Source organism: Saimiri boliviensis, chromosome 11 (genome assembly GCF_048565385.1).
Source record: "Saimiri boliviensis isolate mSaiBol1 chromosome 11, mSaiBol1.pri, whole genome shotgun sequence".
In the NCBI taxonomy this organism is placed as follows: Eukaryota; Metazoa; Chordata; class Mammalia; order Primates; family Cebidae; genus Saimiri; species Saimiri boliviensis.
This window is the reverse complement of record NC_133459.1, coordinates 111,753,041-111,825,129: the sequence shown is the minus strand read 5'-3', so window position 1 is coordinate 111,825,129 and position 72,089 is coordinate 111,753,041. Positions and strand designations below refer to the sequence as shown.

The window sequence follows — 72,089 nt, the reverse complement described above, 5'->3', positions numbered from 1 at the left end:
CATTCTTCATTAAGAAATAAGTTGAATCCAGAAGGAAGGAGTAAGAGTCAAAAGGCAATGTTGAGTGAAGAACTGATAAGAATATAGATAAATCTAAACTTGTATTGACTATAAGATCAATGATATTAATAACTAATTTGAATGCTTAAAAACAAAGTACATCTAATTTATATAGAATCATAATGAAAAATGTGAATGAGAAGTTTTGGATTTTAAAGGTGCAAAAAGGATTAACTTTAGCTATATCAACTATATATGTTAAAGATTTAAGAGTAATAACTGAAAAAATAGAAGTATTCAGAACTTTCATACCAATAAAACTTGAAAAAGGGATTAGAAAAATGTCAATAAATTAATTGATTTAATAAATTAAAGGCAAAAAATGAAAAACAAGCACAGAAAGAGTATTGTGATTAATCACCACATTTTGCGATAGGCATAAATCCAAATACCAGCAATCACATTATTATAAATTTACAAAAACTTGCTAGCTAAAACTAGGCACTGTCAGACTACACATGTATATGCATATACCCGGGTCTACGTGATTAACAGAAGATGCAATTTAAAAAATAATGACTGGAAAGGCTGAAATGAAAGTAAAAGAATCAGAAAAAATGTACAAGGCAAGCACCAATTAACATGAAGCAGGTGTGGTTACATAAAACAAAAATGTAAGGCAGAACTCTTTTTTTTTTTAATTTTTTTTATTGCATTTTAGGTTTTGGGGTACATGTGAAGAACATGCAAGATTGTTGCATAGGTACACACATGGCAGTGTGGTTTGCTGCCTTCCGTCCCCTCACCTGTATCTGTCATTTCTCCCCATGCTATCTCTTCCCACCTCCCCACCCTCCCGCCCCTCCCCCGTTTCCTCCCAACGGACCCCAGTGTGTAGTGCTCCCCTCCCTGTGTCCATGCGTTCTCATTGTTCAACACCCGCCTATGAGTGAGAATATACGGTGTTTGATTTTCTGTTCTTGTGTCAGTTTGCTGAGAATGATGGTTTCCAGGTTCATCCATGTCCCTACAAAGGACGTGAACTCATCGTTTTTGATGGCTGCGTAATATTCCATGGTGTATATGTACCACATTTTCCCTATCCAGTCTATCATCGTTGGACATTTGGGTTGGTTCCAGGTCTTTGCTATTGTAAACAGTGCTGCAATGAACATTCGTGTGCACGTGTCCTTGTAGTAGAATGATTTATAATCCTTTGGATATATACCCAGTAATGGGATTGCTGGGTCAAATGGGGTTTCTATTTTTAGGTCCTTGAGGAATCGCCACACTGTCTTCCACAATGGTTGAATTAATTTACATTCCCACCAACAGTGTAAAAGTGTTCCTATTTCTCCACATCCTCTCCAGCATCTGTCGTTTCCCGATTTTTTAATGATCGCCATTCTAACTGGTGTGAGATGGTATCTCAATGTGGTTTTGATTTGCATTTCTCTGATGACCAGTGACGATGAGCATTTTTTCATATGTTTGTTGGCCTCCTGTATGTCTTCTTTTGTAAAGTATCTGTTAATATCCTCCGCCCATTTTTGAATGGGCTTGTTTGTTTTTTTCTTGTAGATCTGCTTTAGTTCTTTGTAAATTCTGGATATCAGCTCCTTGTCAGATGGGTAGGCTGCAAAAATTTTTTCCCATTCTGTTGGTTGCTGATTCACTCTACTGACTGTTTCTTTGCCATGCAGAAGCTGTGGAGTTTGATTAGGTCCCATTTGTCTATTTTGGCTTTTGTTGCCATTGCTTTTGGCGTTTTGGTCATGAAGTCCTTGCCTACACCTATGTCCTGAATGGTTTTGCCTAGATTTTCTTCTAAGGTTTTTATGGTGTTAGGTCTGATGTTTAAGTCTTTAATCCATCTGGAGTTAATTTTGGTGTAAGGTGTCAGGAAGGGGTCCTATTTCTGCTTTCTGCACATGGCTAGCCAGTTTTCCCAACACCATTTATTAAACAGGGAGTCCTTTCCCCATTGCTTGTTTTTGTCAGGTTTGTCGAAGATCAGATGGTTGTGGTTATGTTGTATTTCCTCTGAGGCCTCTGTTCTGTTCCATTGGTCTCTATCTCTGTTTTGGTACCAGTACCATGCTGTTTTGATTACTGTAGCCTTATAGTATAGTTTGAAGTCCGGTAGTGTGATGCCACCTGCTTTGTTCTTTTTGCTTAGAATTGACTTGGCTATGCGGGCTCTCTTTTGGTTCCATATGAAGTTTAAGGTGTTTTTTTCCAGTTCTGTGAAGAAGGTCATTGGTAGCTTGATGGGAATAGCGTTGAATCTGTAAATTACTTTGGGCAGTATGGCCATTTTCACGATGTTGATTCTTCCTAACCATGAACATGGAATGTTTCTCCATCTGTTTGTATCCTCTCTTATTTCGTTGAGCAATGGCTTGTAGTTCTCCTTGAAGAGGTCCTTTACGTTCCTTGTTAGTTGTATTCCTAGGTACTTTATTCTCTTTGTAGCAATTGTGAATGGCAGTTCGTTCTTGATTTGGCTCTCTTGAAGTTTATTACTGGTGTATAGGAATGCTTGTGATTTTTGCACGTTGATTTTGTATCCTGAGACTTTGCTGAAGTTGTTTATCAGTTTCAGGAGATTTTGGGCTGAGATGATGGGGTCTTCCAGATATACAATCATGTCATCTGCAAATAGAGACAATTTGATTTCCTCCTTTCCAATTTGGATACCCTTTATTTCTTTTTCTTGCCTGATTGCTCTGGCTAGAACTTCCAATACTATATTGAATAGGAGTGGTGAGAGAGGGCATCCTTGTCTAGTGCCAGATTTCAAAGGAAATGCTTCCAGTTTTTGCCCATTCAGTATGATATTGGCTGTTGGTTTGTCGTAAATGGCTTTTATTGTTTTGAGATACGTTCCGTCAATACCTAGTTTATTGAGGGTTTTTAGCATAAAGAGTTGTTGAATTTTGTCAAAAGCCTTCTCTGCATCAATTGAGATAATCATGTGGCTTTTGTCTTTGGTTCTGTTTATGTGGTGAATTACGTTTATAGACTTGCGTATGTTGAACCAGCCTTGCATCCCCGGGATGAATCCTACTTGATCATGGTGGATGAGCTTTTTGATATGCTGTTGCAATCGGTTTGCCAGTATTTTATTGAAGATTTTTGCATCTATGTTCATCATGGATATTGGCCTGAAATTTTCTTTTCTTGTTGAGTCTCAAGGCAGAACTCTTTAATAGGAATGAAGAAGTAGTCATTGAGAAATAGATTAATTCATCAGAAAGATGCAATAGTACTGAGCTTATTGACAGCTCACAATACAGCCTTAAATATAGAAAATCAAAACTGACAAAATCACAAGGAGGAATTGAAATTACCAAGTTAGGAACCAACCCAAATGCCTATCAATGATAGACTGGTTAAAGGAAAGATGGTACATACACACCATGGAATACTGTGCAGCCATAAAAAAGGATGAGTTCATATCCTTTGCAGGGACATGGACGAAGCTGAAAACCATCATTCTCAGCTAACTAACGCAAGAACAGAAAACTAAACACCACATGTTCTCACTCACAAGTGGGAGTTAAACAGTGAGAACACATGGACACAGGGAGGGGAACATCACACACCAGGGCCTGTCAGGACATTGGGAGTGGGGAGAGGGATAGTATTAAAAGAAATACCTAATGTAGATGACAGGTTGATGGGTGCAGCAAATCACCATGACACATGTATACCTATGTAACAAACCTTCACGTTCTACACATGGACCCCAGAACTAAAAGTATAACAAAAAATAAAAAAGAAAATACCAAGTAAGTTAGTTTAACCAACTCTCTTAAATACTGATAAATAAAGCACACACAAGGAAATATCTGTACAAAACTTGTATAACAATTAAACTGAATCTAAATGAACATATATGAACATCCTTGGAACAATTAGAGAATGTTTAGTCTATTTAAGCTTGTGCGAAATGAGTACACAAAAACTGACCACCTTATAGGCCCAAAGCAAGTGTTTGTAAATGAGAAGAAAAAAAGGATATCATATAGATCGTGTTTGAAGACACGAATGTTAGAACTTCCAGTACTATATTGAATAGGAGTGGTGAGAGAGGGCATCCTTGTCTAGTGCCAGATTTCAAAGGGAATGCTTCCAGGTTTTGCCCATTCAGTATGATATTGGCTGTGGGTTTGTCATAAATAGCTTATTTATTTCGAGATACATTCCATCAATACCTAGTTTATTGAGTGTTTTTAGCATAAAGGACTGTTGAATTTTGTCAAAAGCCTTCTCTGCATCAATTGAGATAATCATGTGGTTTTTGTTTTTGGTTCTGTTTACGTGGTGAATTACATTTACGGACTTGCATATGTTGAACCAGCCTTGCAGCCCTGGGATGAATCCTAGTTGATCATGGTGGATAAGCTTTTTGATGTGCTGCTGCAATCGGCTTGCCAGTATTTTATTGAAGATTTTTGCATCTATGTTCATCATGGATATTGGCCTGAAGTTTTCTTTTCTTGTTGAGTCTCTGCAGGGTTTTGGTATCAGGACAATGTTGGTCTCATAAAATGATTTGGGAAGGATTCCCTCTTTTTGGATTATTTGGAATAGTTTCAGAAGGAATGGTAACACCTCCTCTTTGTATATCTGGTAGAATTCAGCTGCGAAACCATCTGGACCTGGGCTTTTTTTGGGTGGTAGGCTCTTAATTGCTGCCTCAACTTCAGACTTTGTTATTGGTCTATTCAGGGTTTTGACTTCTTCCTGGTTTAGGAACCAACCGAAATGCCCATCGATAATAGACTGGACAGGGAAAATGTGGTACATATACACCATGGAATATTATGCAGCCATCAAAAATGATGAGTTCATGTCCTTTGTAGGGACATGGATGAACCTGGAAGCCATCATTCTCAGCAAACTGACACAGGAGCAGAAAATCAAACACCGCATGTTCTCACTCATAGGCGGGTGTTGAACAATGAGAACACATGGACACAGGGAGGGGAGCACTACACACTGGGGTCTGTTGGAGGGAAATGGGGAGGGACAGTGGGGGGTGGGGAGTTGTGGGGGGATGGTATGGGGAGAAATGCCAGATATAGGTGAGGGGGAGGAAGGCAGCAAATCACACTGCCACGTGTGTACCTATGCAACAATCTTGTATGTTCTTCACATGTACCCCAAAACCTAAAATGCAATTAAAAAAAGACACAAAGGCAATAAGGTCGAAATTAATTGCTAAGAATTGACATAAATGCACAGAAGTAGGAACTTGTGAATTGCTGATGAGGGTAGAAGTTTTTATAACTATTTTAGAAGACAATTTTAGGTGTCAGTACCCAGAAAATCTGACATTATAACACCACCTGTGCCACTAATTTTACTTCTGAACCGAGAAAGAATTGACTAGCATTATTCATGCCAGCTCTGTAGGTAATGGCAAAAAAGTGAACATAACCTAAGTGTTCCTTGGTAGGGAAATGGGCAAACATATTTTTTTGGTTCAATAGGTTACTGGGCAAAAATTCAAATGAATAAATTATATCTACATGTGTCAATATGAATAACTCCAAAACATACGCATTATTGGAAAGAAGAAAGTTACAATTACTGTACACATTGTCTTAGCATTTACATTATTGAAACAGTTTTAGACATGTGTACAAACGGAGAAAAGCATAAAAACATTTATTGGAATGATGGCATGCATACTAACCAGGGCAATCACTGCCTCTGAGGAAGAGGAAGGGGTAAGGGCTGTGTGAATTGGAGTTTTACCTGAATCTCTCAGGCTTCCGCCAGCTTTCTACACTATCAACAAAGAACTCTGGAACAAATATAAGAAAACCAGTACATTTAAAAAAATGTGTGATGAGTACTTGGATCTATATTTCCTGTAAATACAGAAAATATGTTATCTATATTTCCTGTGTATTAAAAAATATGAAATACATAAACATTTATAGCAATTAGCTTAAAATATTTATTTGTAAGCATGCTATTTTAAATTGGTATGTGTCAAATATCTTATAGTTTTCTCAACTTGCCTAATTTTGTTATTGGCACTTTTAAACAGTGACAAGTTTTAATTTTCTCATTGAGTTAAATCTGTCATTTACATTTTTATTATTTCTGCTTTACTTTTATATTTATGAAATTGTTTTCATCTCCAGGAGTCAATAAGCATTGCAGTTTATTTTATTCTAGTTCTTTTTTAAAAATCGTCAACTTAGTACATTATTTAGAATTAATTTTGTTTTAGCCTATATGCTAGGTATCTCTAAATTTGTTTTATATTGAATGTCAATAATTATTCAATATCTCTGATTCATATTTTCAATGAATCTTTCATTCTCACTGATTAGAAATGAAGTTTCCTCATACACAAATTTTATATTATCTCAGATGCTAGGTTATTTTTAAGATTTCATATTCTATGTTTCAATATCTGGTAATAGTTTTCTTCCTGTCCTCTCCTTCAGCGCCCAACTATGCATATGCTTAATATTTTTTGTCTTGGCTAGTCTCAAAAATTTTTCTTACTGATGAACTCTTAAATCATTTTTGTTAGGTTCCAAATAAAACATTGAAATTGTGACTAGAATTGCACTTACTCTGTAAGTTAATTTGAGAAAGAACTGGCATTTTTCCATAAGTAACTAGATTTTCCATTTAGGAACATATTACATTTCAGCATTTATCTAAGTTTTACTTTTGGGATTCATAATATTTTTCTCATTAGCTCTAAAAAATTTCTGAATTTCCTATGTCTTTACATTTTTGTTAACTATTTCTTTTTATTTTTCAGTTACTATTTGGTTATATTTTTACGGTTATTTGTAGTATAAAAGAAAGCTACTGTTTTGCATATTTACTTTGTATCTGAACACTGCGTAACATTCTCACACTCTTGTTTTTTCTAGTTAGGCTGTAATATCCTTTGGAAATATCTGTAGAATAGTTTCATTTTATTATTTTGTATTATTATTTTTTTCTTTTTTAACTTGTGTTTTAGATTCAGGGGACACATTTGCAGGACACAAAAAGGTATATTGCATGATGCTCAAGTTTGGGGTATGATCAAACCTGTCACCCAGGTAGTGAGCACAGTACCCAATAGGTAGGTTTTCAACCCTTTCCTCCTTCTCATCCTCCCCCATCTTATAGACCCCAGGGTCTATTGTTTCCATTTTTATTTCAGTGTGTACCCAATGTTTAGCTCCCACTTATAAGTGACAACATATGACATTTGGTTTCCTGTACCTGTTTTAGTTTGCTGAGGATAATGGCCTCCAGCTGCATCCATGTTGCTACAATGGACATGATTTCATAGCCATTGCTGGTAGTAGTCCATGGTATATACGTGTATTTTCTTTATCTAGTCCACCATTGATGGGCTCCTGAGTTGATTTCCTCCTTGTCTTAGCTATTTCAAATAGTGCTTCAATGAACATATAGGTGCATGTGTCTTTTTGGTAAAACAATTTATTTTCCTTGGGGTGTGTACCCAGTAGTGGGATTGCTGCGTTGAATGGTAGTTCTATTTTTAGTTCTCTGGGAAATCTCCAAACTGCTTTCCAGAGTGGTCAAACTTATTTCATCCCCCCAACAGTATATAAGCATTCTCTTTATGCCATGACCCTGCTAACATCTGTTGTCGTTGTTGTTATTGACTTTTTAATAATAGCTATTCTGACTGGTATGAGATGGCACTAAAGAGCTCTTGCATAGCAAAGGAAATTATCAACAGAGTAACCAGGCAACCTCCAGAATGAGAGAAAATATTCACAAATATGCATATGACGAAGGTCTAATATCCAGAATCTGCAGGTACTTAAATCAACAAGCAGTAAACAACAATCCCATTTAAAAGCAAGCAAAGTACATGAATATGAACTTCTCAAAATAAGACATACAGGCAGCCAACACATGAAAACATGCTCAACATCACTAATCATCAGAGAAAGACAAGTTATTTTCTATTGTTTCACTTCAGCTATACAGAGGTCTTCAAAAGTTTCATGGAAAATACATATTATGAAAAACTATGCATACATTTCAAACAAAATCAAGGCCCTAAGAAGGACAAGATATCAGTTTGAAAGGAACCCCTTTGAGAGCAACGTTAAGTTCTGCTAAAACTGAAGCAAGAAAAAACATCAAATTTATGGTGAAGTTTTGGTAAAAAGATGGTGAAATATTGATGCTTTAGAGAAAGTTTATGGGGAAAATGCTCCCCAAAATCAGCAGTTTATAAATGAATAACTTGTTTTAAGAAAGGATGAATGACATCGAAGACAAATCCCACAACAACAGATGATCCACATTAATTTGTAAGAAAAAAAGTGCACCCTTTTCATGCCCTAATGGAAGAGGACTGATGATTAACAGCAGAAATAAGAGCCAACACCAGAGACATCTTAGTTGGTTCAGTTTACACTATTCTATCTTAAAAATTAAAGTTGAGCAAACTTTCCCCTCCGTGGGTATAAAAATGGTTGTGTCCAGATCAGCTGCAGACAAGAGCAGAGCTTTCAAAGGAAATTTTAAACAAGTGGGAACAAGATCCTGAAGCACTTTGTTGAAGAATTATAAAAGGAGGTGAAACACGGTTTTACTACTATGATCCTAAAGGCAACACATAATCAAAGCAATGACTACCAAGAGGTGGAGGTGGTCCAGTCAAAGCAAAGTGGACCATCCCGTTGCAAAGGTCATGGCAACAGTTTTTTGGGCGGCTGCTAAAGGCATTTTGCATGGTTTTTTTTTTTTTTTTTTTTTTTGAGACGGAGTTTCGCTCTTGTTACCCAGGCTGGAGTGCAATGGCACGATCTCGGCTCACCACAACCTCCGCCTCCTGGGCTCAGGCAATTCTCCTGCCTCAGCCTCCCGAGTAGCTGGGATTACAGGCACGTGCCACCATGCCCAGCTAATTTTTTGTATTTTTAGTAGAGACGGGGTTTCACCATGTTGACCAGGATGGTCTCGATCTCTCGACCTCGTGATCCACCCACCTCGGCCTCCCAAAGTGCTGGGATTACAGGCTTGAGCCACTGCCCAGCCGGCATTTTGCGTGTTGACTTTCTGGAGAGTCAAAGAACAATAGCATCTGTTTAATATGAAAATGTTTTGAGAAAGTTAGCTAAAGCTTTAACAGAAAAACACCTAGGAAAGCTTCACTAGAAAGTCCTCCACCATGACAGTGCTCCTGCTTACTTAAGTACTCTCATCAAACAAGGGCAATTTTGTGAACGTTTTGATGGGAATTCATTAGGCATCTATCTTACAGTCCTGATTTGACTTCTTTTGACTTATTTATTTACTTTTTTGCTAATCTTAAAAATATCTGTAAAGGACAGCCATTTTTCTTCAGTTAATAATATAAAAACAAAAGGTGCCCCCAAAAGGAACCCTGACTCGACATGGCTAAATTCCGAGGACCCTCAGTTCTTTACGGAGGGATTAAATGGCTGGTATCATCACTAACAACAGTGTCCCGAACTTGATGGAACTTATGTTGAGAAATAAAATTTATTATTTTTATTTCTATCTTTCATTTCATTTTTTCATGAACTTTTTGAAGTCCCTTCATATTTTTATTTATGCAATGTTGAGAAATTTTAGAATAAGAGTATTTGTAGTAATAGTGAGTATCCTTCTTGTATTACTAACTTATATATGTGATGTCAGCTGTTGGCCAGAAATTATATATATATATATGCATATAACTATTTTTGAGAAATTAATGTTAAATTCAGTTTATTGAAAAATTTTGATCCAGCATAAGTTTAATTTTCTGATATTAAAACAGATTTTCTGGTTTTAATATTTCAGATCTAGCTATCAATCAATTTTACTCACGTCCCAAATTTCAACCTAAAATATAACTGTTTTCTCTTTTCTTTAAGAAACAAGATATTATTATAGGTGAGCTTTCTCAATGTTAAAACAGTTTAAGTGCAGCAGGTTGAGGAAAAAGATTTGACTTGGTGATGACCATAGTCACTAACTTCTTCAATTGTAAGGTACAAAAAACCATCATATATTTAAGAGAAAACATTAATGGTTTGGGAAAATCATTATTTTAGATACTTTCTATTAATATTCATAATACATTATACACTATACTAGGCATAGTGAGGGCACAGACATAAACATTAAATTACAAAACAATAGTGAATATTCTTAGGCTTACTTTGTTTGATGTACAGTTAAAAAAGAACACACAAAAAATATTCTAACAGATCTATAAAATGGAATTTGCTGGACTGAAAATCATTTAGCTTTTCTAAAAACAAGTATTTCTTGTATAGACCACACTTTGGTTATAAGGTCTTATTCCTTACACATAGAAAACCAGCAGAGATTATTACTTCAAATATAGCATTAAACATCTAATATTTTTAAAACAGAAAGAATACATGAAAATTTTATACAGAGAATTATCTACCTCCTGCTATTGCCAGTTTCCTGGTTTATTAATGTGTCATTGCTGCTTTTCTGTATAATAAAGCATGCTTGACTTTGTTTGATTGGTTGATTCATTGCTAAAATAGTCCCACAGAGACTGAACTGTGATAGACAGTCTGGAGATTCTGGTCACTCTGTATGTAACAGCATCCAGCACCATGACAAGGATGCCTTCTCTCTCATATACAAACGAATGTAAATTGTTTCTTATTAAAGAACATACTTCTACGTAGGATATTGAATTATAATCATAGAATTGTGGAATAAGTCAATTTCTTCATTTTGAAGATACAGAAACTGAGGTTCAAGGAGGTTAAGCAATATCCCTAGGATGATATAGCGACAAAGAAGATTCTCTACAGTGGAAATAACCCTCTGACTACTTGTCCAGTACTTTCTCAGCCACACCATGTCAGTGAATAATAGAGGCAGGCTGTCAGTTTTTAAAATTTAAATTATGATTCAAAAAAGAAGGAACCAAGATTATTTACTGGTTTTTGGAGCCTCCTTATGTAAATATTCCACTCTGGTGAAAGCTATACCAAGGGTGGTCAGGTAAATTACCAAAGAAAGTCGGTAGGCTACACAGAATTTGTGAAGTGAGACTCTATCTCAGACTTGAATCTGTTGAAAACTCTATATTTGACAGATGTTTTGAATTTATATTGAAAGTTAGGAGATAGAAAGAATGAGAAAGAAAGGAGAGAGAAGTGAAAAGGGGGAAATGGAGGAAGGAAAGAAGAAAGAAAGGGATAAAAGAAGAGAGAACAAATCTGGCATTGGAAGCATTTTTAAGAACCGAATATTAGATACAATACGTCACTTCAGAAATAACTGCTAGAAAGTTATCTAATGCATGGAGAAGCTATATTTACTGTTGAACTATATTTACTTTAAAACTCAAATTTAATAATTTCTGAATTATTTTAAATTTTTCTTCGTTATTTAGTGTGTTCTTTTTTGTTAGCAGGCTACCATCTACCTTTATTCTCTTAATGTTCAACTGTAATGAAGATACAGCTCAAAGGATACAAATAAGATGTGAGTCAAAGGATACAAAATTTCAGTTAGACAGAAGGAATAAGTTCAAGAGATCTATTGTATAACATGGTGACTATACTTAATATCAATGTATTGTGTACTTGAAAATTGCTGAGAATAGATTTTAAGTGTTTACACTACAAATAAATATGTGTTCGTGCATGTTAATTAGATTGATTTAACTATTGCACAATGTATATATATATGTTCCAAAACATCATATTGTACACACAAATATGTACAGTTTTTATGTGTCAATGAAAAAATAATAAGAAGAAAAAGTAATAAAAAACCAAGGCTTGAGGACTTGGGATTTCTATTCAGAATTTTCCATCTGAGCAGGCCAGGCATATTTGGTGTTTTGGTGGGGGTGGTTTTGAGATGTATGACACTGCTTTTTGTTTGATGTGACCATATGCAAAAGATACCATTTTAGACTGAAAAAAATTATGGAAAACAGCATTACATATTAAATAAGTACTTTGCCAATTTAAATTTCAAGTGTAATTGGGGTGATTTTTTTCTGTTCTGTTTTCTTTTTCTTTTCAATTAATTTTGTTTGTTCTGAAAAGTATATATGCATTGCTAAATATTCTGAACTTTAAAATAAACCTACCAGGATTTATTTGTGTAAATTAATCCTGAGTATTAATCTTGAGTGGATGGTTCCATTATGAATTCCAGCAATACTCATTTTTCAAGCACAGTTTTTAAAAATAGCTCCACAGATAAAAATATACATTTCTATATTTTATGATGAGTTTTGTAAGATTTTCCTCTATATTTATTTCCTCTAACTCTGTCTTTATTTTCTGTGGAAACTTATTTGGAGAAATCTCAGGTGGAAACTTCTGGAAATTTCTCTTATGTAGGGTAATTCTACAACAGAAGCTTCAGGAGAGCAGATATTTTTATCATCAGAGGCTAAAATAAGGTTTGGCATATAGTAGGTGTTTAATAAGTATTTGATGAAAGCAAATGCTTGCATGCATATTTGCCTCTTCTTGACCCTCCATCTAGTGCTTGGAACATGGACATGACATGGGAGTCCATTCTGAGCCACGAGTCCTGGGGCCATAGAACGGGAAGCTGAAAGAGGTGTGAATCTCAGAGCCATCAAATAGCTTGACATGAACTATTTCTAACTTTTGATGAAAAAGAAATACAATGATCTCTTCTTAAGATCATTGTTATCTGGAGATGTATGTTATTCATGAATGAAACTCATCCAAATCTTGAAACTTTGCTCCTTAGAAAACCATAGAAAAGTAATGAGTCAAATTTGATAGAAAAGTCTGTTGACGCTGAGATAATTATTTTATCAAAACTATTTGATAAACACTTGATGAACCTTGTCAATTTTATGCATGTCTTTAAATTTTTTTGAATTTTAATACTTAGGAGTACAAGTGGTTTTTGGTTACATGGATGAATTGTAGAGTGGAGAAGTCTGGAATTTTAGTGCACCCATCACTGGAGTACTGCACATTGTGTCCAACAGGTAGTTTTTCATCCCTTGCTGCCCACCCCTCTGCCCACTTGAGTCTTCAATGTCCATTACACCACTCTGCATGCTTTTTTGTACCCAGAACTTAGCTCCCATTTATAAGTGAGAACATGTGAGTGATAGATAAAAGTCCTAGTTGAAACTTAATCCTAGGCCAGCTGTGGTGGCTCATGCCTGCAATCCCAGCACATTGGAAGGCCAAAGCAGGAGGATTGTTTGAGTCTAGAAGTTCAAGACCACCCTATACGATGTAGTGAGACCCTGTTTTGACAAAACAAAAACAAAAACAAAAGCAAAATTAGCAGGGTATGGTAGTGCACACCTATAGTCCAAGCTACCCAGGAGCTGAGGCGGGAGAATTAGCTGAGCCTGGAGGTCGAAGATGCAGTGAGGTGTGAGGGTGCCACGGTGAGAAAGCCAGGATGACAGACTGAGACCCTATCTCAGAACAACCAACCAACCAAAAGCTTAATCCTTTGTAAACAACGAGGAACTATTTACTGAAAGTGGACTGAAAGAAACTTTGGAAAGAATGAAATAGAAGTAAACTGTCATTCATTACATTTTTGATATATAAGAGGTATGTGTTTGTGTGTGTAGATGTGTGTTTTGTTCAAACAGAGATATAGTGTGTATCTTGAAGGACTTCATAGGACATACGTATATATGTGTATATATATATATATAAAACCTTGATATATAGATATAGATATAGTTATTTCAAGTCCTTCAAGATACACACTATGTTTGTATTTGAACAAAAGTTAGAAAGGAATACTCATGATATTTATGTAACAGCTTAAAGTCATTCAGGTAGTAAGAGGCAAGTTCAACTGACCTGTGACTCTGAAGCTACTCTCTTCCCACTCACTCATGGTAACAGTGTATGACAATCAGTAAAAGGAAGACACCTAAGTGATCCAAACCCTGTTTCCACCTTAGAAACATAACATACTCAGATTATATCACAATTAATAATTTCCTGTGTGTACAAATTATATTAGTAAAATTCAATGAATTTCATTTACAACATATGGGAATGTATTATATTAAATACGTGAAATATTGCATTAAAAAGATGAAGCCCATTCACGTGGTCAGATCTAAGCCCATTTTATCAATGGTCAGCAGATTAGAATAAACAAACAAACAAACTTTCAGCGAGCAGTTAACTGAGAAACAGCATCATTTATTTAATGCACTGAAAACAATCCATATGGTACTCAACAAACTGCTGTTGGTTAGGGTGACTAAATTCATAGCTAGAAAAAATTCTATAGACATAGTGTGTTTGGATTTTAGCAAGTCACTGGTCAAAGTCTGTGAGAAAGAGTGAAGGATAACAGTGAAATAGTAGTAGAGAATGGATGGGTTCAAAAGTGGTAGGTGGACTATATCCATACTGTTGACTAGTGGATTGATACAAATGCGAACCACTAACATTGCTTTGTGGTCATAGCCCATGTATATTTCCACATTGTTCCAATTAGTTGAGTACTAATCTTAGGCCCGTAAGTTGGATTTGCATTATTCTTAATCTTATAAGATTACAAGATTGATAATGCATTCAAAAGATCACAAGATTCAGAATGCAAATACAACTTAGAGGTAGAGATTATTCTGTTCTTTAAAATATTTTATAATTTCAATGTTAGTGTGTTGAATGAATAATCTTTTACAGCAAGTGTCTTTTGAAACAGAAACTGATATTAGGAGAAAATAACATTTTGCTAAAAAATATTACATGGCAAAATTGTCAAAAAGTAGATTAGAATTTTTTCTTCATTGCAGATTTCATTATTCTCAAAGATGCAGATAGTGTGATCTCCGACATTAAACTCCAGTGATCTGATCCTGTGTACACAATTTGCCATTTGAAAATATAGCTAAGGAAACATGTGGAGCAGGTGCACAGGTTTGGAAATCACAGGATCTTTTCCTAATTGCTAAGGCTGTGAATGGCATGTGTCTGTAGGTGCTGAAAGAGGGTTGGGCCATTGGAGGCTGATCAATCTTGCTTAGTCTGCTATTGTTTTAGGAACAGTGAGAGCAACACTGGAAACTCTGAACATTGCCAGCATTGTATATAACACAGGGCTGACAACAATTGTCTTAATATTTACAGCTGTCACTGAGAGACTACATGAGATTTAGGGATAAACGATCATAATTATTGTAGTCTTGTATTTATTCCTGCCCCTTCATTATTAGTTCTGGATATGGCATATTTCTCTCTTAAATTAAGAATGATTTGTTCCCATGTAGTGCCTATCACTTGAGAATTTCAACGTGATTTATGAGCACCGGGCTGAGTTTATATCTAGCCCAGAACTTCTGCCAGAGCTCTTCCGAATCCCCCTGGAGCTCTTCTGAGTGTGCTACTATTTCCTTAATGGCACTTCTCACTCAGATCGTCTCTGTTGGGATGACAAAGAATTCTGCTGAGGTTTAGAGGAAAACGTGAATTTGAATTTGGAGCGCTAGCTCTTTAATCCTCCCAGCCCTCTTTGAAGTAGAGAAGTGAGGAGTATTATTGCATCCATTTTCTAGACTGAGTTTCAATGGGTTGCCATTGAAACCATCTCTGCAGAGGTGACTTGCAGGCCTTGAGCTGTCCTCCACCATAGGCTGCCTCCCTGCTGTAAACTGAAGTGGGAAGAGAACAGAGAGATTTGGATCCCAGAGCTTGTTTCCATGAAATTAAGTAACATTTGATTTTTAGGCACTTAAAAAGGATGACTGAATTTCTTCTTTGTGAGGTGTGGGCACACACAAAACATAGTTTGAAAATAGCTGTTTGAGCTCTATCCGTCTAACCTATCACTGTAAGATTTGTTTTTTTAAGACACCTTTTAATTTGACCCACTAATTTTTAAATTTTTGAGTGAATTTGTGTTACTTCTACTTCTTACTCACACATAAATTATTATTGCACAGCCTTCTCTTCTTGAACCAACATTATTGGAGCAATTGCTTGCAAGAGACTGCACTAGAAGCTGCACTGGGTAGGTAAGGGGAGGAAAAAGTGATTAGTTTATTTGTATCAGAAGCCAGAGTATACATTAAATCATGCCTCATATGCCCTCTCAAAGATGCATTATAAATAAGTTGATTTTTATATTTCACACACTTTTTCATCTTTGAAAAGTTTTCAGATATATCCTCCCAACATAAATACACACACACAAAGTTAAAAAAAAAAAAAAAGAAGTATTCTTGGAACTCTAGAGATAATCAGCACCAAAATCCTGACATTTTTTCCCACTGTTTCGTTGTGTTAAAAACACACCACTTCTGTCAGTTATTGCTAGATTTTTTTTTCAGATGCAGACGTATTCTGCTACCAAGATGGAAATGTCATTACAAAAACTTTAGTTTTTCAAAAATCAACAGGATGGATTTTTAAATGCCTATTCATCAATAATGTCCTATCACTAGGACAGCACTGAAAAAGTGTAAAATTCTCTGCATTTGGAACTGCTGGATCCTATAATGGCTCAATGGCTAATTGCTTTATAAAAATCAGGGGTAGCATTCTTTCCACACCTCATTCTCAGGATGCAGAATTTGATTAATTGATGCTGGATGATTGGCCATCATAAGGTATGACATTTAGCCCAGACAAATGAAAGCTGGTTGAAAAAAACTTGTGTGCAAAAACATTGAAAAATAAGATGTGGAAGGGTCAAAGGGCAACAGGAAAAAGCTATTTGATGGTTAGCTCATATTTACCTTATAAATTTTTTAATAATGGTCGATGCATTTTAATCTGACTGTCTTACAGTCTGAAGTGTAAGTCAATGTGTAAGCTAATTGCAGTAAGCAAAAGTGGTATTTAATGCACTGGACACTTTAACTATCAAAGTATTGTATCTCTAATTAGTGTTTGTAACTGATGTGACAGCAGTTTATAGAGCACCAAAATAGTTCCTAATTTGTCAAGTGGGTCTGAAGCTTATGGCAGCTTTCTGATCATCTCCCTTGCCGCAGGACCTGAAAGCACCTTCAAAAAGCTTTCTCTCATTGATCTTTAGTCAGATGCTGACTGAAAAGCAGACAGCCCTGCCAGAAAGAAGATAGATAGGTGCTGCACTAGCATGAAAAACACCGCACCCTTAATGAAAAAGGTTCCTGCATATAACTCATGTGTGTGTACAAACATAGCCACACAGGGGGTTTCGACAGGGATAGCAGTCCCTGGAAATTAACAGGGAATGCACTTGCCATTTATTTTTTCATTCTTCTCACATATAAATGCTCACCATGAATGTCTGGAATGCACGGAGCAGGCTATTTGCTGCTTTCTGCATAGTTTCCCTTTTTTCTCTCACTAAGGTTGGATGCTTTAATGTTTCGCTTATAATTTTCAGAGAGTCAGTAAGCTAACACAATCACATAAGATAAATACGAAGTTGTGGGGTTGTCCTCAGGATAAACAAAGGATTATTTGATACTAATTTTGAGCTTGTTTAAGGAAAACTACAGTTTCAAATCTTCCCAATGTTTTGTCATAATCCGTTGTCATTTGTCTGGTGCTAAGTGATGCTGCTGACCACAATAATCTATCCGTACTATGTCATCATTGCATTTTGAAATATTTTATATAATTTGCAAAACATCTAAGTAAAGTTACTAGCAGTGTGAATTTGTCAGCTATTCGTTTCATTTGTCAGGATAACAGAATGCATCACTAAAGACAGCACGGTGATTATCCCACCCACATCGTATCTCATGGTCAGAATGTGAAAGGGGCACACTCTCAGCAGTTGTGGGAAAAGTTCATTGAAAAAAATGCAAGCACCACATAATTAATGAGAAAATGTGTTATAGTTAACAAGTTCCATCAGCAGTTTTTGCCACTTACTAGCCTCGGTGCTCAAAAGTGTTTATCTTTTATAAAAGAATATTCAGAGTTACAAGTTGCATTGCTGTGTCTGTTAACTCAAGTTCCTTTCCAAGTAAATTTTAGTTTGGTGTCAATTATGGGCAAAATTGCAGACAATTTAGCTGGCTTCACACGGGAAATTCAAATGACATACACCAACAATTAAAGTCTCTCTCTCCATTCCTTATTCTTGTTCTCCTCCTGTTTTTTGTAGATTGAAAGATGGTTCATTCTCTTATGAAAATTGCAAACCTGAGAGTATTTCCTCAATATTGTGCCTTCCTCAATCATGTTCCTTTATCAATCCATATCCAGTCCTTCTCCAAGTATTAGACTTATCACTTAATATTTCTCATATCTGCCTCCACTCTCAATCTCCACCAACACCAACCTAGTTTACTTTGATCTCTTAATGGGATATTGCAAGGGCCTCTTAATGAGTATTCCGTAATCCCAAGCTATCTCACAAAACCTATTGTGATGTGATATTCCCTTATGTAAAAAGTTTAATGGACTGGTTTCTGAATGATTTGGTCTCAGGAGTCCTTCATACTTTTAAAATTATTGGAAGACTCCAAACCTTTTTTTGTGTGTGTGTGGACAGCAAAAAGTTATTTAGGCACCCATTTTAAAATAACAATAAGCACATCACAAATTAGAAATACTCTTTAAATGAAAAATTACTGTGTTTTCCAAAACTGGTAATGACAAGTGTAGCATTATATTACATATTTTGCAAATATTACTAAGGTCTAGATTGACAGAAGATAGTTGGATTCTCATATCTCTGAATCTGCATTCAATTTATTTCAATATGTTGTTTTAGGTGAAGCAGATGAAGAAAATCCAGTTTCCGATTGATAGGTAGTTTGGAAAGAGTGCAGTATTTTAATAGCCTTTTCAGATATTCTTTTTTGATACTACACCAAAACTTGGCAAATGTTTCTTGAAGGATAGTTGCATTGTGGAATCTGGAAACGTATCAATGAACTTTTTGTACTCTATTATATTAAAATTCATTGGTCTGTCTAGCATTTTGAATGGATCCTTTACTTCTGAGTGATTTCGTATCATGCATTCATTTGAACATTTCCTGAGTTATATGGATCTCCCAAATGTTGACACATTTCATAATACATCAAAATATCATATTTGTTAATATTACTACCACACATATGTAAAGTCTTTAAATATCAGGAAGTCATCGAGCTTATGGTAGTAGATATACATTTTCCAACATTCACTTGAAACTGCTAATTTTATCGTTTAAAACAATTAGGACTTTGCTTGAAATGACGGACTCAGTGCATTTTTATAAAATATCTATCACATACCAATTCTAAATAACCATAGTTTGATCATAAATCTTTCTTTCAAGTAAAAATCGAGTTTTGTGAAAAGATCAGCTAGTACAGCTTGAAATTCAAATAACTGCAGAAAGCTTGTCCTCAAGGCAACAATCACACTTTGCTTAAAAAAAAAAGATACACAGCTTAAAGGCTGATATTTAATGGAAGTGATCATTTTTACTTCTTCACCAGGGCATTCTTAAGTGACACTGGCTCCCCGCTCTCCGTGGAAGTGCCTGGGAGAATGCATTAACTACGAGTACAGTTCAGAGCAACCGCTTCAATTTGTTCATGCGAATGTGCTTCCTTCCATTGCTCCTGCACAACAGTGTAAGTAGTGACATGGCTTTTTCTAGAATAAACCACGAGAATAGAAAACATATTCAACTCTGAGTATTTCAGTACCACTTCACAAATGGTATGAATTAAAATGAAACAAATTGTCTTCAGTGATTAGTTGGTGCTGATACTAGACACCTGCAAGCAAAACAGTAAGCTAACAAATCTGAGGGTTGGTCCACTCATAAGGCAAAAGTACAATTCTCAGAGGAGAAATAAAGTCAGTCTTCATGTTTGCACTTAAGTCTTTACCTCAATAAACTACTGCACTATTGGAAAGTGACAGCGCCACGATTTCTTTCCCTGACTTTTCTCTTTTCTTTTTTGAGACAGATTCTCACTCTGTTGCCCAGGCTGGAGTCCAGTGGCTCCATCTCAGCTCACTGCAACCTCCGCCTCCTAGGTTCGAGTGATCCTCCTGCCTCAACCTCCCAAATAACTGGGAGTACAGGTGCCTACCAGCATGCCTAGATAATTTTTGTATTGGTACTGGAGACGAGATTTCACCATATTGGTCAGCCTGGTCTCAAACTCCTGACTTCAAGTGGTCTGCCCGCCTCGGCCTCCCAAAGTGCTGGGATAACAGGCATGAGCCACCATGCCTGGCCCTCTTTTACTGACATTTCATCCAGCAGATATTCAGCAATGTCAACTCTACAGGGCTCTATTAGTCTTTCAATGACTGTACGTGTGTCTTCATCCAATACAAAATATAACTTAATCTGTAAGGTGCTGTAATGGATTTTTCATTTCTGGTCTGAAAAGTGGTGAGCAATTCTTAGCTTTTGAAGAGTTCATCTTACCTACATATAAAATATTCAATTCCTTTTCCTTTAAACTCTGATAGATTGTACTCAAAATGAAGCCACAACTTTACTAGCACCAAATATTATTCCAAAGTTCTGTTGCATAAAACACAACAGTAATGCTGAGGGAAAGATCGCTTTTGTCGTAGTTTCATTTCTTATTTACAGTTTTGCCCAGTTTTTTTGCAGTACATTCCTCTCTTCTGAGATTCAGAGAACTCTCTAATATGTCAGTTTCATCTTTTCAGTATCTTTAAAACTTACTAGTACAGCTATGGGTTAAGAAAGCAAGTCTTTAAATCTCCCTTAAAAAGTCAATGGTCTATGGTAAAATATGACAAAAATATAGGTAAGTTTTAAAAATTTTAGTATAAAATATTATTTCACTATAAGATAATAACATTTTTGAAAAAAATAATTTTGAAAGGTTTTCAAAATTAAAAACTATTAATGCAAAACAAGACATGAAAGTATTCTTTTCCCTTCTGTATAGGTGTAAGGAAAACTTCAGGGTTTCCAGTAATAGTTTGTTGAAAGATAATGAGGTTACAAAAATTATAGCAGACATAACAAAAAATAATTAGTTATTTTTATAGAGCACAGTTAAAGTACTGGTAACAACCTAAGTTAATCTTTGAAAATGCACATGTCTGCAGATTAAGATTATGACCTTAGAAAGTACAAATATGCATACAGTCATCTGAGAAATGACATCATAGTTTACATAGCCTCTGGAACAGTCCATTGTGAACATACACTGTGAGAGAAAGTGGGTAAAAGATAAACAGCTTTTTAGTATTACTTATGAAAATGGTTTTGACCTTTGGGAACCCCCTGAAAGAGCTACATGGACCTTCAGGGGTCTACAGATCACATTCTGTGTACTGCTGATTTGAAGGATATTCACTAAATTCTCTTAGGATTAAAATAAAAATCTTTAATATACATGACACAACCCTCAAATATTTCACCTCTCTGTAAAGCTCTACCCTCACCTCAAACTTGCTCAGCTGCCTGGACTTCGTATAAAATTCTCTTCCTCCAGGGCATGACTACCAAGCTCATTCTGCCTGAGATTCTGTATGGGTTCACACAGAACCCAACCCCATCAAGTTGACTGCTTAATTTCCTTCAGTTATTTGCGCTTTTTAAAATTCATATCTTTAAAGTCCAAAAAGGGCTTTGTGCTCACCGTACCTAATTTATTATTTCCATATCTATCTAGGCTCTTCTTATTATGATGAATGACAATTTAGCTCTCCTACACATTCCCACATCACCCAATTTCCTCTAGGGTTTTGTACTCTAACAGTTTTTAGGTATCACAATAGTTTACATTATTTTGATTATATAAATATTACTGTAGAGAAAAGTAATGTATTAAAAAGCTATTTCATTTCTTTTACAATTTTTTCTGCAATTATGAAATATCTTACTTTTCACACTTGCATTATACTATATATATTTGAACATTTAAAATTACTTTATATATGCTATCATACATTTATCACTATTTTTCCAAATGCTCAAAAATATCAAAATATGTTAATCCCACTTTTCCCTTTAAAAATCTTTCATTTTACTCAAATATGTATTAATTACAGATTTTAAAATCTTTTAGAGATTATTTTTATCTGTATCTGTGTTAATTAGAGGTTAATTTTTAGGCACGCCACACAGTTGTCATTTTAGCTTCTTTTCATTTTTATCCAATAAAGGTGGATAAAGTACACTAACAGCTTTCTAAGAAAGGGCATATAAGAGGTAGATACAGAGGCCTTGATGTCAGGAGATATCCTTGTCGAGTTTGATTCTTGATTGATACACTGCTGTCTTTCTGAAAGTGGTGGAGGGAGTGATATTATGGTGTTTCCTGACGATACGCAGATTTTCATTTGATCCCTCTGTCAACCTGAATTTCACCCCTACTGCTTACCATATCTAGTGTCTCTAAATTCTGAACATCTTGATTCAATTTGTCCGGAAATTTTACCTCCTCCCTTTTGTGGGTGTGTTGGTAGGCAGGGAAGCATGCTTATCACTCATCAGATAGCCATCTGGTGTGAAGAAGGAAGCTTGCTATGACTCTCCAGTGCATAAGCTTTCAATACGTTCCCCATTCTAAATTCACACCTTAAGTCCACTTTGCTTTACCTGGTACCTCAAAATCCTGATGCTCTCAGGGTTTCAAAGCTCATGTTCCCTGAGCTCGCATTATCCTGTAGTCTGCTTTGCCCTGATAAAGCAGTAGTTGTTTCTCTACCTATTTGTATTTTCTAAAACTTTTTTTGAAATAGCTTGCCTGACTGCCGATTTTCTTTGTGAGATAATGTGTAAAATTAACAAAATTATTTTCTTTCATTTTGGGTCTTGGGAAAGAGAAAATATGAACTCATCTGGCGAATCTCGCATCTTTCCTAAAAGAGTGCTGTCCCTGAAAAGCATTTCTGAGGTACACCTAATATGTAGGCTAAACACAGAATAACCAATTGTCCTGGTTTGCTTAGGGCTAAGGGGTTTCCTGGGATGTGGGAAACCTCCGTTGTGTTGAATGGTAAAGACGGAGGCAAACCAAGACTCTTGTTCACTCTAGAAGTAGCTTCCTGTTATGGCATACTTAGAAACAGTGCATCCTTCTCAATGGGAAGCACTTCTGTCATTAACGTATTTCCAGTGGGTTCAAATATCATCCACAAATATTTATTGGGTATCTACTATACATAATGCACTATGCTAGGCACTTCAAAAGACATAAGTCAGGTATCAACCCTATGAACTGCTAGAATCTTTTTTCTTCATGTGTCTTTCTTTTTGACATAAGTAAAGGTACATCACTTAGGTAAAGACACAAATCCTAGAAAATAATCTGCCATCTGTCTCACTATGGCAGATTTTGTCTTTGAAAATTCTGTTGTTTGTGTGTATATGTATTTCCTACTTTATTTTCTTTTTAAAAATTAAATCCTACGAATTGTTACCTTTGATTGTCACAGATGCTGGATTTTGTAGTCATGTCATGAGAGGGTAGGACACTAAAAATTCAACGAGCAGATGTTGTCTAATTTAGAAGAGTGATATCGGTGTCATAGCTCTAGGGGTAGTTATAATCTACAGAGAAACAAAGAGTGCTATAGGCATAAGAACAAAAAAAGATAAATAAACATAAACAGTATAATGATCACACTAAAAAAATTCCTTAGTATTACCAAATATTCATTTCACTAAAATGAACACTTTTAAACTTATGTTTTACTTGCCATCTCTGTTGCCTTTTAATTATCTTGGAACCTTCGCTTTCCATGGCTTTATGTAAAAAGTTTCTGTATTCCACCCAATACTACCCTTAGGTCAGGCCATTTGGGGCACTTTTCCTTTGTCTTCACGCACTAGAGGCTCCTCTTTGGGTCTCCCTTTTGATGTGTCCTTTTCAACAGGTGAAGAGTCTCAGGACCAAAGAGACCCACCTATCTGAAACATTCCCCCTACCCTCAAAACATGCTCAGTGTATTTGTGCTGCCAAATGGCTCTAAGCTTACTTCTAAGACTAAACTATCCTCGTCTCTGAATCTGTCCTGCTTGGGCAAGTGTGCTACCAGAATGCATACTCCCTTGGCCCAAACAGTGGCAAAGAGGGGCATCTGCAAGGGAAGAAACTGTAATGGAACTTGGATTTACAGGCTGGGTTGGCCACTATCCACATACCATGCATAAATGACAGGCGGAGGAGAAAGGGGTTGAATCTTGTATAGAACCGTTTTGTGCTTTTGTCCTAGGCCCTGCAAATGTTAGATGTGCATGTGTTCTTTCCATTACTTTTATTTCTCTCTTAATAGCTCCCTTTTCTCCAAAAACAGACCATATTTTATTATTCCCAAGATTATATATTTGACTATTTTCTCACTAATAAATTATTGCCTAATCCTGTATTAGTCCATTTTCACAGTGCTGTAAAGAAATATCTGAGACTGGATAATTTATAAAGGAAAGAGGCTTAATTGACTCAGCTCTGGATAGCTGGGGGTTGGGGGGGCACAGGAAACTTACAATCATGGTGAAGGTGAAGGGAAAGCAAAGATCTTCTTCACATGGCAGAGAGCGAGCAAGCAAGAGCAGGGAAAACTGCCTTATAAAACCATCAGATCTTGTGAGAACTCACTCACTGTCACGAGAACAGCGTGGGGGAAACCGTCCTCATGATTCAATCACCTTCCATTTTGCCCCTCCCTCACACATGGGGATTACAACTCAAGATGAGATTTAGGTGGGGACATGGAGCCAACCAATTTCACCATCTACACCTATGTATCAATGATTCTCATAACTAATTTGCACCAGACTGTAACATTTAAATACTTTAAATAAATTTGTTTTCTATGCTTATGCTTCTATTTAGAATTCCATGATTACCTCAAAATTAACTTGCTCATAATAGAACATGCTACCACCACCTTCAGATCTGGTTCTCTACCTTGCTTGACTAGAAACATGAAAATGTCTTTCCTGTCTCCCCTCTTCTTTCATTAATATTCCTTCGTTATCCAAATTCTGTGCACTGTAATATTTTAATCTCCGTCAAATGTGTCCATTCTCCTAACCTTATGGTCTTGCCACTTAGTGAATTCAGGATCTAATGATTTAATTAACTGACTGACTTGTACACAGTCTTAACAGACCTGATTTTAATTTTCTTTATCCTGAAAACTACTCTCCATACTGTCAGACTAACAAAAATCCATCAGTATCTCATCATTGCTTTCAAAATAACATTGAAACTTACCACGATATCGACACTCTAGACCCTCTCCTCATTCTCCAAGTCATTTTCTCAGTGCCTACTCTTTGCTCTTCTTATACAGAATGCATTACGAGCACCACTCTCTGTAAGGTCTCCATGCTTCCACAGTCTTTTCTGTTGCTACTTCTGGCTAATATTTTCTCAACCTTTGAAACATAGTTAGGTGCATCCTTTATCATTCCTCCCATGGTACTTTCCTGGCTTGCTGTGCTGCTCTCTTTAATAAAACCCACCACCCAGTGGTAAAAGGTGTTTAGCAAAATGTCTCTCCATGCAGACTGTGTTCTCTTGGAGGGCAAGGATTCTGTACTGCTGATCTTCATTTCCTCATAATCGGGTATAGTTCCATTTCTGTAATTAAATAGTAATCTATAACTGAGTATGCAAAATGAAAAAAAATCACAGGCTGTTTGTCCAATGAGATTTTGCATTTAGGTAGACTCCCACTAGAATAAAAACTCTGGCACTTATATTCAGAAGACAAGCAATAACAAATGCTGATGAGGATGTGGAGAAAAAGGAACCCTTGTACACTGTTGATGGTAATGTAAATTAGCACAACCACTGTGGAGAACAGTTTGGAGGAGGTTCCTCAGAAACCTAAAAATAGACATACCATATGATCCAGCAGTACCACTGCTGGGTTTATGGCCAAAAGAAAGGAAATCAGTATATGGAAAAGATATCTACACTTCTTTGTTTGCTGCAGCACTATTCACAATAGTTAAGGTTTGGAAGCGACCTAAGTGTCCATCAACAGATGAATGAATAAAAAAATGTGGTGCTTATACACAATGGAGTACCATCTAGCCATAAAGTGGAATGAGATTCTGTCATTTGCAACCACATGGATGAAACTGGAAAGCCTTATGTTAAATGAAATAAGCCAGGCACAAAAAGACAAACATTGCGTATTCTTACTTATTTGAGAGATCTAAAAATCAAAACAATTGAGCTTAAGGGCATAGAGAGTAAAAGGATGGTTACCAGAGGCTGGAAAGGGCAGTGGAAGAATGGAGAGGGAGAGGTGGAGATGGCTAATTGGTACGAAAAACAGATAGAAAGAATGACCTAATATTTGATATCACAACAGGTTGAGTATAGTCAATAATAAGTTAATGGTACATTTTTAAATAACCGAAAGAGTGTAATTGGATTGTTTGCACTACAAAGAATAAATACTTGAGCAGATGGATACCCACTTTCCATGGCATGATTATTATGCATTGCATGCCTATAACAGAACATCTTCATGTACCCCATGAATATACAGACCTACTCTGTACCCATAGAAATTAAAAATTTTTTAAATTAAAAAGATTAACCCTTTGTCTGCAAATAATCTTGTAGTTTGCCAAATATCCAGAGTTTCATTTCATAATAACTTATAAAAAACAGGTTTTAGATTTTTAAGAAATTAAATCTATTTTTAAAAAAAAAAAAAAAAAAACAGTTCTGGTATTTTTAGCTGTGTGATTTGGAGCAAATCCCTTAACCTATCAGAGACTCAGTTACCTCATTTGTAAATGACAGTTGATATGAATATGAAATATGTTAATGAGATTGAACTGATGGATATATCTTCCTTTTTGAAATGAATAAAAGAGAAAATTAGAATTATTTCAGTGTTTTGGGGTCTGTAAAGATGGAAGAATTGTTGCTAATTCTATGACAGCTGTGAACTAAGCACCTCAAATTTGATAATGTTCTAAATTACTACAAAAACTTTATAGAGTGTTGGCTTCTGTGATATTAGTGAAGCTGATAGCTGACATATTTCAAGCAATTCTCTTATTTACTTAGGCTTAAACCCCTGGCTTAGTTAGTTAGACTTAAAATTATTGATGACTGTAAGAAAGACAGTTGAATACTAATAGTGATAATGCCACTAATAATAAGATTAATGTAGCACTTCCAATAAAAATATTTTTTAAATTCACTTTGAGGCACATTGAGAAACTATTTCCAATCATGTAGAAGCTTCAGGCAGTTATACATACTAGCTTCAGACAGATTTACTTGATGGTCAGTAATGGAAGGGAAAGGTGGTTTATAATATAGCAAAAGTTAACTTCAGTGATAAGCTCTGCAAATAAGACTATCCTTTCAGTGTGTGTTTGAAAAGGGTTTTCCAGCACATTTAGGTGTTTCTAGGAATCCACAGACATAGCAATCACTATCAGTAGCAATCTCTTCAAATACAAAGGACAGTGATGCCTGTAATCATGTTCTAAAAAATTTCAGGTCACGCTTAGGTTTATTTGACTGTGTACATTCAAAGGAAACCTCCTTTGGTGTTTTTGTTCACCTCTAAGGCACATCTACTTAAATAAGCCTTTCACTAAGAGTTTAGTTCTTACAGCTAAATATTTGATATATAGCTACAAAATCAAAGAACTTCCTCATTGGGAATTTAGTGCTTGTGTGGATGAGGAAATTGAAGCTCCAGAATTTTATGGAACTTGATTTAGGTTGCATAGTCGGTAGCAAGTCAGCATCAAAACCCGGTTTTACTGCTTTTCAATTTGATATAGCTGGGCTGACTTTGACTCCAAAATATTTTGGGAGTTCCAAGTGAATGAATAAAGAAAGGGAATACTTGTCTCAGTAGGAACTTTAAAAAGACTCTGAACAGATAGATCTCTTCTAGAGATCAACAGTCCAAGTCATCAGGGCAAGGTCAATAACAAGTTTTCATAAATTCTAGGCTAGCAATGTTCTCCAAAGGAGCCCAATCTGAGAAGCAGGGGTAGGACACAATAGTTGGATTTCTGGCGGATGGTAGATTTCAGCATCATATTGGGGCTTGAATAGCTCTAAGGACACAGAAGCAAATACCAAATTTGAAAAAAGGACTGAAGGCTAGGCTTCTCTTCTAGTATAGACTGGTTTGATTATCAGAGGATGCACATGTATCAGAAGATGTTAGATAAACTATAGCAGTGTGATGACCACAGCCACATAATCCAGGCCCATCAGGGTTCTGTGCAACACTGGGCACAAAAAGCATGAAGGCAAGTGGGGGAATTTCCCAATCATAATAACCATTGTTCCCGGAAGGTGCTCCCTACATACTGTTGGGCAACCTCCAGAATACAAGAACTGAGCAGAGCTGAACTTTTTCACGTGCTAGACTTCAGGTCAACCTGTGTAGGGAAAGAGCAGGCGGCAGTAACAAGATCCCAAACTCCTTCCTTTCCTCCAGACTGCCCAAGAAAAACGTGCACACCACTCCAGGCTCTTGTCTCGTTCTGTGTGTAAACATATAGCAATCTTCTAGAAATGCAGCTGGCTTTTTCAGAGAAGGTGACAGAGTTGGGAGGCAGCAGCACATCATTTCCTTGAATTTAGGTTGCTGCATACAAAGTGGCTTGAACTATACATTTCATATTAAATAAATCATTTTTTAATACGATTCACTACTGTCATTTTCAGAAATAAATTTACCAGCTTTGACTATGATTTAATTTCCTGAAACTGAAATCATATGAACCTTGAAGCCCATAATCATGCCCTTCACAAATTCATATGGACCCCAAGTTGAGACAAACTCTGTGGGGAATAAAGTCCACAATGTGTTACTTGCTTATGAACTCTAGGCCCAAGTATAATGCAACTTTCAGAATCTAGTTACTTGGCCTGGTGGCTTTGAGTGTAAGTTTATGATGCCATCACCAACATGTTTATGATCAGTTTTAGCTAGTGCAGGCTATAGGCTATAAAGTACTTTTCCCTTGACCCAGTCAGTTAATTTTAAAATGCCTTGGGCCAAAACTCTCTGTGGGAAACAAGCTTCTGGAATCCCTAGGTAAAATTATGGTTTACATCTCTTTTGTATTGTGCTATTTCACTCCATAAACAATGAGAGTGACTTTTTAAATATATATAGCTTTTTTTATTTCCTATTTTTAAAAGAATTTGTTAGCTTAGATAAAAAGAATCCAAAATATGCTGCTTAACCTTTTGTTTGACATCAATATGAACTTACTCTTTATTTGAGGATCCCTTTAAAAAAAGTATCCTCAGAGATCCTTTCACTATGACCATTTTTCTAAGTTACAGATACAAAGAACGAGAGCTTTATAATTACCATCTGGTGACTAGTTCCTCCTGAAATGCCTTCCACCCATCCATATTTTAATGTCTTTTTCTTTCAATCATGTGTAATACCTCAGCCAAATATATTGGTTTATCAGTTATTTTCCCAGCTTCTCTGGGCGGCATTTGTTGTATGAATATTCATTCTTTTTCCTTCTAGGCCTTCCTCTCTTGCTGATGACAGCTCCACAGTCACTGAAACACGAGGTCTGTAGTTTACAGGCGGCACAAAAGGTTTCTGGACTTAAGGTTCCTGATTTGTGCGACTCTATGTGAGAATCTGAAAGCTCATTCTACTGCTGTTGCTGTGAACTGGAAAAACACCAAATGTGGACATTAACCTGGCTTTAGAAGCCAAGTTTACAGCTATAGCCTAAAGGGAAATAATGTGTAAATCCATTTGCTAAGTTTAAATATCTCTATCTACCTATCTATCATCTAGCTATCATTTATCTATGTCTCGAAACTTACACATACTCATCATTATAAATACATAAACGGCAGCCACTGAAACTAAACATTTAAGCCCCAGAAATACCTTTTCACAACACATATACACAATTATTGCCTCATATTTGTAGGCACAGGGTCAAGGTACAATTGTAAAGATAATTTTAGCCCTGGGTTTTAGCAAACAGCCACCTGCCATCATTGCAGAGTAGGCAATGAGCCTGTGCCGTGGCCAACTGTGGCTGTGTGGTTCCGTGGCAGGTTGTGGCGCTTTGGGTACATAGTGAGACCCGAGTAGAAGTCTCCAAATTCTAGTTTACTGCAGAGCTGCCAGTCACTCATCAATCCACAGGGTCTTATTTTAAGAACAAGTGGATGAATAAAAGGGCATATTAAATAAGGTGTTTTTTTTCCTTTAAAAAATACAGTTGCTAACACAGATAAGTGAATTTGGCAGCACATTGGACTTGGCATCAAGCATAAATTTTCATTGTGAAGTTTACACCTGACAAAGCTTTCATTTCAAGTTTTTGAGTTTCATGTCTTTAAAAGGGAAATTCAATATGTATATCTCTATTTTTAAAAACTTAAGCGATATTGATTCCCTTCTCCTTTTATTCTACAAATATTTATGGAACACCTACTGTATAGTTACCATGCAATCAGAAATAAGTGGAAAGGCATTTAGAACATCCTTTAAGATCTAGAGCTTTTATCAAATGTGAATAAGGCCTCTCTATGATCCAACTGTCATTCTGCTGTCAAAGAGAAAAGCGAGGTGATTCCAGCTATTTCACCTGTGTCACTTTTACTTGTCATGATTTTTTTCTACTATTTTAAATATGTGGTTTTAAAAAATATTAAAAGTATAATATTAAGATTGGCAATGTTTCTAGTAAAGTGTTCCTAAATTCAGCTGTAAAAATGTGACTCATCAGAGGGGGGAAAAGTGCCAAATACCAAACAGAAGTTGTTGCTCATGTACAAACTGCACTACTGAATGTTTGTGTTTATTAAAAAAAAAAATCCAAACATCTAATTTTAGTTTCCAGGAAAAAATACAATGAGAACTTTATTTAAAAGTGGGTCAAATTTTCACAGTTTTTTTTTAAATGCTCCATACGAAATGCTTTCAAAATTCAAGAGGAAGTAAAATGAAAGCAGCAGAAGTAACACAAATTTATTTTTATTTTATTTTATTTTATTTTATTTTGAGATAGGGTCTTACTCCGTCTCCCAGGCTGGAGTGCATTGGCTCACTGCAACCTCTGCCTCCCTGTGTTCAAGTGATTCTCTGCCTCAGCTCACTTAGTAGCTGAGACTACAGGCAAGAACCACCATACCCAGCTAATTTTTGTATTTTTAGTACAGGCAGGGTTTTGCCATTTTGTCCAGGCTGGTCTTGAACTCCTGGCCTCAAGTGATCTGCCTGCCTCAGCCTCTCAAAGTGCTGGGATTACAGGAATGAGCCACTGTACCTGGCTGTAAAACAAATTTACAAATGACCAAATTGAATCAAAAAGAAGTAAAGACCAGAAATACGGTGTTTCCTTTTTATGTTTTCTCCTCATATATGTTGATCTCCATTGCACTCGAATTTTAAGGTACATTCAATGGCTTGGAATAGGAACCCTTGATTTAAGGAAAGAAACAGAAGGCCAACTATGCTATCACTTGGAAAGTCAAGAGAGAGACTGGAAGTGTCTGCCAGGATCAAGGTCCTGCCTGCTCCACACCAGCATGGTGAGGTTGCAGCTTCCTCTGTATCACAGCCCTCTCCAATAGAGGCAAATCTGTACATTAGCTTTTCCCCCTTAGTTCCAAAACTTTCACCCTAGAAACAGCCATGCTTGGTCTTCCCCATGTACTGCTGCCAACTCCTTTCCCATTCATCTGGATGCATTAAGGGTTTATGTCCTTAGCATAAATATGACTCAGAAACTCCTTTATCTCCTTCAGACTGTGACTACTGATCTAGTGAACTTACAGAAAAGGGAAATTCTTTGAGCCTTACAGAATACTATACAATTCTACATATGTTTCTATTGTGGTAGAAATTGCCATTTGCCCAAGTACTTTTTATATAAATGCCCTCAAATTTCTAAGACAGTACAGTATGTTCCACCCACTTTAGTGACAGATGGAAGAGACATTTGGAATTGTAAAATGTCTTTATGAAGAGCAGATCCTTCTAGTGTTGTAGTTTTACCTCAAGATAATACAGTTTTCTCTATCCTAGTAACATGCTGAAAAATAAATCAATTTTTATTGAGCTCCCAAATGTTTATAGCACTTGTCCTTTTTTTCCTTAGAAGCCCCCATGCTCTTTCAATGCACTTTCATCCCAAGGCACCGTCTGCGGTATACTACTATTGTTTTTCTAGGTTTCGCTTCAGAGCTCTCATTTCATTTCAAATATATCTTCGTTTTTGTTATTCTTTTAACATAGCCAACACTTCTTACTGTCTGAGGATGTTTGCATTTGAGTGTCACAGATTTACCCCAAACAAAACATGTCAAGAACAAAATCATCATTTTCCTGTCTATTCGTACTCTAATAGTTCCTTACGACTTTTGCCCACTTATCATGAGATCCATTTATTTATATATCTGTACACACATACATATGTATAGAGTATGTATATACTCTAATTTGGATTCAAATTCTCCTTTCTTCTGGCTTCAAACCAGTTACCAAGTCCTGTAGATATATTGCTTATTTTCCACCTGCTCTTTTTCCTGTGTTTAACAACTGCCACTTTAGTGAAGGCCTTTACTGTTTCAAACCCGGACAACTGCAAAACCTCCAATGTACTCTTCCTGATCCTTAATGCCTGGTATGTTGCTTTCAGATTAATATTTTTAATATACAATTTCCATGATATCAACATAGTGCGCTAAATTATTTAGAGGTTCTCCATTTCTTGAAGTACAAAATGCAAGTGCTTTATCTGTTTAAGAGATCTGACTCCTACTTTTGCTACCTCTTCTTCCATCATTCATGTCCAGTGAATGTGAAAGTCATGCAGGAAAGTGGAAGAAGCACTAGAGTGAGAATTAAGAGAAATGGATTATATTATTTACTCAGTCTCTAACTGGTTATGTAATCATTGTCAAATAATATCACTTCTCTGATATTCAGACTTATTCATAATATGAAAGGGTGGACCAAGAATAATGATTATAGTACATGTAATTCCTCTTCAGTCTTAAATTCTTTGAAAGAAAGAGTTACAATTCTACCCATTATTCTAAGAATCCCTTATTTACTCTACCTTTACAGTGTTTTCCCCACACTTTATATCATAGCACCTGCCACTTCCTTCACTTGAAATACCTATTTCCTATCTGAATAATGCTTCTCTTTAAAGTCTGTCTTAAGTTCAAGTATATCCATATGAAAGCTTTCTAGATTACCACAATGAACTCTCCATTTCCTGAACTTTGACATATTTTTAGCACTTGTTTTTCATAGCACTGGTTTTCAACCTCTACATCTGTTTTAATATACATAACAGATAGTATTTAACATGTTTCCATATCTTAATAACACCCTAATAAATCTTGACAATTATATTTTGGTATTTTGATGTTATTTGATGATTATTCCCAGTATCTATGTAAAGCCCAAAGGATTATTTCATAAATCTCTCAGTCACCAGGGTTACTGGTTTTCCTAGACAGTGAATTTGACCATAGCTGGCCTCAGCCGTAGCCTTCTCTCCAGCTGCATTGCTTTTGTTCTTCTCTCTTTTAGGTGGGCTTGAATTTGTGATGGTCAACATGTATTGCCTCAGTAGTGACTGCTGGGGTTTTGTGTTAGGGGGGATTCTGAAGTTACCTCTGGGCTCAGAAAAATTCCCACAATAGATAGATTAGCAGTTTCTCATCTGGTTTGGAGGTAGAAAGTGACACTGTAATTGCTGTCCCCACACTAGGCTCTAGCCTTCAATATTTTACTGTCCTAATATGTAGCATTGTCTAAAGGGCAGTAGGATAAAGCAGAAAGGGCTCTGGAGCTAAAATCATAAAGTCTGTCCTGGCTAATATATTAACCAGCCCTACCACCACCATTGGAAGACTTTGGTAATGAACAATTTTGTTTTGTAATTTTCAGCTTCTTGATTGTAACATGGAGATTTTGTGTACAACCCTGGCCACCATATAAGATTACTGAGTATCATTTAAAATACTATTTGTGAAACTATTCTGTAAATCAAGGACACAAAATGTCAGGCATGACATCAACAGGCTAAAAATGAGAAAGCACACAGTCATATCAGTAGACACAGAAAAAGCATTTGACAAAATTAAGAACCCATCATGATAAATACTCTTGGTAAACTAGGGTTAGAGGGTGTGACGGTTAATACTGAATGTCAACCTGACTGGATCGAAGGATACAAAGTATTGATCCTGGGTGTGTCTTTGAGGGTGTTGCCAAAGGAGATTAACATTTGAGTCAGGTGGTTGGGAAAGGCAGACCCATCCTTAATCAGTGCAATCTAATTAGCTGCCAGCATGGCTAGAATATAAGCAGGCAGAAAACTGTGAAAATAGAGACTGGCCTAGACTCCCAACCTGTATCTTTCTCCTATGCTGGATGGTTCCTGCCCTTGAACATCAGATTTAGTTTTTCGGTTTTGGAACCTGGACTGGCTCTCCTTGCTCCTCAGCCTGCAGATGGCCTATTGTGGGACCTTGCAAGTTAATACTTAAAACTTCCATATATATATCCATTCCATTAGTTCTGCCCCTCTAGAGAACACTGACAACGCCAAAAGCTGGTGATACAGAGCAACAGGAATTCTCATTCATTACTGCTGGGAATGCAAAATAGTACAGATACTTGGGAAGATAATTTGATAGTTTCTTATAAAACTGTAGGTACTCTTACCACATAATCAGCTGTCTGATGTTTACCCAAAAAGTTTAAAAGTGATGTCCACACAAAACCTACACTTTAATCGTTTATAACAGCTATATTCATAATTGCCAAAACATGGAAGCAAGCAAGATGTCTTCAGTATATACATGTTATATACTGTGGTACCTCCAGGCAATGGAACATTACTCAGTGCTAAAAAGAAATAATATTAAGCCATGAGAAGACATGGAAAAACCTTAAATGCATATTATTAGTGAAAGAAGCCAACCCAAAATAGCTTCATACTGTATAATCCAACTATGTAACATTCTGGAAAATGAAAAACTATGAATACAGTAAAAAGGTCAGTGGTTGCAGGAGGGAGGCGGGAGTGTGTGAATCAGCAGAACACAGAGGATTTTCAGGGCAGTGAAACTATAATATCTGTATGATACTGTAATGATGGATACATGTTTATACATTTGCTCAAAGCCACAGAATGGACACCAAAAGTAAACACTAATACAAACTTTAGACTTGAGTGATTCTGATGTGTCACTATAATTTTATCAATTATAACAAATGTATGTGAGATGTTGATAATAGAGTAGGCTATGGATGCATGGTGGCAAGGGGTATACGGAAAGTTTCTGAACCTTCCTCTCAATTTTACTGTGAACCTAAAACTGCTTAAAAATAGTCTTTCAATATGAAAAGAGTCAGGCATTTCTATTTTTGCCTTGTCACAGAAAATTTAAAAAACAGGGGCAAGAGACAATCATAATCTTGCAATCTCAGTAAAGCCATACTAACATATCAATGCTTTTCCTTTCCCTTGCTTTCCCATCTGTCTCTTTACAAACTGGTTGTAATCATGTTAAATATATTTTGCCCTGGTTTTTAATTTAAAATGATATCCTAAGCAGTTTCTCTGTTTCAACATTTTTTTTTAATCATCAGTTCAATATAACATAATAATTTACTGGATATGCCATAAGTCTCTGAAATAATCCCTGCTGTTCCTGTTACAACTGAAAATATATCTCTGTTTTTTCTTGTTTGTAAAATTAAGCTGATTATTTGGTATAAATTCATGCAATCCAGAAATGCCACATTCAATCATGCATTCCACACACATTATTGACTGCTTTATGTCAATAATAGTAACCGAGTTAGTATCGAGGTATGTAGTGGTACACAGAAGCTACTGCCCCCATCCTTAAGAAAATGGATAATCTAGTGGGGGAAAGCAGACACAGATATTTTAAAAATGGATATAAATAATTATATATTTCCAAACTATAATAATATTATGAATGAAAAACATGGTGCTTTGAGAAAAAAACACTTGCAGAATTGGAGAGGGATACCTATTTTAACTGTGTGTCCAGGGAATACTTTTCTGAGAATGTGCCATCTCCAAAAGATTAAAAGCAGCCAGGGTCATAGAAATCTGAGGAAATATGACTCCAGATAGAGCAAACTATACGTGCCAAGGCCTGAAGCAGAAATGTGCTTGGAGGGTTTCAGGAACAAAGCAAGAGGAAACCAGTGTGACTAGGGAGGGTGTGTCCTGAAACGAGGCTGGGGTGAGATCATGCTGGGCATTGTGTAGCCATGAAATTCAGGTTTGATTTTATAGGAAATGAGATTTGATAGATCTTAAAGAGGGTGAAGGCATGATTGTTTTTAAGGGAATGGTTGGAGACCTGCAAGGGTGAATGAAGACAAAAGAATGCAGAATCCACATGAGAGAAAATAAAGGCTTTTGCTAGAAAGCAGAAATAGAGACGGAAAAGAAAAGATGAACTAAAAACACGCTATGGAGGTAGCCTTGATAGAAATGGATTTGATTGGAGATAGAGGTAAAGAAAAGGTTAATTGCGAGAATGACCCATGTACAAACTGTGGTGGCTATGTAACGTGCCACTTTGGCTAGGCGGGAGAGGGTGGGCCACGGAGAGATTCTCTCAAGATTTGGAAGGCAGTTATTTTGTGGCTCACACCCACTGTCACTAATCTACTGATTCACCACCTTGGCGTGAGGCAGAAGCTGAGCCTGTAACTATTCAACACCTTCCTCCAAACTTTCCTTTTGCTTCTCCAACTTTTGGACCAACCCTGTAGCACTACCATGAAGGGCGTTTGCTTCTGCAGGTCACCCACACCACTGAAGACAAAAAACGTGGTTTCACTCTGTTCTGAGGAGTTCCAATTCATGCCTATGGGTTCTTTTTCCTAATATCCTCATATTATATCGTCTTCTCTTTTTTGCTGTCTACCTTCTGGACTTCACGCACAAGCAGCAAACACCAAGATAGCAGCCTTACAGAAAGTGTTTAACCAGCCTCCACAACGGTAACAGGCCAAATCCCTGTAACAGACTTGTCTGTTACAGACTTGACTGACCATAAACAAAAGTTAAGTTCTTCCAACATTTTGCAAAAAATTTGCATGATTATTAATAGTATAATATTTATTGCCATGTGGTGTTCCATACTACACCTCTTCATTTTTTGTTGACAATTGTCATGTACAAGGATAAAATTTTTGCTAAAATCGTTAACTTTTTCTAAAAAGTATATACTTCCTTAAGACAGCTCACTGAGTTGTTCCTTAAAATGATTTTTCTTTATCTATTGGTCTGACTATAAGCAACTTATTCTTTAAGTCTAATAAAGAGATGTAGAGTGTACCTACTCTCTTACTTATGAATTATACTTACATAGAAATCTATCTGCTCATTACGAGGCTGTTGGTTAAGATAGGTATAATCACCACTGTCACAAAAATGTTGTTCAAAGTTCCAACATAATCGTAGTACCTCATACCTCATCTTGAAATTTTGAGGGACACAAAATTAAGACATAAGAGAAGAGAGAGCAACAGAGACACACAGATAAAAGGAGAAAAGAAAGTGAAAGACAAAGAGAAAGAAAGAAATGTACTTTTAAAGAAGTTAAGATAATAGTAACTCTGAGCTGCTCCAGAGAAAAGGAATACAAATTTTTCTGTATTAGAGGGATTTTCTGTTTTTGAAAAAGAAGTCTCAATTTTGGCTTGACTATAGAATCAAGCCATTTTAGTTATTTTCTTTGAGTTAAGACTTTCAAGTTCTGAAAGCTATCAAGATAAACTTCATATCATTACAAAATAGTGAAATACAATCATTGCAAAGTGTAATTTCAGTGAAGCCAGAACTGCTGCTGGAGGTTCTGGATAAATGTCCCTTACACACATGGTGTAGAAAAAGGCTGGGATTGACGGAAAGTGTCTGGAGAAAATGGGAATGCTGACTATGATGTATTCATTGGTGGAACAGACCTGCCATTATTTCTGAGAAGCAAATGGAGACTGAAGACAATGTTATTTGAAATTACCTAAATAACTAAAATTATGAAAATACATAAATAAAAGTAAAAAATTGAATTATTTGAATTATTTAAGAAAAGGAATCAGGGCTGAGTCGGTACCAGTTGAGCCCAATTGCCTAAGTATGACTGTGAGGAGCCTTCTGCATTGTTCAAATGCATTGATCTGTTATTCAACTCTACTTCTCTTTCCATGGGTAAATAAAATGTTTTGTGACTTCTTCACTTCTTCATTCTTTCTCAAATGCTCTAATCTCTGGTAGCCTAAGTAAATCTTCCATTGGCACTGGGTCCCAGAAAGAAATAATGTCTTCTTTTGCTGAGGTATCATGTTTTGACAAGAAGAATCTTACTGTTCTGTTATTTTCTAATCTTAACTGGATTCAAGCAGTTAGTCATTAAACTCCCCAGCAGAGTGAAAGAATAGTCTGTAGTGGTAGTTCCCCAAACACCATTGCTTCAAGGGATCTAATCATCCGGACAGATATCAAACAGTATTAAAAAATGACACTTCATACACATGTACTATGTTTCATGTGTATGTAGATAGTAATTGATTGATAAATTAGAAACTTGTTTAAAAAATTCCTAAATTTATTTATTTATTTATTTAAGACAGAGTCCTCACTCTGTCCCCCAGGCTGGAGTGCAATGGCACGATCTCAGCTCACTGCAACATCCACCTCCCAGGTTCTAGTGATTCTCCTGCCTCAGCCTCCCTATTAGCTAGGATTACAGGCACGCTCCACTATGCCTGGCTAATTTTTGTATTTTTAGTAGAGACAGGGTTTCACCATGTTGGTCAGGCTGGTCTCAAACTTCTGACCTTGTTATCCACTCGTCTTGGCCTCCCAAAGTGCTGGGGTTACAGGTGTGAACCACTGTGCCCGGCACATTCCTGAATTTAATCTACTTTTTTGAGCATTTAGTCACTCAAAAATAAAAATGTAATTTCCATTATACAAGATTGCTCAATTTTAAAATGTTGCCTTTTTCTTTTAACGTACTTTTTTTGTCAATACAAAGGCTGAGCATGGTGACTCATACCTGGATTCCCAGAGCTTTGTGAGGCTGAGGCAGGAGGATGGCTTGAGGCCAGGAATTTGAGACTAGCTTGGGCAACATAGTGAGACACTGTCTCTAGAAAAAATGTTAAAAACTAGCCAGGCATGGTGGCAAACACCTATAGTTCCAGCTACCTAAGAGCCTGAGGTGGCAATATTGCTTGAGCTCAGGAATTAGGAGTTACAGTGAGCTATGACTGTGTCACTGCACTCCAGCCTAAGTGATAAAACAATGTATTTTATTGCTTAGAAAGCCAAGTAATTTAAAAAGACTATATATATATACACATATTTATATGCGTATCAATATATGGAAGTAAGGGTGTATTTAAAATATTCTCATTGATAGGGCTTCTAATAAAAAAATAAAGAACTCAGAGTCAGTCATTTTTTAAACCAATGTTTTCCAGAATTTGGTCAAATTTTCTTATTCTCTGATGGCTTCTTTTTCCTGGAGATATTATGAATTCATATATTTAGATTTTTTTACAGGAATTTCGTTAGGAAAAAGAGATAAGCAAATGTCCTCTAGCTACCATTTTTAACCAGACATCTCTTTGCAAAAGTTTTAACATCAAAAAAGGACTCTCGTGCTTAGAAACACTAGGATTGCACGTGGCCTCTGCCACCGACCTGTGGTATGACTGTGGACCAGTGATCTGCAGCTCTTGTGCCCCAGGTTACTCCTCTGTGAAATGAACACTCTTGCCAGATGATGGCTAGATGGTCACCAGGTCTGTTTGCTAGCATGGTGCTCTCTTTGGCCAATAAAATAAAGATGAATAGTCCTCCTACCTGCATACAGTCATCAAACTCATCAAACTGGGAGCAGGAAGAGAGAAAAGACTGGGAGCCTGAGCTGAATAGAGAGGCAGGAAACAAGGTGCTAATAAAGGAAAGGAGCTTTGAAGGTGACAGAGTCCGAGGTTGAAGCATAAATATTAGAGAAGCTTGTGTCAAATCCAAGGACTACGTCAACATGGTCCCTAGCATGAAAGGGAAATTGACTTGGCAGTAATAATCTACACAGAACTAGGAGGATAAAATACAGGAAACAAAGGCCAAGAAGTAGGCGGTTGTGGTAATTAAAACAGGAAATAACTGAAGCCTGGATACGTACCCTGGCGGGGGAAGAGCAAAGAGGGATTATATGTTTCACTTAGAGAGATAGGGATGAATACAACCGTACCCCTTAATTATTTTTCTCTAAAATAAACTGGCATGTTTCTAATAATGAGAATCTGCAGCTTTCTAATAAAAAGACATTTCTAAAACAGTTTGGTCAGGATTAAGGCTAGGAGGTTGAAAAACAGGAGTTCTGACTATATGCAGATGAATCTGGAAAGAAAACCACCACCACCACCAAAAACAAAACAAAAAGAAAATTCTGATGTAGCCAAACAAAATAAACAGCAATTTCAACTGGCTGGCTTTCTTGCTCGTGTTTGTGAGCCCAGATAAGGAGCTTTGTGGTGGTGGGAAGGCAATGAAGCCTTAATTGCCTGTTAACTGGCTCCTTCTGGATGCATCCTCTGCGCACTCTGTCGCCTGTCCCCTGACTGGGCCGCTGCCGCCTCTGCTAAACGGGTTCTGATCAGCTAAAAATCACACAGTAATTTAAGCTGGAAATTTTAGTTAAATCCAGACAATTCCCCAGCATCTTTTCAAAAGGATGAAGGCTTTAATCAGTGCAATACAAACCATGGGGAATAAGGGAGAGATCAGGTCAGGATGCAGGTCAGAAAAACTATAGAGGAAGTGCTAATGGGATAAGGGCGCCTGAGCTTTTTATCTTATTAGCGCTTCCCATGTCAAATTAGCAAAAGGGTTCAGGCACTAAAGTGTTAGATAAAATGTTCATATGGTATGTGCTCCCCAGAAGGATTCTCGAAGAGCTTGTTCCAAGGAGATTCAAGTTTTCTTCGCTTTTCTTTTTTACCTTTGGAGACAAGCGTGATCATGGGAAACCAGACTCCTGGTGACCTCTGTGGAACTATGGCTTAGTCAGCAGGGCTGCCACATTACAAAACTCTAGACAGCACCATTCACAAAGAATACGATGTGAATGGTGCCCATGCAGCCATGCAAAGTAGGAATTTACTCTTTGCATCACATGGATACCTAATTAAAAGGATGTAGGCAGTTATTTAAAAAATCTATTCATTCAGTAAATTTGTACTAAGAACTTTCTATGTGCCAGCCACATTGCTCTTCTCTCAGTTAAATTACCTAACAGAACTAAAACACTTAGAACAGTGTTAGCGGGGAATTTTATCATTATTAGTTTTTAAACATACTAAGCTCCTTCTTACCTCAAGATCTTCTTTTACTCTTCCTCTCTATTTTAGAAGGTTTCTGCTCCTTTCCACTTTCTTACTTCATGGCTACGTTCTTCTTGCTCTTTGGGGCTAAGCTTAAAATTCACTTCCTAATTATTCTATCTAAAGTAATTTACCTCCTCCTCCTCTCTATTTGTACCTGTTTCAGCCCCACACTGGTTTCACAAACAGCATCTGTCATCATCTGCCAGTAGCCTATTGCTTTATTTACTTACGTATCATCTGGCTTATCCGATGGTGGGTAATCTTCAAGGACGGACCCAGTATTGTACATCAAAAGACCTGAAACAATCTTTATTAAAAGGATGTATGAATAACTGAGTCACCATAGCACCTTAATTTTCCCAAGAAAAACTTAGTTTTCAGTACATTCTTTTTCTGTTTTTCTGAGTCAAATTGTGAACCCAATTTTGGTGGGATATAGTTATTAACATGTTTACTGGTTTCTCTTCAAGTTTGGGAGAGGTTTGAATTCAAGAGAAACATGACAGTATGAAAGGGACAATTTCCTAATAGTGCATGGCTGTGGCAGCCTTGTAGGATGGGTGTTATGCAAGTTCTTCACAATACCACAATAAACACTCTGAAGCCTGAAGTCAAAATATGAAACATTCAATTATTGAATGTAAATATAGTCTTGATTCACTAACACAAGGGCTGTTTGTGTAAACTATGCAACTGTGCACTTGTTTAATTTATTTTTTAGGAAGAGATGGTTTCCAGGGTATTCCGTATTCTGAATTTATTGAACTGGACACTCAAATGCAGCAAATAAAGACTATGATGTCCTTTGTAGTATATAAGATATATACAACATTGTCTTGTGGCTGCAGAGATGCTTGCCACCACTATTGCTCTGAAATTTTACTGCTGATTGATGTTTATTTAGATCAACTGAACCACCAGAAGATTCAGCTAATTTTATTCAAGCAAGGCACTGATAATATCAAAGACATATTTCATTTTTTTTAGTAAGTTACCAGAACTCTGTACCTACACCGTGTCAATAGTTGATACAGTTTTCATTAAGTAGCAAATTTCAATCAAAAGGATGAATTAACCATTGTTAGAAATGACAAGCTCTGATTATATAGTTCAATAAAGGCTCTTTAGTTGCACTGGAAACTTCCTCAGCTAGCTCAAATAAACAATTTGTTGTTAATGCATGATATCCTCAGAGAAATAAGTTATACCCATGTCTCTTGGGAACTAGAGCCCCCAGAGACTGAGGCATCTACTTGCTCCGTTTACCTGACCTCTTTAGTGGCCGATGCAATCTATCTTCTTTGGGTGCTTCTGCTTCATTGTTTCTACTTCTCTCTGGAGAAGGACATTGGTGCATCATGGTTGATCATGGCTGCTCCAAACCTCACGTGACATGACCTTTCATTCTGTACTCCTCTCCTGTACTATTTTTCTAAGTATGCAATTTGTTGAGAGAAACTAATTAGTTGTTGGCAAGGGAATGGATTGATTTTCCTAGGTCTGATGTTCACCTTTGACTCAATCTGCCATGTTGAGATGGCTGTGTACCATGGACACATGGTTGGCTGTCTAATCCAGTCCTTTAGCGGGAATTGAAAGAGGAACTGAAATTCTAAGCTGTGTATGTCACCATATACCACATAATCAATCTTCGACATTTATCAACACACGACAAAAGTTCATGGAAACAAAAAGAAGAGCAGAAAAATTGAAGTAGTTTTTAGAAAAATATATAACGGAGATTTGGGGAAAATGCATCTTGCTTCATACATAGTTTTCACTGAACTCATCACTGTGTCCCTAGGTTTAAGGCTACTTTCATGATGTAGCATAAGATTCTTCAAATTTAGGAAATGCAGTAATTTTATTCTAAATAATCTTTCTCATTTTAATTTTTCCTCCCATGCATACATGGGGATGCATTTCAGGGGTAATATGAGGAATATAATTTGGATTCCACTTTCTTTTTTCCAGCTTTCACAAGATCTAAGTCCCCTCAGGCATGATTTCCCTGACTTAAGTTTCAATGAATAACGATCTTTGGTTTGTAGCAAATATCTTTCTTTCTGTCTTTTTTTTCTCTTCCACCTTTTCCTTTTATCTTCCAAAATCCATTATTATTTTCTCTAAACAACAATTCTCAGTTTCTTTTGTAGTTACACAACTGTTGTGAATATTAATGGTATTCTTCAAGGGATATTATTTATAGCAGGAAATATGGGTCTTTGATCAGTGCTTTTCTTAAACGAAAACCTCATGAATTGTGGGTAGATTGTATTTCTCTTATCTTACGTTGGGCATTTCGGTGCTCATTTCAATCTTTCCTTATGTTACAGAGTCGGAGGCTGCTGGAGACTTTTAAGTTGTTCTTTTCAAAACGCCTTTTTCTCCTTTATTATGTGATCTCTCTAAAGCTGGCTCTGGGAATGGTGATGTCTGCCCTGGTTGGAAATCCTTTTGCTACACTCCCTAAAGGCAGCAAGCAATTCAGGGGGGAGTGTGTAATTTGTTTTGTACCATGGAATTCCTGCCATGCCTATATGTATTTAGACCACAGGCAAACCAATAAAGTTGTCATAGAAACAAAGCATTTCATGAATAAATCAATCCATAACAAACTTGTAAACTTCAAACAACCCACTGTGCTTTAACAACACATCCGTTACACACACAAAATAATCATGTTCGTAATGAGCAATGCACAATATTATTCTTTCCCATACATTTGGTCCTGTTTGCCATCTTATAAATATTCCTTAATGTATTTTTATGCAGCCTGTAGATTCCTACGGAGCTGGAATGAAATAAGTAACTCCAGCTGGCATGATAATACCAGAAAAGCAGACTTTAAAAAATGTACCTTATGGTGAACCCCAGTTCACACAATATGTTTGGAAAACCTATTCAGATCAGAGGGGATTGAGACTGTGGCTAATAAAGTTTCCAATATTCCTTTTTTATTTTTCAGTTTGCTTGTTTGGCTTTTAATATCCTGCTCTGCATATAGCGGGCTTCTTCAGGGAATGTGGTTGACTGGCAGCGGGGTGGGGTGAGGTATTTGAAAAGTGGCACTGGGTATTTTAGAAAGGATGAACAATCCGTGCCAGACACTATCATGACCTGAATGGAACAAGAAAATGCTTTGAGGGAAAAAAAGAATATTTGTGTGTAACACTTAAGTTCCTTTGCAGATGGTAAAACGACGAGGAAGACAGAGCTAGAGGAGGTCAGTGTAGTACGAGTCCTCTGGAGCTTGCTCTGGCTTCTAGAACATGAGAGCTTTTCTTATTTTCATTTGGTGTGAAATTCTCTCTGTGACTCCATTTAGGTGTTGTCCTGCCTAACAAACATCCTGGATTAGATCACCTTACTGCAGTATGTTCCTCTACTCCCATGAGTTCTGTTAACACCTTTGGCTACACTTTCATTGTGACGTCTCAGGCTTCTGTCATCAGATGATCAAGGGAGCCTCTGTCCATATATTAAGGTATAGATTAGAATTTTGTTTTCTCATAACTGCCTTAGTAATATTCAGCCTTACTATATTGAATCTCATGACATTGGGAAGATTCCAGAACTTTTCAGCCCCTGTCAATTATTAAAATTTAGTCTAGTTTAGTTTATAACCTGAATTCCATATTTAAGTCAAATTCTCTTCTTCAACGTTTTTAAGTGGGGAGAGTGGCTTTGGCCAGCCCTCTCGATTCACGTTTCCTATTCCAGGGGTTTATGCAGATCCCTGGGACACCTCTTTGCCTGAGCACTACCAGGTCTGGATGGACAGAAGAGGCTGCTGCAGTTTTTTTGTTTAAGCTACTGGGAAGACTCCTGCTCATTCTGCTCTCTGTGCTTCTGGTGGCCTTCACCAAGTGATGGTCTCTCCCAGGTGGTGTACATGGTTTCCTTGGATCTATGGTAGGCTTCCCTAAAGCCCATCAATTATTGATAACATCCTCGTAAATGGGATGCCACCTCTCTTTTACCCTTGTTAGGGGTTGTGGGTGGAATAGTGTTCCCCCAAAAATTGTATTCACTGGAAGCTGTGAACGTAACTTTATTTGGAAATAGAGTCTTTGTGGATGTAACAAAGTTAAGATAAAATCACTCTGGATTAGGGTGAGTTTTAATTCAGTGACGAGTGCCTTTAAAAGAAGAGGGAAATTTAGACACAAAGACACAGGGGAGGAGAAAGCCAGATGAAGACAGAGGCAGAGATTGGAGTGACCCATCTACCAGCCCAAGAACATCTAGGATTTATGACAATTGTGAAATATTAGCAAAATGTAAGGCAGAATTCTTGTCTAGAGCCAAAGGGAATGTGGCCCTGCCAACACAGTGATATGGGGCTTGTAGCCTCTAAAATCGTGAAAAAATAAACTTGGTTTCAGCCACCCGGTTTGAGGTCCTTTATTATGGCAGCCCTGGGAAGCTAATAAACAGATCTACACCTCAAATTTCACGTCTAGGTGGGGGGGAAAAAAAAACATTCAACATCCTCACAAACCTTGAAACCAGTGCGCTCCAAACTGAAGTCATTTTCTTTCCCTAAATCTGCTCTTCCATGTGTATGCCCAGATCAAGCCTGGCATCCCGCTCCTCTGTGACTCCAGCCTCCCTCTTGAGAGTTGTCTTCTACTCTTCCCTCTATCTCACGTCCTCTCCATCCCCACATTGTTAAGGCCTCATTTCTTTCAGGGGGAAGTCTAGACTCGAGGTTTATTCTGCCTCCATTCTCTGCCCTCGAGGTGTCTCACTAGTCTCGCCTGCAACCAAAGGTTCGCATTATGCTTTGCTTCCTATGTCAAGCTGTACCTCACTCACCCCAGCTAAGGTACTTATCTTTTCTTTGTTCCTTCTCTGGGCCCCCATAGCACTTTTGTATCAGTTAGTCACCGATGCCTTCTGCTCTGACTCACTCAACTCTGAACTCGTCGGGGCAGGCAACTTTGCGTTCTTCATCTCTGTTTCCCCCAGTGCTGAGCAGAAAGTCTGATTAGACAGAGCAAGGAGAAAGGCATGGTATGGGTGGAAGTACAGCAAAGCGGGTAACACCTAAGAGAAAGGGATAAAACTCCAGAAGGATAAAAACACCTATATAAAAAGATATTTTAACTCTCCTGGAATTTTGACTTCCCATAAGTGGTAAAGGGGCTCATAGAAGTTATGTTATAAATACAGGACACATGATAACGTTCCCACATGGTTTACGATGTGCCAGACCTACGCTGAGCACTTGCATTGTCCCTTCATCTACTCAGCAGCCTCTGACAAATTCCTTTTATTGATGAAGCAAATGCGGCTCTGAGATATTAAGTAAATTGCCCTAGGTCGCACACTCGATAAGTGGCAGGAATGGTATTCGAACTCAGTTGTGTCTGAATCTGATCACGGTTTTAACACCTAAGATTTACCCTGTCATGTTGCATAGGTTCCGAGCATTATGAGCATTCTCCCACAACTGAGGAAGTGCAGCTGTTGAATGCAGTTTTTCTTGATTAAGTCAACATCAATCTAAAGTCGGTAAGGAATATCTTCATTAAAGAATATTCTGCCCAAGTTTCATACCTTAGTGATTTATTTAATCTTTGCATCATAGAGAAGTATATTAAACATCTTTAGAATATCAGTGAAAAGATTTTTCTTAAACATTTATGTGTATTTCCTTAAGTGTTAAATAGAGTTATTGTTGAAGGCTGCTATAATAATTAAATAACATAACAGAAAACATTCATTTCTCTCTCTCTCTTTTTCATCTTTTTCCTGAACCATGAATTGCATATAATGCCTTATAGTTTGTAAAAATATATTCATATATACTTAATCATATAAAATATTAATTATGAAATACATTATATGAAACACATAGTAGTAGTAGTAGTAGTAGTAGTAGTAGTAGTAGTAGTAGTAGTAGTAATTCACTTGACCAGCATATTTGGAGAGTTGAAAAGATACAGCTTCTCAGGGGTCCTCACCATCAGGCTGGGCCAGATGTCCCAGGACCGTCAGAACTGATTTACCAATTCTGAGAGCACACTGTGCTCTGGGCATCCCTGACCACCCAGTGATCACTCAGCAGCAAGCTGAGCACGTCAGTGCCAACCTTAATCCTCAGGGATGCCTCATAGGCTGAGGGTAGTACAAAAAGACTTGTTCGGGCTTACAACTGTTTTGGACTTAGATTTCAAAGAGTTTAACTTAGACTTTAAACTCTTAAAAATCACTGTGTCAAAAGCAAAATCATATGGGATTCTCAACCTAAGTATATAAGTGCATTTTTTTTTTTTGTCAGCAGAATATCCATTGGATTTAAAAGATTTTCAAAGTGGTTCATGAGCCAATGATGGTTAGAAATCTTTTTTTTTATTTTTATTTTTTACCTTGGGACTATTCTGGGGATCCCTATAAATTCTGGGGTCACAAAACATCTGGCCAAATAAAATTCCATCTGCCCCAGAAACTGTATGAAGCTCAGTTAACCCCCTCAAAACCTTTTAAAACGTGTTTAGGCTTTGTGTAATTGCCTGTATCTATCCTTACTCCTCTAGATTCATTGTTAGGATGGTAATTGTGGCTTTTGACTCCTGAAGGATACTGCAGCATGCAAGCAATGCAAAGTAGGCATTTAAAAATGTGGAAATTCAGGTTTCTTTGAGGGAGTCTTCATTGAGGCTCTTCCTTCTTAAAATTTCCATACAGCCATTTCTTTCTCACTTGAATTTACCTAAATACTAAGTTAGAAATAAAATATATCTGTAGAAGAAAGGGGATAAAAGTCTTAATTCACTTATTATCCGCTTGTTTTAGAGCAGAGAGACACACATCTAAGATACACCTAAGACACTATGTCAGTTCAACTTTTGTAACCAGGAAGATTCGGGTTCATTTTTGTGCTCCCCATATACCAGCTGTTTGAACTGGGAGATAACGACAGTGGAGATAATAGTATATAATTCTCAGGAGAACAGTAACAATTAAATGACTATTTGGTAATATTAAATGAGTTACTTTTTTTTTTTATTTTAAGCATTGCATGAAGAGTTAAAAATAACATATGTCAAGTCAATCCTTTAAATAGCCCCAGTTTAAAGTGAGGAAATTAAGGCTCAGCTCGATAAAATAATAACCTCAGGGCTCATTTATTGCCTTGCACACAACGCATGCTTTTTATTTTAATATAATTTCTTTTAGAGACAGGGTCTTTTTCTGTTGTCCAGGCTGGAGGGCAGTAGCATGATGGTAGCTCCCTGTAGCCTTGTCCTCCTAGGCTCGAGCCATACCTCCACCTCACCTCCTGAGTAGCTGAAACTATAGGTATGTGTGCTGCCATGTCCGGCTACAGATTTTTTTTTCTTTTTTATTATTTTTGTTTACCATACCTTCCATTTTTATTATTTTAATAATTGTCTTAAATTTTCAGCATGCATATATACATTAATAGAATCTAAAAGTGGCTGGGCACCATGGCTTATGCCTGTAATCCCAGCACTTTGGGAGGCTCAGGTGGGGGGATCGCCTGAGGTCAGGAGTTCTATAAGGGGTTGTATTGAATCTGTAAATTATATTCAGCCTGGCCAACATAGTGAAACCCAGTCTCTACCAAAAATATAAAAATTTAGCTGGGCATGGTGATGGGCACCTGTAATCCCAGCTACTTGAGAGGCTGAGGCAGGAGAATCGCTTGAACCCAGGAGGCAGAGGTTGTAGTGAGCTGAGATTGCCATTGCACTCCAGCCTGGGCAACAAGAGTGAGACTCCAACTCAAAAAACAAACAAACAAAAAATAATCTAAAAGTTATTAACTCAGGGCGGCTGGGTGGGGAGGGGTGAAAAAAGAAAGTTATTAACTCTGCCCACCTTCTGACTCTAAAGGACCTTAGAACCCTCTAACTCCAGTTATTTTCTTCCAAATTATAATATAAGTTATAGTTTTTCGGTCTTTTAGTTCCATCTTGCTTTCTGCCCTTCAAATGAGACATTATTTTGGTCTCATATAATTAGTTCTTTTTAGGTTTACCTATATTTTATTAGTTTCTTGCTCACGGTTTTTGAGTTATAACCCTTCCATGCAGCTCATTTTTGCTTCTTTTTTTTAATTGCATTTTAGGTTTTGGGGTACATGTGAAGAACATGTAAGATTGTTGCATAGGTACACACATGGCAGTGTGGTTTGCTGCCTACAGATTTAATTTTCTAAGAGCCAAATTAACAAAGACTGATTTCAGATTCTAGTCAATTAAGAAGAAATGACCAAGTTTTGTAATTAAGAGGCAAAGGACATAACATATCTTAATATGATTCATCTTTTGTAATTTTTTTTTTTTTTGAGATGGAGTCTTGCGCTGTCGCCCCAGCTGGAGTGCAGTGGCGCGATCTGGGCTCACTGCAACTTCTACCTCCCGGGTTCAAGCGATTCTCCTGCCTCAGCCTCCTGAGTAGCTGGGATCAGCCGGCCACAACACTTGGCTAATTTTTTGATTTCTAATAGAGATGGGATTTCACCATGTTGGTCAGGCTAGTCTTTCTTGAACTCCTGACCTCGTAATGTCCCCGCCTCGGCCTGCCAAAGCGCTGGGATTACAAGCATGAGCCACCGCGCTCGGCCCTGTTTTGTATTTTTAAAAAAGTGCTCCACTTGTCTATTAAGATCTTTTTTTCCCCCAACATTTATTTAGATACAGGAGGTACATGTGCAGGTCCGTTACATAGGTATAACGGACTCAGGTACTGAGCATAGTACCCAATAGGTAGTTTTTGACTCCCGCCCCCACCTCGCCCAGTATTTTGCAGTGACTATTGTTCCCATGTTTGTGTCGGTGGGTGCTGAATGTTTAGCTTCCATTTATAAGTGAGAACACGTACACAGCATGTTATTAACAAAAATGTTAGCCTTTCATCTTCTCCTCAGTTTCCAGGAGAAACAGAAGCCCTAAGGTACATAGTACATGGTAGACTTTCTGTTTCTCCTGCATTCATCCAACCAGCAGCAAAGCTGCTACTTGGGGCCCCACCCACTGCTTCCTCTCTTTCCAGCTCTCTATCAGAAAGGCGGATAACTTGCTGAAAGGCAAATACAGACATTATCTGGTAATTAGGCTCATTAATTTTATAGGAAATTCTTTAATTTTCTATGGGGCCATGTTCTTGAAATGCATTATCTCCCTTTTATGACTTCACTTGCCTCAATGTCAGTAGAGATTAAAGGTAACATGCCCTGCTGGGAACAAACACAATTTTCCAGCAGCTGCATTTTGTTTTCCTTAATAATTAACAATTGCTGCTGACTAACCCTTGCAGCATAAAATGCCCACCTTATCACAAAAGAGTGGGCATTGGTTTGAGGAACTCACAAGGGATATCAGCAAAAGAAGTGTGATTAAAACATTAAAGATTTAAAGGTTGACATTAGGATGAAAGGTGGAATTACGGTAAATATAATGCTGTTTAACATTAAATGGAATGTGTTGTACTTGCAACAGTTGTTCATTTCAACATTAATTATTAAGGGAACCTGACAACTCATTTTTAATTCACAACTAAAGACAAAATTTCTTCAGATGTAAATACAACAAAGAAGCTCAGAAAGTTGGTGCTTTTATTCTCTTTTATTGTTCCATGATTTTTACCTTAATAAAATCTATAAGCAAATTAGAATGGAATGTACCTAAATTGTATAAACCAGGCTGTATTATTACATTCTCATATTGCTATAAAGAAATGCCTCAGATTGTGTAATTTATAAAGAAAAGAGGTTTAATTGACCAATAGTTGAGCATGGCTAGGGAGGCCTCAGGGAACTTACAATCATGGCAGAAGGCGAAGGGGGAGCAGACACTTTCTCCACAAGGCAGAGGAAGGAGAAATGCAGAGCGAAGTGGGAAGAACCCCTCAAAAAATCAGATCTTGTGAGAACTCATTCACTGTCATGAAAGCAACATGTGGGGAACCACCCATGATTCAATTACCTCCACCTGGTCTCTCCCTTGACATATGGAAATTATGGGAATTACAGGAATGACAATTCAAGATGACATTTGGGTGGGGACACAAAGCCTAACCATATCATAAGCTTAGTTGTTGGTGAGCTGATACTATGCCATTGGAAGAGAGATTAAGAAGTAAGTCAGGTTATATTGGAAATTGTTTCACATATCTTCATTATTTTGGTTTCAAGACTTTCTTGGAGACACACAATTTAAACAGGATTTGTAGCAAACTTTGTATTTTAAATCAATTTTCTTCTAAGGAGACAGCAAACATGTTCATTCTTTGTCTTTTAATAAGAAACAAACAGTGGATGATAATATGGTCAAATATGCATCGCCTGGGTTTATATGTGAAATTGATAAATATTCAAATTGGATTCTGAATCTACTGTCAATTACTATGTGCATGCTCTTTGTTGAGTAAAACTTGGAGGAAATTTTTGATGACCAAGTGACACATTGTATAAATGTACTTTAAAAAAGAGAGAAAAAAATGATACAGTGAAGAAATTTATGGTGGGGAATTCAAAGGGCAATTTTGGTTAATTCTTTCTGGTAAAATACAATAAAAGTCAATAATGCTACTATGTGATTATGATTTATTTTCACATTAAAGAACATCTACGGATTGGTATCAGGGTTATCAATTAGCAGGGTTTAGAGTCCATGACCAGAAATTGTTAAATATATAAGAACATCATTAAATATCTTTGAATTCACCTTTTAAAAAATTAATTGTGTAATTTTAAAAAGCCACAGTAAATTACTGATAAAAGGTAGTTTCCTTATTGCATGTTTTTCTACTTTTCTCTTAGGTGGGTTTCTTTCTTACACCTCAGTTGTCTCCATCTGTACTAAGAAGGAAATACCATTACTGATGCATGGTAGGTCATTAAACTCAACATATCATTACAGAGCCAACCAGTTTAGGCCAAGTTATGCTGCAGTAACAAAAGATCTAAAAATGTGGTGGTTTGCATAAATGAAAGTGCGTTTCTCACTAATGTCATATATTTATTGAGTGTTGTCTTTGGTTCTTCATTCTGGGACTCAGGCGAAAGTATCGTCCCCAATATGGGATATTGTTAGTATCGTGGGAGAGGGGAAAAAAAAGAAGACGGAAGCACTCAATGATTCTTTGAGCCTTTCTTAGAAGTAGCATAAGTCATTTTGCTCACATTTCAATGGTCAAAGTAAGTTACAAGGTCAATTCTGACGTTATTGGGGTGGGGAAGACTAAAAAAGGGAACCAATTTTGGAAAGGATAATAAAATTTACTTCCTCTCTACACAAACATATCTTAAAGCTTTTCTGTAATTATATCCTTTGAGATATATGTACACAAGTTTTTTGGAGCATTTAGATTGGCAACTAGCACCCATCCTCTCTCTGATATTCTTATAGGGGAGAATTATCATGTTGATTTTATAGTAGAAAAAATATTAAATAAAAATAATTTTTAATTAAAAAAAATCAAGTGTCCATCAGTGGACTGGAGATGCTGTGGAAACAGAAATCTGTCAACTGACCCTGCCCTAAGGAATATGAATCAGAAAAATTGGATAGGTATTAGTTGTAGTATACTTCTATACTGCCATCCTGAAATGCTCATCTAGAATTAAACATGTCTTATGGATATTAGGAAAGCTAGAATTTACCAGTTTGAGAATAAGATGAAACAGCTACTGCAAAACATAAGGTCATTACCCTTAATGGATAAAGGGGTAACTGCCCCCAAAATGAGTCATAAAACATTCATTTTACAAAATAGGAAAATAAAGCAAATTTATGATGATAGAGAATAATCTTTTTTAGAACATGTCTTGAATAGCATTGAAGAATTTGCAAAATGTTTTACCTGAAATCATCAATTTAAGTATGCAGGATATAGGCTACTAGCCTCATTTTCTGTGTAGGGGAGCTCGGAGTTCAGGTTCGGTGAGGTAAGTAACTTGCTTAAGGACATGGCAGTCCTAAGATTCAAATGCAGATCTCCCACTCTCATTTCAGTGTTCTCTCCACTGGCATAAGCTGCCTCCCAATACAGAAAACTATATCCTGCTAAATGGGGAAAAATTGGCAAATATGCTTTAATGGAAAAAAAATACAGACTTGAGTTTGGTCCTGGCTGTGTTACTACTAAAGTGATGTTATATGTTTAGACAAGTCACTTCAGCTTTGATGCCCCAGCTTCTATGCCTACAATATCAGGGCATTGGATTATGTATTTTCTCAAGGCCTTGTCTTAACAGTAGTACTTGATAAATTAAACAACTTATAGTCTTTTCCCTCACACTGACCCTCAGCACCCAGACACCTACCAAATCAGGAAGAGAATGTTTTTTATCCAGCACACTAGCTAAAGCCACCCTGAAATTGGAAGAATTATTGTTAACTCCAGAAACTCAACTAGTTAAGGGGAAAAAAAAAATAATGTATTGGCTCATGCAACTGGGAAGTCCTAAGTGACACATTCTTCAGACATGACCAAAGGCAAGGATTCAGAAAATCTAGCCCCCCCACCGCCACCCACTTTTCTTACTATCTATCCTTCTCTCTCATTTGTATTTGTCTCAAAACAGCCTTATTCTCTCTCACAGTAAGCAAGCTGGGTTGCTTTATTTGTTGATATGTGAATATAACTGACCACTGGTAGCTCCAGAGATGCATCCTTCTAAAATAGAGAAGCCAGAGGACTTCTCCAAATCCAAATCCAAAGAGCTTTGAGAAGGACTCTGATTAACCAGGCTTTGACCACATGCCCTCCCCTCTGCTAGAGCCATCACCGGTAAGGGGAATGTAAACTGTGATTTACCAGACATCTATCACCCACTCAGCCCCTTGAACACATGTTTGGCAGGCCCACTGGAACCGGTCAGGCAAGAGGAAAGGCAGTTCCCCACAGAGAGTGAGTGCTGTTACCAGAAGAATGGAGAAGGGGCTATGGTTGGAAAAGCACAATAAATATTCACTGCACACAGTTAACATACATCTGAGCTGTCTCACTCACAATTGGATTCCCCAATCAATGGATGAAAACTTGATGATGACACACACAATTATAAGCTCTACGCTATGAGTAGAAACATGATCATATTTTAGACCCGTAGTCATATTATACAACCCCTCCAGCATATCAAAGGACATATGGAGAGGATCCATCCTTGACAGCATTCTTAATTTTAGGAATTACCACATACTTCCATACCTCCCTTAGGAACCCATAAGAAATATTTCATATATAGTCATAACCTTAAGAATGTTTCTCAAAGCTTGTTTTGTGGACTTCCAGTATTATGAGGTGTTGTGAGCAAAAAGAGTTCTGTGGTTAATTCTGTTGAGAAATGTTCCACATTGTCTTCATCGTAGAGAGTCACGATGTATCTTAGCATATTTAAAGTCATGGTAAAGAAACCTTAAGTCAGTATTTCCCAAACACTTTTGATTAGAGAACACCCGAACCACACACACACACAGCAAAGAAAGAAGGAAGCACAGAAAAAGAAGAAATAGAACATCTAATGATATCCTGTGGAAGTTCTTTGGATTGAATTTTGGAAAACAGCAACCTAAATCTCTATTTTACATATATTTGTTTTATGTCCCCTTTTAGGACAGAAAATTCTCCTAGTACTTCCCACCTGTTTAGAATTAACATTTTTTAAAAGTTTCATGAGACTCAAACCAGTTTTAAGTTACTTCTGCATGACAAATATGTGAGAACTTACCAAATCCCTAACATTTTTGATATCATAAATATAATGCTTGGAATTTAGAGGCAAACACCACTCCAACATAAAAGTATTAGTTTAAAGAAATTGATCATTGTAAATTGATTGCAAAGAAATTATTTATGTGCAAAGAAATGTATTTTGGGGGATCTAGAGGTAGGTAAGACAGATATTTCTCATGAAATAATCAACTGGATGGTCTGACTTTAGCATGTTTGAAAATCTCTCTGAGCTTTACTTTCCTCCCTCGTGAAACTGAGATCGTTTACTTTCCAGAGCTGTTTTGAAAAATTACATGATAAAATGTAAAAACGGAACTTGGTAATTATTAAATATGTTTAAAGTAACACTCTTTCTTAGCATTCATTTTTCAGCCTAAATTTTCAAATCTTAAAAGTTTATCTACTGAATGCTAGGTGTTGGGGGAGGAGAGCATAACTAATTAAAAGAAATGAATCAGCTATAGTTATGGGTAGAAAACTGCTTACAAAACTCTTAGAAAAGAAAATAACCATTTACATAAAGAGAAACAATACAAGGTAGCAAGTGTCAACCAAATGAAGTTCCAAGACATTAAATACTATAGGAGCTCAGGAGTGGGAGAAGTCACTGGAGGGGTAGTTAGCTCTAACAATGCTTTATGGAGTCTTGAATGAAGCAAAGAGGAAGAAAAATAACAGATTAGAAGAGAAAAATAGCATAAGCAAAAGGCATGGAGATTAGAAAATTGGATATTTTTAAGTGACAGTGAATAGATTAAAATAATTGTAGTGGGCTGGGCAAGGTGGCTCACGCCTGTAGTCCCGGCAACTTTGGGAGGCCGCGGCAGGCAGATCATGGGGTCAAGAGATCGAGACCATGATGAAACCCCGTCTCTACTAAAAAATACAAAAATTAGCTGGGTGTGGTGGCACACGCCTGTGGTCCCAGCTACTCAGGATGCTGAGGCAGGAGAATTGCTTGAACCCAGGAGGCAGAGATTGCAGCGAGCCGAGATTGTACCACTGCACTCCAGCCTGGCGCCTAGCAACAGAGCAAGACTCTGTCTCAAAAATAATAATAATAATAATTAGAATAATAATAATAATAATTGTAGTGAAAGAATTGGAGCAGTGCAATTTAGGGTATATAACAAGGCAGGTTGATCAAGTCCAGAAAGTACAATGCTTTGACTGCCAGACTGAAGTATGTACACTTTTTCTCATCAAGTAAACAGATGATATTAGATATTCTTAAGGCAGGAAAGTGGCATAAAATAGTTAATATTTCTGGTCAAATAGTATGGTAATATGTACAAAGACTTAGTTCAGCTTGGAGGGAAATTTTGACCTTAAAACTTTCTGGCTAATATGCTTCTAAAAGCATTTTGAAGGATGCATACTCACCAGGAAACCTGATTGTCCCTAGGCATTCAGCATTGTCACATTGACCACTGCCCAAAAGGTGTTTGCCTGTATTGATCTTGTCAAATAGACACTAACTCCCTTCATCTGACAGGGTCAACCAATGGTTTCCCTTTCTGCCTCCTGTGACCACAGCTCAGGATCCTTGCATGAGTTCTCTTCTTGCCCCTGATAGTATCAAGTTCACTTTCTTCAACACAGGGAGCATTCCATTTGGTATTGGTCAGAGAAAATTCTTCATTCTACTCGATGAAACAATATACCCTTTAAGACATTTGCTCATTTTGAAGCACAAACCAGCCAGTGCTACCCCCTCACCCCCCAGACCTAATTCCTAATGTTGGAGAAAAGTGTCATATCCTCCCTTCACCTCATGTGACTCATCCTGCTAGATGGGTTTCTCATTGCATGGCCAAGACTTGCAAATGGTGTAATGACTCCCCAGTAGTCAGACCATCAGCAGCTGTGAGACTCTCACTAAGCTGATGAGGTTTCAATGAGAAGAATAATTAGATTTAAGATAAACATCTACTAGCCTTCCTTCCCAAGTTCCAGAGATGGCTAAGAGCCTTGAAAACAACAACAACAGCAACAACAAACCCATTGCATTCTAGGCCAGTCCCAGGAGTGTCCTGATGAAGGCTATTTTTGAACTAGTGGTGCATGAGAAGAAAAATCTGCTTTGAATGTGGATGAGTAAGCAACTCAACACATAAAAACTTGAGTTTGCGAAGAAATAATTTCCACATATTTCACCTTTTCTCCCCTATTCTCATCCCTGTCACATAGTTAAGAAAATAATGTGCCTCTAAATACAGATAATCTGAAAACTCTAAATATCACTCTCTGAAGAGACATTTAATTGGAAAGTATTTTTCTAAATTAGAAAATTAGAAAAAGTGTATATGATTTGTTGCTTTTTTGTGTGTTTTGTTTTGTTTGTTTTTTCTTACCTACTACAAGCTTTCTAATTGGAATGACTATTACCTAGTAGCACCAAGTAACTACTCCCCTAACTCTACCCCTTCTTTTGATGTCATTTGAAGAAACCAGCCTACTATATAAAGGAAAGTGAATGAACATTCTTCCTACTCATCTCTTTACCAGACAGGGAATAGTGAGGCCCCGAACAATCTCTGTACAATTTGATCCGATCAGAGGGAGACCATAGAACCACTCTCACATTGGAAAGTGTAAGAAAGTACAGTGTAGGAGAAAAACACAGGCTTGGTAGCTAGGTAAATCTAAATTTAAATCCTTTCTCTGATTCTTATAAACTACATGAGCTTAGGAAAATTAATTTTCTGAACCTCAGTTTGACCATGTGCAAAAATGTAAACAAGTGTTGTCATGAGGATGAAAAAAATTACGTGTATTAAATACAAGTAGCTCAGATCCTGACTCATTAAATGTCCAACAAATGGCACATATTTCCTTCTACATATTTTTGCATTTAAAAAAATATTTATTTCCATCTACTTATCTAACCATCCATCCATGCATCCATCCCTCTAGAAAAATCAGAGAAACATATAATTAATGCTGAATTTTTATGCTAATGCATGTCTCCTAATCACAATGCTTTCTGTTTATGGATCATTGGAATAAAGCATTTTTTTTTTCTGGAAGAAAAACACAGTATAAGCTTTTTTGAAGCTTGGAAATTAGCCTTAAGACCCACAGTTACATTGACTGAATTTTTGAGGCATGTTGATAAATAATTTTTAAAAAATACATACATTTATACTAGGTAAAGTGTGCTTAAAATTGAAATTTTGAAACTTGCAATTCTTACTACGTTTCTTTCTTATACTGCTGTACTAATAATATGGTATTTTGCAAAACATTAATGCCATACAATATGCCCTTATTAAATTTAATTGACAACTGAGAGAAAAAATTGTGGATTATCAATTTAAGGGAATTAGCACTTAAGTAAATAAGAATCAAACACCCACCACACCCAATAGTCCTCAAACAACCACAGTCAAAAGAAGATTATTAAAGTGCAAAATGTACTTTGGTTATTTATTTTCACCATTGTTTGAGTTTAATTATTTATGATAATAGTTTCCTTGTACGTGTACTGCAGGCTACTTTCTACAGTAATAAAGTTTTAGTAATATAAGCAGCCAATGTACTACTACTCTGCTTGCAAATCTTTTCCGATAAGCTAGATGTCATGTCTAATTTTTAAAATTGGTGCTTGTATTTGAGACTTAGGTTTGAGCGTACACTAGTTAGCCATTTTCATATCTCAGTATGCTGTATTTATTTTAGGCTGCCATCTTTGTGCATGTCAGTATGTGTAACTAAACTTGAATAGAAGGAAATCTGTCTTGAGGTATACACAGTTTCTTGTGATTAAAGGTCTTCCTAGTCTATAGATTCATGACTAGTGAATCATGAAGATCGCCTTTTGTTTCCTGCTTCTGAGTAGCATAGTTTGTTATTTCTACGTATGACTGTTTCCTGGGGAGGAGCAGCAGGGACAGGACAGACGATGATTACTCATTACTCCCAGGCTCCATTAGTGCCCTGTCATAGCTGGATAAAGTACTGGGTATCTGTAGGTGTGCATTAAATAATATTCATAATGCCTTTAGGGAAACACAACTTCATCTTGGTAATGTAATTGTTTATAATCATTAAATTACCATTAGAGAAATTTTATTGATGTCCCTATTACCTGTGTTCCATTGATTCTTCATGAACAAATGGTATATTAGGGTTTCATAGTTTTTGTTCCTTCTCTCTCATGGAGTTCTCAGCTCACATACCCCTTCTGCATCCTACATTCCCATCCTCACCTATCTATTGATACAGATTCCAGTTCTGAGATCTTTTGGGGTTTCTGTCAGGTTTTATATTCACCATTTTCTAGCTGTGGTGGGAGGACTTGAAGCATTCTCTGGAAATGTGTATGCAGAAGGGATAAAGGGAAGTAGCTCAGCAGAAGGCACGTTGCTGACCTTTATCCACCACTGGGAGATAATACTATAAAGAAAAAATAAATAAATAAGCCACGGAGTTTTAGTGTGTAACTTTATTGAGGAATTCCATGATTTACTGTTCAATATAGCAAGGCTTATCGTGTAACTTAGCTGTGGAACTCCCTGATTTACTGTGAAGCACAGTGGGGCTTATCATGTAACTATTATACGAGAGTCTTGGCAAAGACATGGTTAGGGTTTTGCAGAGACCATTAAGAATGACTGACATGCTTTTCTCAAATGGACCAAAGCAGACTCTGACTAGCAAACACAATTGTTATTCTCTGCATCTGAAATTCGAGTATTTTAAATTTATTCAGCACAGATGTTAAGGGTAACTTACATGCCTACTTTATCGTTCTCCCATCATTTTCTATCTAAGCTTCTGCTTTACAGTAAATTGCTAAACGAGGTTTACTGTTTTATGATTCTGTTATCCATTTTTTCAGGATTTAAACTCTTTTTAAAAGAGGCATTAAAGCTAGAGAAGCAGCACATTAAAACGCATAAAGCATGGGACATTTCCATCTCATGTCAGTCTCAGATTTAAGACCTTCAAAGGTTCCCTTGCCATTAGGATAGAATCAGAGCTTTGCAGCCAGGGACATAGGGTCCTGCAAGTTAAGTTCCTTCTTGTGAGGAAAGTCCATTATGCGGAAATGGAAATATCCTCTAAACAAGGACTACAGTCCCCAAGTATTATGATATACTGATTTTTTGCTACTCATGAGAAACTAGAATTAAACAGCAATGATCATAAGGGTCTTAAGCAATTTATGGCAAAAACCATTTGCTCTTTACAGACTTAAACTTTATGAGATGGTGACTGTGTCTTGTTCTTCGAATTCTCCACATTTAGGGCAGTCTGTGGAACCTTTTGTGTCCTCAATAACTTTGAAATGTGAATAAAAGTTGAACTACTTGGGATTTATCCTTCACTGTACTTATTTGTGTTGCCACATTTTTGTTCATACTGTTACACCTGCCTGTTTATCTTGTTTCCTTCTTCATCAAATGACTGACTACTAACCCTGTTATAATTTTGGGATTAGAATAATTTGTTCCTGTTCTTCTTCCCCTTGCTCCCATAGAATCCAGTGCAGATCTGTATCACTTATCAAATTAAATTGTAATCCAGTTTATAACACTGGATTACAATTTAATGTAATGCTCAACACTCCTTTTCACTTTTTTGACCAACAAAACCTATCGCCTAATTTAATTTCTGACATATATTGGATACTTAGTATTTTTTAATTGAATGAGTGGGTGAAGTTAAACAATGATGGTGAGTGGGCCCATTTATTGTGATAGTGAAAGACAAAAATGCTAGAATTCTTCTAAGGAAATCTTTGGTTTAATCAATAGATAGAAATAAATAGGCCATTGTCTTTGGTTCTATTTATGTGGTAGATTGGGTTTATGGACTTGAATATGTTGAACCAGTCTTGCATCCTTAGGATGAAGACTACTTGATCGTGATGGATAAGCTTTTTGATGGGCTGTTGCAATTGGTTTGCCAGTATTTTATTGAAGATTTTTGCGTCTATGTTCATCATGGAGACTGGCCTGAAGTTTTCTTTTTTTGTTGAGTGCTTGCTGGGTTTTGGTATCAGGATGATGTTGGTCTCATAAAATGAGTTGGGAAGGATTCCCTCTTTTTGTATTGTTTGGAATAGTTTCAGAAGGAATGGTAACCACTCCTCTTTGTATGTCTGGTAGAATTTGGTTGTGAATCCGTCTGGATCTGGACTTTTTTGGTTGGTAGGCTATTAATGGCTGCCTCAACTTTAGCCCTTGTTATTGGTCTATTCAGGGTTTCCACTTCTTCTTGGTTTAGTCTTGGGAGGATGCAAGTGTCCAGGAATTTATCCATTTCTTCCAGGTTTATTGGTTTATGTGCATAGAGTTGTTTGTAGTAATTTCTGATGATAGTTTGTATTTCTGTGGAATTGGTGGTGATATCCCCTTTTTTGTTTTTTATTTCTTCTATTTGATTACTCTCTGTTTTCTTTGTTATTAATCTGGTTAGTGGTCTATTTTGTTGATCTTTTCAAAAAACCAGCTCCTGGATTTAATAATTTTTTGAAGGATTTTTTTTTTGTCTCTACCTCCTTCATTTCTGCTTTGATCTTAGTTATTTCTTGTCTTCTGCTAGCTCATGATTATCTCAATAGATGCAGAGAAGGCCTTTCACAAAATTCAACAGCCCTTTATGCTAAAATCTCTCAATAAGCTAGGTCAATGCAAGGTATCACACAATAATGAAAGCTATTTATGACAAACCCACTGCCAATATCATACCGAATGGGCAAAAACTGGAAATCTGGCACTAGACAAGGATACCCTCTCTCACCACTCTTATTCAATATAGTATTGGAAGATTTAATCAGAGCAATCAGGCAAGAAAAGGAAATAAGGGGTATTCAATTAGAAAAGGAGGAAGTCAAATTGTCTCTATTTGCAGATGATATGATTGTATATTTAGAAGACCCCATCGTCTCAGCCCAAAATCTCCTGAAAGTTATAAGCAACTTCAGCAAAGTCTCAGGATACAAGATTGATATGCAGAAATCACAAGCATTCCTATAAACCAATAACAGACTTAAAGAGAGCCAAATCAAGAGTGAACTCACATTCACAATTGCTACAAGGCTAATAAAATACCTAGGAATACAATTAACAAAGGTGGTAAAGGACTTCTTCAAGAACTACAAACCACTATTCAAGGAAATAAGAGAAGACACAAACAGATGGAAAAACATTCCATGCTCATGGTTAGGAAGAATCAATATAGTGAAAATGATCATACTGCCCAGAGTAATTTATATAATTAATGCTCTCCCCATCAAACTACATATGAACTCCTTCAAGGATCTGGAAAAAAACCACTTTAAACTTCATATGGAACCAAAAAAGAGCCCACGTAGCCAAGACAATCCCAAGCAAAAAGAACAAACTTGGTGACATAATGCTGCTGGACTTTAAGCTATGTTACAAGGCAACAGTAATCAAAACATCATGGCACTGGTATTAAAACAGAGACATTGACAAGTGGAACAGAACAGAGGCCTCTGGAGCAGCATCACACATCTACAATCATCTAATCTTTGACAAACCTGACAAAAACAAGCAATAGGGAAAGGATCCCCTGTTTAATACATGGTGTTGGGAAAATTGGCTAGCAATGCAGAAAGCAGAAACAGACGCCTTCCTGACATCTTACACCAGAATTAACTCCAGATGGATTAAGGACTTAAATATAAAACCTAACACCATAAAATCCCCAGGAGAAAACCTAGGCAAAACCATTCAGGACATAGGCATAGGCAAGGACTTCATGACTAAAACACCAAAAGCAATGGCAACAAAAGCCAAAACAGACAAATGGGATCTAATTAAACTTCAGAGCTTCTGTACAGCAAAAGAAACAATCATTAGAGCCAATCAGCAACCAACAGAATGGGAAAAAAAATTATGCAAACTACCGATCTGACAAAGCGCTAATATCCAGAATCTACAAAGAACTAAAACAGATTCACAAGAAAAAACAAACAAACAAACAAACAAACCCATCAAAAAGTGGGTGAAGGATATGAACAGACACTTTTCAAAAAAAGACATATATGAAGCCAACAAACATATGAAAAAATGCTCATCATGACTGGTCATTAGAGAAATTCAAATCAAAACCACATTGAGATACCATCTCATGCCAGTTAGAATGGTGATCATTAAAAAATCTGGAGACAATAGATGCTGGAGAGGATGTGGAGAAATAGGAACACTTTTACACTGTTGGTGGGAGTGCAAATTAGTTCATCCATTGTGAAAGACAGTATGGTGATTCCTAGAAATAGAAATTCCACTTGACCCAGCAATCCCATACTGGGCATATACCCAAAGGACATCCTCCTTTAACAGTCATCCTTTTGGTGATCCCATCCAGTCTCATTGATGTAAATGTCTTGTATAGGCTGTAAATTCCAAAATTTACATCTGTAGTTCTTCTCTCCTAAACTTTAGATTTCAATATCCAATTTCTTAGCCTATATTTCCACTTTGAGGACTGATAAGCATCTCCACTCAACTTGTTTAAAATAGAACTCTTTATATCCTTCCTCAAACCTGATTGAAAGTCTTCCTCCATCTCTTAATGGCAACAGCAACCTTCCTGTTGTTTAGACCAAAAATCTTACCATCATTTTGACCCTTCTATTTCCTTCATGGCCATATCTAATCCCTCAGCATATCATTCTGGTTCTACTTTAAAAAGTATCCAGAATGTAATGATGTCTCACCATTCTCTATCTAGCAACTCAATCTATTAGTATTGCCTACCTGAATTAGTTAATGGCCTCCTAACTGTTCTATGGGCTTCTACTCTTGCGTTTGCTTTAGTCTATTTCCAACTCTAGCTAGAGTGAGTCTGTTAAAATGTAAAAGCAGAACATGCCACTTTTCAGATGAAAACCTTCAAATAAACTTCTTACTCTAGAGTGAAATACAAAGCCTTTATATAGGCTGCAAGACTGTGTGATCTACTCTCCCTGCATTAGTTTCATCAATTCATCTCCTAATGCTCTCCTTATTTACTCTAGCCACACAAACTTCTGCTCCATGTGCATGCCAGCTGAACTTCAACATCCACCTGAAATGCTCTTGAGTGGCTCTCTCCCTAAGCACATTCAGGTCTATCCAAACCTCGCCTTTTCTAAAGTCCTCCATGGCTATCCTACTGAAATCTCACTTCTCACATTTCCTATCCTTTTCCCCAGTTTTAATTTGCTTTGTGGCACTAGTCTGTCTAACTATGCTATAGAATTTAGTATAGATTTTTCTTAGTGTCTGACTTACCATTCTTAAGAAGTAGGTTTCATAAGATATGCAATTTTTGTTTATTTTATTCACTGCTATGTCTCCAACACCTAGAATGGTGTCTGGCCACTTCATAAGCACACAATCAATAAACCATTGGTTTAATCAACCAAGGGAAATAAATCAGCCAAACAGCAGCATAACGTCAGACATTTCATTGCACATTTATTATATTATATGGATGTTAACATTTAAATAGTGTTGTAAATAGCCAAATATCCATCAACATTTCTGTTTTTCTGTTCATGGTGCAGAATCTACATTATAGACTCTTTGCTGTTGTACCTTTGCTGCTGTAATGCTGCTACCCAATCAGGAATTATAATCTCCAGTCCTCTCCTAGCCCTTGTATTTGGGTATGGCCAAATAATAAGTTATCAATGGATTTTGGTTGCGTCACGTCTAGGTCAGAGATTGTAAAAGGCACATATGCCTTCTCCTTATTTCCTTTCCTTTTCTTCCTTCTTCCTATGTGAGACTACTGTGTAGAATGAGAAATGCACTTCTATTACACTGTTATGATGTTTTCAGCTGCAGTTCATTATTATTTATATAGGTAGGGATGGCTCTGTAGAGTGGGAAGAATTTTCAGTTTGAAGGTTATGGGCCATTTATCTTCTTCTTTCAGGGGTATTGGAGAAAAATAAGCAGAGAAAAATTTGGGGACCAATAATTAGATAATAGGAGGTATGGAATATGACAGCTAAAAGCAGCACCTCTTTCTTGGTTATGAATTTTTACTCATCTCATGTCTGTCTTGAAGTAGTACAAAGAAAGAAGAGAGATAACAAGTGTATGATCTGAAAAGGGGTGTCTGTATGTTAGGTAACCATTGCTGAAAGATAAAACCAAGAAAACCAATTAGATCCCTAAGCTTTAGAGAAAAAAGGTCTTGTCCAAAGATTTAATATTTCTAACTTTAGCCCCTAGTGCCCTCCTTTTCTTATTGATCTCTGATAGTCTCAGGCTTGCTTTCTTTAACAGTCACCCTAGCAACCCTCTATTCCAGCAGATCTAAGAATTCTCTTTATGTTTTACACCTAACTTAGTTGGGGAAAACAAGGCAGCTGGGATTCCTAACATGAAGAAATTTTCTTTTATAAGGGCTAGTTCCACTCTTTAGAACAAAGATATAGGCCTCAAGAAGGAGGTCAATAAAAATTGTAACCTGCTTGTAAAATCACTGCTCCTCGTTGGGGTTTCCAAACATCTTACTGTAGTACCAGGCATTAGGAAGTGCACTGGCAATTGTATTTCTGCTACCTTTATTATACTTTGTTCATTGTGTATGCCATGATATTTGCCAAGGTTATTACTGATTTTGAAGTTCATGAAATAAGAAGGGGAAAGCAAGAGCTGGGGTTTGGGGAGTGCGGGGGAAGGCTTTCAACTAAGGCTGTAAGTCGGTTGTAGTAATTTTAAAGTAATATCCAAGAGAATCCAAGGAGAAATTGATTAAGCAGTTGAAATACTCTGGGTAATATTGTGTAGTATAATAATAAAACAGAAAATAAAATGAAATATTGTTCCATTGAACTTAATTTATGAGATGAAAGCTTAAAACCCAAGTCAAATGCCTGAAAATATAAAAGCCTAACCAAGACTAGAAAAAAGTACTGCAATTTCTCCCCAATTAGAAAGCCAAGGGGATCTATTATTTTTTATTTTCCGGAATTGATAACATGTAGAGATTATGCAGCCCCAGCCATCTTTAAAAAATGAATAAGTAGTCCTTTTTGTTTATAAACAAGTTGTTTAGTAATTGTGGAGAAATAATTTGATATCTAAAGTAAATATGGAGGTCTTTGTGTGCTCTATTTATTCTTTGTTTCATTTCACTATTTAACTCCAGTAGGATTTGAATTAGGACAAATGAGGATCTGAACATTTCAGCCACTTAGATAGTCTTGTTATCTCTCTCAAATTTAATTTGTAAAATATATCCTAATTTGGGGGGGGCTGGGGGCTTTGGAACTGTGAAGTATGGCATATATAGATAGAAAATAATTAGAAAAAAAGAAATATGGAGAGATGAAAAACAGAAAAAGAGAAAATTTGAGAGGCAAAGTTTCATTGGCAATTTGATTTTGGATAAACCTGGACTCAAGTCCAGTTTATCAGCTAATTGATCTTGGTAAGTTACTAGCCATTTGTAAGCCATGGTTTATCATGATGAAATGGATTGTAATATGTTGTAAACATAAGATTATATGTAATATTCATTATAGAGCTTTGTGATCAATTTAAATTATTGCTATTTCCATGATTAATGTGATCGAAAGTGAAATTGAAAGAGAAAAATATTTTGAACATCTTCATATATAGATGTATGCTTTCAAGTTTAAAAAGACTAGAATCAGACTGAATGTGGTGACTCATGCCTATAATCCTAGCCTTTGGGAGGCTGAGGCAGGAGGATTGCTTGAGCCCAGGAGTTTGAGACCTGCCTGAGCAACATAGTGAGACCTTGTCGCTACAAAAATGACAAAAATTTGCTGAGCATGATGGCAAATACCTGTAGTTCCAGCTACTTGGAACTTAGGTGGGAGGATCGCTTGAGCCCAGGAGTGCAAGACCAGGAGCAGATGCATTTTTCTCATACTCTTCTCTCTCCTTTGCTCTGCACATTATCACTGTCTCCCCTTTTCCTGTCAAACTCTTAAATATTACGATAAATAACTCTAAGGTCATCATAGTTCATTTCTGCTCTTTGATTCACACAAACATCGATTGAGTTGTCAAAATTGTATTTTATCCGTTTAATACGCCGCTTCTTCTCTATTCTCAAGTCCTTAACAAATTTCCAGACCATTGCCTTTCTCTGATACTAATCTTGATTTTGCTTAGTTTAAAACACCACAGTTGGAATTGCCTTAGGTTCCCTGAACATATATTTTTCCTGTATTCAAAATTATTCAGAGATTCGTCATGTGAAGTCAAAACTCCTCATGAGGACGCTAAAGCTCTCAAGATGTTCTTTTTAGTTTTCATGTTTTCTTTTTATTCTTCCAAGGTTATCTTGGTTAATTAGTTTATTTAGCCTGCTTCCATGGGTGTGGAATCTTAGATTGTTATTCTTCTTTCTTCCCTTAACTACTTCATTTGCTTCTAACCCTTTACATCAATCTTCTGTAATAACCATGCTCATTGCGCCGCCTCTCCGGACTAGACAGAATCTCTTTTTAATGATGAATCTTTGTAACACTCCTCTCTTGAAATCATGCTTAAATTCTTTTTTTAGAAGAATTTCAATCAAAGTTTGCCATCTGGTCAATCTTATATTGTGCAGAGCTGACTAATGTAGTGTAACAAATACAGTAGTGCTTACTAAATATTCCATGTGCTCCCCTACTTTTCCCAGCATCCCTTGTAATTACGTTGAAGTTGGATGATGAATTCTGGCTGGAACTGGAAATGGAAATGACTTAGGTCTGAGGTGCTTAGAAGCAGGCCCTAGAAGCCATGTGTTGGAATGGCAGCGTTGATAAGGTCAGTCTGGGTCCCCTAGTAACCCCCTGACTGTCCACCCCCAGCCACAGCTGTACATATAACTTAGTATATAAAATGTCTGAGACCTCAGAGTACATATATTTCTTCAGCATATCCCAGCCTATCTTGACTAATATCTTTGGGTAATTGGACCCAACAGTAATTAATAGGACAAAGTCAGGGATATAGGCGGCAGTGTGCAACAGTTGGCTGTAGACTTGCATTCCTCAAATAGTAAAATTTTTTCTAGAAATTGTGCCTTTTATATCAACAGGGAGAGGAAATGTTAGTAAAAGTGACGGCAATCATATACAGATATTATGTTGCCGTGCACAGCACATTCCTGTCAATAATGAAATGCTGCCATTGAGGGCTTTTGACATTTGCGATTTTAAGGTAAATAAAAACGCATTGGTTAATGTCTGTCTCCTCTACTTACAATACAATAATAAGTTGTGTGTAAGTTTAAAGCAAAACTTACACACCATACCGTAGTTTGGGGTTTTTCACATTGAACCTAAGTTCTGGGTAAAAACGTATGATTTGCAGATGCCACGGTACCATTTTCATCTTTTAGTGTGCTGCCTACTTTTCCCTTGAGAGAAAAAAAAAAATGAAATCAACTCTCTTTTCTTTGATTCTTCAGGCTTAATTGGAATGGAGCACTCATGCTCAAATTAAGGGGCTTTCACTTAACTATTCTGCTTCATTTAAGGAAAAAAAAAAGGCCTTGTTAGCTAAGCTAAGACATGGTATTTGTGAATCCATAACTAGCAAAACATCCATCACACAGCTGCAAAACACAATAGGTATTTTGGTATAGTTATATCTGTCTTAGGGATCTGCAGTGTGTGAAAAGAAGAGGCAAAAATAGGACCCACTAAATAAAAACCAGCCTTTGGCTGACTATACCTTTCCTTTGTTTCTTACCTCTCACAGCCACCAATAAGCTCCCAGAACTTTGGTCAATGTGAAAAACCCCACCAGATATCCAAAAGTACAATCATATTAAGTAGTTCTGTCCACCAGGTTCACAAGATATACCTGGTTAACATAGAAATATTTAGTTACCATAGGAAAGAATGTATCTGAAGCTCAGCACAATTATGTGATTTTAACCAAGTGTCTTAATAGCAGGACAATTTTGTATTGTTTTCTATCCCAGTAACACATACTTTGGGAAATGCTTAAAGGAAATGTTCTGGTTATGATTTTTAAAGGTAGGCATTTATTAAAAACATGCAGGAGGGAAAGAACCTGTAGTAAACCTGGTCAAGCAGTTTGGTGCATTATCTCTCTCTAAGCAAACACTGTTCTCAAGCAGACATGTTTATGTTATTTTATAATGGAAAGAGTCTGGACTCGTAAATAGACACATCAGCTTCTATCCTCTTAGAAAATCACCCTACACTGGGCCTGGCACGGTGGCTTATGCCTATAATCCCAGCACTTTGGGAGGCCGATGTGGGTGGATCACGAGGTCAAGAGATTGAGATCTCTTCACCATCCTGTTCAACATGGTGAAACCCCGTCTCTACTAAAAATACAAAAAATAAGCTGGGCATGATGGCGCATGCCTGTAATCCCAGCTACTCAGGAGGCTGAGGCAGGAGAATTGCCTGAACCCAGGAGCTGGAGGTCGCAGTGAGCCGAGATCACGCCATTGCCCTCCAGCCTGGGTAACAAGAGCAAAACTCTGCCTCAAAAAAAAAAAAAAAAAAAAAAAAAAAAAAAAAAAAAAAAAAAGAAAAAGAAAGAAAGAAAGAAAAGAAAATCACCCTATCCTGATATATAAGTGCCATCCTTGACATGTTGTTCTCCCTTATGCCTCATATGACCCAGTGTATCCCCTACACTTTAAAAAAATTTATATGCATAATCCCAGCGCTTTGGGAGGCCAAGACAGGTGGATCACTTGAGGTCAGGAGATGAAGATCAGCCTGCCAACACAGTGAAACCCCGTCTCTACTAAAAATATAAAAATTGGCTGGGTGTGGTGGCGCACGCCTGTAATCTCAACACTTTGGGAGGCTGTGGTGGGTGGATTACCTGAGGTCCAGGGTTCAAGATCAGCCTGGCCAACATGGTGAAACCCCATCACCACTAAAAATAAAAAAATTAGCCGGGTGGCAGTGGCATGTGTCTCTAATTCCAGTTACTTAGGAGGCTGAGGTAGGAGAATCGCTTGAGCCTGGGAGGCAAAGGTTGTGGTGAGCCGAGATCAGGCCACTGAACTCCATTCTGGGTGACAGAGTGAGACTCTCTTTCAATAATAAAATAATAATAATAATAAATAAAAATTTGTACACATCTTTCCACTACATTCATCAATTCATCTCACCTGGATGCTGGTAACAGCTCCTTGACTGATGAAAAGCATTCTGACTTGCCTCTGATCCAGTCTCCAAACTGCAATCATAGCAAGTATCATTGTACCACAACATACTTAAAACCTCACAATGGCTTTCGATTCCTTTTAAAATAAAGTAAAAATTCCTTTAATGAGCCTAAAATACAGTCAGTACCTTCCAAACCCAGTATCAATGCTTGAATCCTTGCCACAGACTTGACTTTCTGGAAGAACTATCCTAAAACATGTATGGTAACTTGAAACGAAATTTCATACTAGAGTTCTTTATTTTACAAAAACATTGTACGTGTATAATAGTATACATTAATGGAGGATATGTGATATTTTGATACCAGGATATAATAGGTAGTAATCAAATCAGGATAATTGGGGTATCCACCACCCAAAACTTTATTTCTTTGTGTTAGGAACATTCTGATGCCGCTCTTTTAGTTATTTTAAAATATATTTTTACTAGAGGCTGAGAAGAAAAGCTGACATGGAGGTGTTAAGTGGGGATGGTTAATGGGTACAGTTATAGATAATGAATAAAATCTGGTATTCAGTAGCCTAATAGGGTGACCATTGCTAGAGTGCTTTCTTTTCTTTTTATTGTGATGGAGTTTCATTTTTGTTGCCCAGGCTCGAGTGCAATGGCACTTGGCCCCTCCCATATCTCATATCCTCACAATTCAAAACACAGTCATGCCCTTCCAACAATCCCCCAAAGTCTTAACTCATTCCAGCATTAGCATCAAAGTCCAAGTCCCAAGTCTCATTTGAGACAAGGCAAGTCCCTTCTGCTTATAAGCCTGTAAAATCAAAAGTGAGTTAGTTACTTCCTAGATACAAAGTGGGTACAGGCATTGAGTAAATCACACCCATTCTAAATGGGAGAAATTGGCCAAAATCAAGGAGCTACAGGCCCTATGCATGTCTGAAATCCAATAAGGCAGTCATTAAACCTTAAGTTTCCAAAATGATCTCCTTTGACTCCATTTCTCACATCCAGGTCACACTGATGCAAGAGGTAGGCTTTCTGTGGCTTTTCAGGATACAGCTCCCCTTCCGGCTGCCTTACAGGCTGGCATTGGGTGTCTGTGGCTTCTGCCGGTGCACAATGCAAGTTGTTGGTGGATCTACCATTCTGGGGTCTGGAAGATGGTGGCCCTCTTCTCACAGCTCCACTAGGCAGTGCCCCAGTGGGGACTCTGTGTGGGGACTCCAACCCCACATTTCCTTCTGCACTGTCCTAGCAGACGTTCTCCATGAGGGCTCTGTCCCTGCAGCAAACTTCTGTCTGGAAGTCCAGGCATTTTCAAACATCCTCTGAAATCTAGGTGGAGGTTTCCAAACCTCAATTCTTGACTTCTGTGTACCTGCAGGCCCAATGCCCTGTATAAACCACCGAGGCTTGGGGCTTGCACTCTCTGAAGTAATTACCTGAGCTGTATGCTGGCCCCTTTTAGCCATGACTGGAGCTGAAGCAGTGGGGATGCAGCCCACGAAACCATTTTTCCCTCCTAGGCCTTCAAGCCTCTGATGAGAGGGGCTGCTGTGACAGTCTTTGTTATGAATGGAGACATTTTGCCCATTGTCTTGGTGACTAACATTCATCTCCTTGTTACTTATGCAAACTTCTGTAGCAGGCTTGAATTTCTCCCCAGAAAATGGCTTTTTGTTTTCTGTTCCATCATCGGTCTGCAAAGTTTTCAAACTTTTATACTCTGTTTCCTCCCGGACTCTTTGCCACTTAGACATTTATTCTGCAATATGTCCTAAATCATCTCTCTTGAGTTCAAAGCATCACAGATCTCTAGGGCAGGGGCAAAATGCCATCAGTCTCATTGCATAGCAAGAGTGAACTTTACTCCAGTTCCCAACAAGTTCCTCTTCTCCATCGGA

The 72,089-nt window shown here is 37.1% G+C and overlaps 2 long non-coding RNA genes across 2 annotated transcripts; both read left to right on the top strand.

Moving 5' to 3' along the window:
- The first annotated feature begins 11,360 nt into the window (after positions 1-11,360).
- Positions 11,361-16,015, top strand: LOC141580339 (uncharacterized). The gene is made up of 4 exons (XR_012512574.1): positions 11,361-11,502; positions 12,904-13,003; positions 14,801-14,924; positions 15,947-16,015. It is a non-coding gene; the product is annotated as an uncharacterized LOC141580339 (long non-coding RNA).
- A 29,206-nt stretch (positions 16,016-45,221) lies between these two features.
- Positions 45,222-46,949, top strand: LOC141580337 (uncharacterized). Its single transcript, XR_012512569.1, has 3 exons — positions 45,222-45,272; positions 46,053-46,188; positions 46,786-46,949. It is a non-coding gene; the product is annotated as an uncharacterized LOC141580337 (long non-coding RNA).
- The last annotated feature ends 25,140 nt before the right edge of the window (positions 46,950-72,089 follow it).